General features: G+C 36.9%; 4 protein-coding genes across 4 annotated transcripts; all 4 read right to left on the bottom strand.

Moving 5' to 3' along the window:
* Positions 1 to 15,175: 15,175 nt before the first annotated feature.
* On the bottom strand, positions 15,176 to 24,865 carry calm1b (calmodulin 1b). Its single transcript, XM_084090298.1, has 6 exons — positions 24,602 to 24,865; positions 21,334 to 21,364; positions 21,104 to 21,247; positions 17,400 to 17,506; positions 17,126 to 17,261; positions 15,176 to 16,149 (listed from the first exon to the last, which is right to left on the bottom strand). Exons 1-6 carry the CDS (start codon positions 24,602 to 24,604, stop codon positions 16,121 to 16,123), a joined length of 450 nt encoding a protein of 149 aa, XP_083946424.1. The 5' UTR covers positions 24,605 to 24,865; the 3' UTR covers positions 15,176 to 16,120.
* A 5,454-nt stretch (positions 24,866 to 30,319) lies between these two features.
* Positions 30,320 to 39,706, bottom strand: psmc1b (proteasome 26S subunit, ATPase 1b). Its single transcript, XM_084090294.1, has 11 exons — positions 39,652 to 39,706; positions 38,276 to 38,329; positions 38,099 to 38,195; positions 37,891 to 38,015; positions 37,621 to 37,806; positions 37,228 to 37,356; positions 35,820 to 35,916; positions 35,518 to 35,707; positions 34,781 to 34,932; positions 30,740 to 30,894; positions 30,320 to 30,595 (listed from the first exon to the last, which is right to left on the bottom strand). Exons 1-11 carry the CDS (start codon positions 39,652 to 39,654, stop codon positions 30,461 to 30,463), a joined length of 1,323 nt encoding a protein of 440 aa, XP_083946420.1. The 5' UTR covers positions 39,655 to 39,706; the 3' UTR covers positions 30,320 to 30,460.
* A 3,458-nt stretch (positions 39,707 to 43,164) lies between these two features.
* kcnk13b (potassium channel, subfamily K, member 13b) lies at positions 43,165 to 48,435 on the bottom strand. The gene is made up of 2 exons (XM_084091991.1): positions 47,927 to 48,435; positions 43,165 to 45,459 (listed from the first exon to the last, which is right to left on the bottom strand). Exons 1-2 carry the CDS (start codon positions 48,264 to 48,266, stop codon positions 44,561 to 44,563), a joined length of 1,239 nt encoding a protein of 412 aa, XP_083948117.1. The 5' UTR covers positions 48,267 to 48,435; the 3' UTR covers positions 43,165 to 44,560.
* Positions 48,436 to 62,841: 14,406 nt separating this feature from the next.
* On the bottom strand, positions 62,842 to 70,583 carry tmem30ab (transmembrane protein 30Ab). The gene is made up of 7 exons (XM_084090172.1): positions 70,113 to 70,583; positions 69,864 to 69,983; positions 68,780 to 68,887; positions 67,738 to 67,822; positions 67,508 to 67,648; positions 67,210 to 67,416; positions 62,842 to 63,988 (listed from the first exon to the last, which is right to left on the bottom strand). Exons 1-7 carry the CDS (start codon positions 70,353 to 70,355, stop codon positions 63,795 to 63,797), a joined length of 1,098 nt encoding a protein of 365 aa, XP_083946298.1. The 5' UTR covers positions 70,356 to 70,583; the 3' UTR covers positions 62,842 to 63,794.
* Between the last annotated feature and the right edge of the window lie 1,506 nt (positions 70,584 to 72,089).

Genomic DNA, 72,089 nt, shown 5'->3' with positions numbered 1-72,089 from the left:
AGAAAAAGCACCCTCGCATGTATTCGAAGTGTAAGGAAAGTATGTAATTTTTTCTTGATGGTTACAGCACAAAACCATTTCTTGAAAATGCCATGCAAATTTTTCAAAACCCTCAGGTACACATCAAGAAATGTGTGTTGATATGAAATATGACTTGCATATATAGCATATTCTTTATTCAGTTTCTTGAGCACCAAATGCAGAGACTTTCTCACCTGCACTCACATTGAAAACACAAGCTCGACCACTGCTCTAAAATGACACATTGCTAGACGCAGTTGAACATATTAATTTTAGCCTCTCCATTTCCATACTAAACACGCAGCCTCCAGATCAAGTGAATGTTACACAGAGAGTCAAAGAGCAGCAGATGAGTCACTCATTTCCATCTCAGTGGTCTCAGGTGGGATACAGCGTACACTCACTGTAAATATAGCTCTTCAAATGTACACGTCTGTAGCTTAAAGGTCCGAATTCTGCATTATTGAGTAGATTGCATCAACCGGCAACCTATAAACTTATCTTTTGGGATCCAATGACTCATTAGTTGATGAGGCCATTCGGTTATTAGCCCCAATACCAGGCTAGCACAGAACAGTGTCACTTATCTATTTGTAGCTCGTAAACTTTGAAAGACGAATGGCTAAAGGAAATCTGACTAGCGCACTATAGCAGAAATATTAGACTGTGGTGTGCGTTACAGTCTGCTAGCTCGGGTTTTCCCTCGGTTGCTTGCCCCACCGCTACATCGGCTTCTTTTATTTATAAGCCGGAGAGCATGTTCAGGTGCTTTCAAGAACAGAGGGGTTTCAAAGCTACTGAAATGAGGAGCTGAGCACGAAAACAAAGGTCTAGAACAAAAAGGGTTGCTTTACATTTCCATTCCACTTTGTCTGAAAGTCAAATATCTTTGCTACTCCTTTGCAAGTTATCAGGATGCAGGAGAGATTTAGTTGCAACACTTCGGCTCTGAATCGCACTGTAGGCTATTTGTGATGTTAGAGAATATAAATGCTGTAGAATGTAGTAATGGAAAGTCAAATTCTCGGAAAGAGAAATGAAAGAGTTTGCTTATCGCAATGAAGGATTTTGTTCATCCAAGGCATGTTTGGTTAAAATTTTGGTCAACTTATAGTGAAAACTATCCATTTTAATATCAGTGTCAGGTAAGAGTAAGATGCTCGTCTAGATTTCGCTGCTCACTTATGTGGGTTTATTATAAACAGCCACTTGTGAAGTTTACTTAAACAGGGTTAATATATAAAAATGATATCAATAAATATAAACTTGAGACATATACGTCATACGTGATGCACATAAGCACAGCACATGACCTTCCGTAACGCCCACGTCTAGAAAACACACACTCGACCTCTGTAATAAACACAGAGATGTTAGTCCCATCCGAATCTGTCCATGAAATCACAGACGTCGAGTGATAAAAACTGTAACTCAAACATCGGTTAGAAAACTAGTCCCGTCCAAATAGGGCTTAAGTTGTCTAATAACTTGCCAGTTTCAGCACACTTAAGGTGAAGGTTTTCTGCAATATAATCCTCCATAGTTTTAGTTTCCACTTTTTCATTCCATTTGCCTTAGCCATGCAGAAGAATTTGCCTTTCAAAGTTTGTGTGTCCTTGTTGTTTCCAAAATGGAATATAATGTCAAAGGTATTTTCCATGAATAGGTCACAAAATAGGGCCTGAAACTCTGAAAATATTTAGAAAGTTAATACTTTTTGCTTTACAATTGGTCATGGAGCTGCTTAAACTTCAGAAAAAGAAAATTGTTAGCCTCAGGAGATCAAAATATGTGAGCTGTTGCATTTTCTAGTCTTTATTATTATTATTGAGCTTGCATTGCAACCCTGTTGCCAAAATTTGGGGCGAGGCTAAATAGCACATAGCTTAACACATAGACGATAAACAATGAAGGACAGGGAGCTAGCTGAGATAGAGTGCTTAAATACACAGAGCAAAAAAAGGGAGAAACTAACTAGACAAACCTGAACTAAGGACTCTAATTAATATATAACCATGGAGACAAACAGGCAGGGAAACTGAGAGAACAGAACCAATTAACAAACTAGGCAAAAGACAAAATAGAACAGACCAGGAAAACTAAACAAAACAGAACAAACTTGAGACATATGTGCATGTTATTTACAGGTGCAGTCAAAAATATTCAGCCCCCCTTGCAAATCAGATTTATTGGCAAAATTTACAGACTTTCAGTTGTTTGCAATGAACAAATCAAACAAAAGTAATTGGAATACCTCAACACAACAAATGTTTCAAGCGTTTTGTTGATGTACACTACAAGTGCACAGGGTTAATAATTAAAATGAGTTTACTACAGTTAATTCAATTCTACAATGAATTCAAAATGGTAAAAGTTACTTTTCATGCTAGGTTAACTCGGTAATAATTTATCCGACACATCCAATTATAGTTCCTACAACAAAATTGGGATTTAAACCTCAAATGCTTAAAAAGTCATGGGACACAACTGTAGGGTTATCGCTGAGCTTAAACAAGTAACTTAATCTCTCAACAGTAAACATTAGAACATTCAGCATTGTTTACTCATTGTCTAAATATCCCCTTTAGTCATTAAGACACAATAACTTCTCCTCCCTTTCGCACTGCAGAAAATGCGTCAGGTCGTCTCTCCATCAAAAGGCAGCGTCAGCTCCGTATGCCTCAGTGCTCCAGAGATCTGCAGACGCCATCAATACCAGAGGAACTGGCAGGAAAATGGGCCAATCTCTTGTGAAGCCTATAAAAGAGCTCTCGGAAAGACTCACACAATCCGCTCAGTTTAATTAGACTGCAGGACGTGAACATAAATTGATATACTTCATTCCCCTCGGGTTTGATTGCGTTACCGCAGGTTTATAACTATACATGTAGGAAATTGCATCTGGCCGTCTCCCCCATCATAAACAGCAATATCTTGCTGCTCCATTTCACTCACAATGTCACGTGAGCGCTGCTTAACATTAGCATTTTATCGCCACTGCAAAGCATTCACCGCTCTGGCCGTCACTCCCACTAATAGCCAAATGCTCATTCTGCAGTCAGTTATGCAGAACCGCGTTGTGTCCCAGCATTCCCCGGCTCAGGTGGCATAAATCCAAGATTACAGCGCGGGATGGGGGGGATGTACATCAGAGTGAGGAAATCCCTGGCAGGAGGATCCCAGCTCAGCACTTTTTCTCTTGAGCGTGCTGACGCTGCTGCAATCCCTCATTCTCACCTCCACAGTGGTCAATGCACCATGACTTGTGAGTTAAACCTAGAATGGTGTTCTCCGTCCACAGTGTCAGCAATATCTCTTTTCTGTCCAGTGTACTTTTTTTGCCTTCTCTCAGCAGTAGATGTAACTGTCATCTCCCTCAGACTTCCTCTTTGAGTTGTGACAGCCATGTTACATCCGCAACCCCACACTGCATAAACCACACGTATAACAGTGAAATAACAAGTTCTGTCATGAAATGGGGCAGGCTGGTCAATTACATCGTTAACTACATGTCACAAGCTGATTGGTCAGTGTTTGCTGTATCAGCTTGTAGCGAGCTTTCAAAGTTCCTCTGAAACCCTCCACCTTCCCCAGCTCCACCTGTATAGATTTGCTGTGAGTAATTTAATATATGCTATTACTATGTCTTACATGCTTACAGCAGTGTGCGTATAAATTAGCAGTAGCAAGTACTTGCTCTGCAGCAGCAGCAGTGTAGCAGATCTATTCTGCCAAAACTAAATACATTAACATTGTCATATCCATTACCATGCTAAACTCTCCCAGAGTTGTCATGATAGAACTACACTGTAAAACAATTTTTTTTCCAAGTTGTAAATAAAAGATTATTTTTAGTCTGTTTTACAGGAAAATAGTATTTCAGTCTTTCTACGTCCAAATGTAACGTTTAATTTAGTGTTACTTGCCATTTCTTTGTAATTATTTGTGAGATTCCCTAGCAATTTGAGTGAAAATTGTTTTAAAGTAGATCCTACACCATTTTTTTTTTTTTCAGTGTATTAAAGTTTAGCTTTTTATTTTTTAATTTCTTTCCCAGCTTTAAAGGGAAGGTTCAGCCATATGTGAAAATTCTGTCATCATTTACTCATTCTTTGGCCATACAAAACAACACCCACTGATATTAAAGGGATATTTCACTGCTGGAAAGATGAATGTGTATTTAAATTGGGTCATTAATGTAGTAGAAATGTGAAATTATTTTAGAAGTTTGTGCCTTCTAGACTGAGAAAAGCCAGAAAATTTATTTTTGGTTCATGCGGATGAAAGACAACAACTCCCAGAATGCACTTGCTTCGCTGCCCTACGAGGCCACTCCCAAACCACGCCTACCGGTTACAGAGGGCAGTATCGGAAGAAATGATACAACTAGGCTACTAGTTGACTCGAAACTGAAAAGACGCCGTTTTATCTTGAGAGCCCACTATGGGCGGGTTGAAAACATGCAGAACTAGCTCCTACTACTGGCTGTAGTTTCTAGCCTCTGGACAAAAAAGCCTCCGATGACACAAAATGACGATTTTTGCATCATCTGAGGTTTTTTTCCAGACACACAATACAGAAATCTCTCGTCTCAGGGGGGATATGAGGGAGGGAAGCACGTCATTCGAAAATACTTTCCAGGTTTCTACTGATACAAAGCTTAATGCTAATCGGTGAAGTATATCACTCTAATTAAATGAACAATAAACACTGCCATATACACTACCACTCAAAAGTTTTAGGTCAGTAAGATTTTTTAAAAGGAATTAATACTTATAAATACTGAAATTAATAATGAATAATCAGCAAGGATGCATTAAATTGACCAAACACAAGTGATTTAACTTAAAAAAAAGTGAGGAAACCCGTTGCTTTAAAATTATTAAGTAATAAACTTGATGTGTAATTGAAAAAAATTAAGTTATGTGAACTTGACAATTCCACATAACTTAATTTTTACAATTAGGCATGGGGTTTGTTTACTTAATTTTAAGGCAACGGGTTTCCTCACTTTTTTTAAGTCAAGTCAACCGATAACATTTTACAGTGATAGTGACAGTAAAGACATTTACATTGTATTACATTTCTACTTTAAATAAATAAATTCTGTTCACTTTCTGTCCATCAAAGAATCCTGAAAAATATATATCACTGTTTCCACAAAAATATTAGGCAGCACAACTGTTTTGAGCATTGATAATAATAATAAATGTTTATTGAGCATCAAATCATCATATGATTTCTGAAGGATATCTGTAATTTTTAATGAAGTAATGATGGAGTAATGATGCTGAAAATTCAGCTTTGACATCACAGGAATAAATTACATTTTAAAATATATTATAATCGAAAGCAAGTATTTTAAATTATAAAAATATTTCACAATTTTGCTGTTGTATTTTTGATTTTAAAAAATGCAGTCTTGATGAGCATAAAGGACTTCTTTCAAAAACAACCCCGTCTTCTTTCATTAATTCAGTTTTTTATACCTTTAATAGGTCTGAAATCTGTCAAAAATGATCTCTTTGAAGACGAGTTTGAGAATACTAGATTAGATTGCTCCGCAGTGTATATTTCTGTTTGAGAAAAAGGAAGAGAGACAGGGATACAGTAAAAGGAGGAAAGAATAAAAGATGAGCCTGAGGGTTTCCTCCTGATGTGGAAAAGCCCTGGGATCCCTCTGCAAACTGCTCACGTCTTTTATTTTCTTCCCTCTTTGTTAAGCTGATGACAGTCACCCTCCCCATCTGCAGTTTTCCCGGGGAAGCTTTCCTGAACTTAGGCTCTGTGTCATAAATGATAGGAAAGGATGTTTTTCTTCACTGAGCAGAGCTCCAGAGCGTCACACACACATTGAAACACTGCGGAGGATTTATGCAGCAAAACAAAATCTGGGATACCCCAGTTCCTTTTATGTTCTGCTGTCTTCAGCTTCTTCTTTTTTCACACACTGTGATGAATGAATTATTAATAGAATATCCGATCTAAAGCGCTTGAGGGATGTTTTAACGGCTTCTGTAATTTAAAGGTCTGTTTGTCGCACCAATGCTGTTTGAGAAATGTAGGTCAGAGAGCCGATGCTGCAGTCATCTTCACACAAACACAAACGCTCACAATTATCAGGCACATTCAGCGTTTCCTCAGACTTTTGAGTCAGGCAGATTTAGAAAAAATTAAATAAATAAATATGCTTATTGACGGTGAATACAAGTGTACTTGCTGTGTATGTAAATAGTTGTTGGGGGGGGGGGGGGGGGTAAAACATATTTATTAAAAAAATATAAACGTTTGTTGTCATGTTGGTATTTCACACAGTTCATTTTAAATGCAACGACTCAAATGTGAAGACATTATAGGTAAAGTGTGCTAACATTTTCCTAACACCTGTAAGGTTGTTACCAGATGAAGATAAAGGGATGAAGACAGGATCAAAATAGTTTAAAAAAAACAAAAGGGTATACAGGCGTAACAGTATGTAGCTACACACACGCTTACACAAACACAGACAGACAACAGAAGAAAGAAAACAGAGGAACTATACACAAAGAAAACGAACTAAATGATGAGCAGCTGTTGTGGAGGATTAGTGTCCATGGTGACTGATGAGTGGCGGGAAAATAGAACAAAAGAAACATGTGACTGAAGACAAACAAACTAAAAGTCCATGAAGGTTACACTGACTGAACATGAACGTGACAAAAAAGTTTTTTAAAAATATATTTTCATATATTAATACATTTAATATATTATGGGTTAAGTCACACCATGACTGATTTTAGGGATAAAAGTTTTTCAAATATTAATGAGCAATTTTGGTTTAAGAAGAAGATTTGTTAAATATGTCCTATACAAAATAATAAACATTGTATCAACATTATTATACACTCATAAAAAATAAAGGTTCCAAAAGTCAGGTTTTGTGGGTTCCTTAAAGAACTTTACAGTGAATAGTTCTTAAAAGAGCCATTTTTTTTTTCTTAGTGTGAAGAATATTTTAAAACATTTTAGATTATAAAGAACCTTTCATATAATGGAAAGATTCCATGGATGTTCTTCAGGGAACCATCAATGCCAATCAAGAACCTTTGTTTTTAAGAGTGTATAGCAACACTTTAGTTTAGGGTCTAATTCTCACTATTAACTAGTTGCTTATTAGCATGCCATTTACTAGGATAGTGGCTGTTTATTAGTACTTATAAAAGCACATACTAATGCCTTATTCTGCATCATCATATTCTACATCCCTTAATCCTCAATACCTATACTTAACAACTGCCTTAACTATTAATAAGCAGTAATTAGGAATTTATTGAGGCAAAAGTCATAGTTACCCATACAGAAAAAAAAAATATTGAAATATATTTTTAAGTGTCAAAAATATATGTGGCATATATTCCAAATACATTGAAATATATTTGCATTGTTGTTCACTTATATTTATCATTTTGAAATATATTCTGAGATATAACAAAAATATATGATGTTAAGTGTGAAATATATTTACATTTATAACATGTAATGTAAAATATATGACAAAATATATGGTCATAAAATGTTTAGCTTGCTAAAGAAGGGTCGAAAATGTATTTTGATCATAGTAATTCCTCTACCTTTTCCCCTATACACAACAGTAGGCTACCATATTTCACTACTGTATTATGACACACACACACAGCTATAATAAATACTGTACTTACATTTAAATGACTGCAATGTAAAATGACAGATAGTTGCTTTCCTAGGACTATTAGGCCATATTAGGTGGCACGTACCTAACACTAAGTGCAATTATTAGATTTATTGTTGTGTTTTATTGACATCTTTCCTGAAGTCACTTAAATATTGAAAATATGCACAATATTTATGATGCAAGTATAACAGTGACACTCCAACAGTGAAGTGCACTTAAACAATAGATAGAACTCAGTGTACACTGCATACACACACTATTAAATAACTGTATTCAATTATTTCCTACATAAAATTGTCATTTTAGGCCAAAAAAGTCAGTAAACAGGCAGCCGTGGCCTACTGGTTAGGGCTTTGGGCTTGTAACTGAAGGGTTGCTGGTTCAATCCCCGACCAGTAGGAAAAATGTGGGTGGGGGAAGTGGTAGAGCACTGCTCTCCCATGCCCACATCCACGGCTGAAGTGGTCTATCTAAAAAATAAATTGGAAATGTGTTGTTTGTTTGTGAAAATGTTAACTTTTTAAATTTCAAAATATATTTCAAATGAAACAATTTGCAACAGTTAAAACATATATGTAAACATATATGAAAATATATTTACATATATTTAACTAAAATATATTTATTGGGCCAATTTCAAATATTTGCATATATTCCAAAAATATATTTTGAAAATATATTTCAAATATATTTCTTGTTCCAAGAACATTTAAACTGGCAGTTATAAAACCTCTCATTAAGAAACCACAATTAGATCATAATAATCTTGCAAATTATAGACCCATTTCAAATCTTCCATTTATGTCTAAAATACTAGAAAAAGTTGTGTCCACTCAACTGGGCTCTTTCTTGCAAGAAAATGATATCTATGAAAAGTTTCAGTCAGGATTCAGGCCGCATCATAGCACTGAAACTGCGCTCGTTAAAATCACAAATGATTTACTCTTAGCTTCTGACCAAGGCTGTATCTCAATACTAGTTTTACTTGATCTAAGTGCTGCGTTCGATACTATAGATCAGTGGTTCCCAAACCTGTCCTGCCGGCACCCCAACACTGCACGTTTTCTTTGTCTCCCTAATCAAACACACCTGATTCAACTCATCAGCTCATTATCACATGGGTTAATGAGCTGATGAGTTGAATCAGGTGTGTTTGATTAGGGAGACAAAGAAAATGTGCAGTGTTGGGGTGCCGGCAGGACAGGTTTGGGAACCACTGCTATAGATCACACAATACTCTTAGATCGACTACAAAATTATACTGGTGTTCAAGGACAAGCATTAAGCATGAGATTTAGATCATACTTATCTGACCGCTACCATTTTGTCTATTTAAATGGAGAAAAATCGATCATAACTCCAGTAAACTATGGAGTGCCGCAGGGATCTGTGTTGGGCCCTCTGTTATTCTCAATATATATGATGCCACTTGGAAATATTATAAGGAAACATGGAGTTAGTTTCCATTGTTATGCTGATGACACTCAAATATATATTTCATCATGGCCGGATGAAAACGCTAAATTATCCAATTTGACAGAGTGTGTTAAAGATATAAAAGATTGGATGACGCGTAATTTTCTTTTATTAAATCCAGACAAGACAGAGGTAATACTTATCGGTTCAAAAAACCGCCCACAGAACCTCTCACAATACAACTTTGACATTGTAGGATGTCCTGTTACTTTATCCTCTACAGTAAAAGACCTGGGTGTTATACTCGATTGTAACCTGTCTTTTGAAAATCATATTTCATATGTTACAAAAACAGCCTTTTTCCACCTTAGAAACATTGCTAAGCTACGTAATATGCTATCAGTTTCTGATGCAGAAAAGTTAGTTCATGCATTCATGACCTCGAGACTAGATTACTGTAATGCTTTATTAGCTGGTTGTCCTGCATCCTCAATAAACAAGCTACAGTTAGTCCAAAATGCAGCCGCTAGAGTTCTTACTAGATCAAGAAAATATGATCATATAACACCGATTTTATCATCACTACATTGGCTATACCTATAAAGTTCCGTATTAATTACAAGGTATTGCTACTGACTTATAAAGCCCTAAACGGCTTAGCTCCAGTCTATTTAACGGATCTTCTATCGCCCTATAATCCATCGCGCTCTTTAAGATCAATAAATTCAAGGCTTTTGGTCATACCTAGGATATCCAGATCAACCAAAGGAGGGAGAGCATTTTCACATTTGGCTCCGAAACTCTGGAATAGTCTTCCTGATACTGTTCGTTGCTCGGACTCGCTCTTCCAGTTTAAAACTAGATTAAAGACGCATCTTTTCGGCCAGGCATTCATATAATATTGTTAATCTTACAGTTCAAACTACAATCCCGCCTCTAGTTCATAAATGCCAGAGGAGAACTGGCCCCGACTGAGCCTGGGTTCTCCCAAGGATTTTTTTCTTTTCTCCATTAGGTCACCTGATGGAGTTTTAGGACACCATTAGGTCACCTGATGGAGTTTTAGGACACCATTAGGTCACCTGATGGAGTTTTTTCGGTTCCTTGCCACTGTTGCCTTTGGCTTGCTCAGTTGAGGATATTTTGGGGATATTTAATTTTATTTTATCAATCAATAAATTCCACTAGAAACAAACCTTGTTGTATTATTTTATTTTAATTTAATACTGTGAAGCTGCTTTGATACAATCTGTATTGTGAAAAGCGCTATACAAATATACTTGATTTGATTTGATTTGATTTCTTTTGTGTATGGGTAATAGTGAGAATTGGACCCTAATCTATCTATATATATATATATATATATATATATATATATATATATATATATATATATAGAGAGAGAGAGAGAGAGAGAGAGAGAGAGAGAGAGAGAGAGAGAGAGAGAGAGAGAGAGAATCAATAATCACAGAACAGCATTTTCCAGCAGGGAAGTGGAGTGAGGCAGGGCTGCAGTCTGAGTCCGACTCAATTTAACATCTACATCAATGATCTGGCATCATCGCTGGAACACTCTACTGTCCCCGGCCTCAATCTACACAGAGGTCAGAGGTCAGATGTACGCGGATGATCTGGTCCTGCTGTCACGCACAGCTGAACCTGTCCCTGCTGGAACAGTACTGTCACGAGTGACATTCAATCTGGACAAAACCAAAGTCATGGTGTTGAAATTTGTATTCTTTGAGGATCAGTACTAAATTTAAAAAATTGAGATAAAACATCAGTTGAAAAACAATTTGAAATTGCCAAAAACATTTTAGGGGTCCACAGAAGCAGAGGGGTCCAATGACACCCGCAGGGCTGAATTAGGCTTGTACCCGCTGAACATTGAGGTCCAGAAGAGATATGTTCAGTTCTGGCATCACCTCCATCAGTCCGATCCTGACTCAGACCAATATAAAGCCCTCCTCGCCAATGAAACCTCAGCAGAATCTCATCCTCTAAACACACTCGCTCTTCAACATGATACTCAATTCCTGACTGACTCCAACTACAACTCCAAAACTATTATTGAAGAAATTGACACAAATCTAAAAGACACATGATGAATCACTAAAAACACATGTTGACCTCCAAAATAAACTCCAATGTTACTTGACCCACATAGAAGCACTAAATAAATTGTATTTATTTATTTATTTATTAACAATTCTACATATGACATAATCTACTCATATATGTTTTTATAAAGTCCCTCTGTGGTAAAAGTCAAGCTTTTAATGTTGATTATATGTCTACATGGTGTTATTAATATGCTTTAAGACAACCCATGTGCAAATTCATAAGTCAACACCACTGCTGAATGCTGAGTATCACAAACTACCTTGTAACCTCACTATTCGTAGTAGTAGTGTAGTGACTTCACTATTCCTTCTGTTATTGATATCATTGAGTTACTTTTTAAAATTCAGTTTTAATTCATTTGCTTAAATATTTTTGCTGAAATAAAATTATCTTTCTTGTTCATGACGTATGCGTAATGCTCTGAGATCTTTTGTATGGCATAGCATAGGGGCAAGGAAATATTCTAATTGGTCAGAATATAATAATATTCTAAATGTGTTTTTAAAAGAAAATGAAGGTAGATATAGGCTATGTTGTTGAATGCATTACTGTGTTAAACAATTGCAAAAAAAAAAAAAAAAAAAAACTGCAAGGCCTGGAAAAGAGTGAGCCTCAGCCAGGTGAGAAAAAGTAACGTAATAAAACACTACTTTTCATAAAAAAATACTTTTTTGTGAGTAACATAACACATAAAAGTAACTTTCTCCAACAGTGTTCAGCATGTGGTTGTGGGGAAACCCCTCCTCAGTGCACCCTTGCTGGGAAGACGCATGAAGAAACGTTTTTATGAAGCAATTTATTACAAAATCTGTCTGAAAGGGGTTTTATGCATTATGTGTTTCAGGGCTTTGTGCGTGATTTTTTATGGCGGGTTCACTGTGTTGCACTCAGCCATACTGTACTCCAATACACACAGAGACATGGTCACAACACACACACACACACACACCCACACAGAGAGAGAAAGAAACACAAACTGCTGTCAGCAGTGTTATGTAACAAACTGTCTTCAGGCATCGTAATCCTGTATGCTGATGTTAGTGTCTCAGTGTGTCTGTGCGGTTTCTCTCTTGCCTGACAGTTTCTACAGCTTCCTGCTCAGAGCCACAGATTCAATAATACATGAATAAAATATGAAGATACACTGTAAAAGATTATGTGACCAATAAGTTATGACAACATATGTTTTTACATTGCTTTGACTCATCAAAATAAGTTAAGCAATTTTCACCTTTTATACGTTATACAAGATTCAACTCGTGTTTTTAATTAATTTACTTAATAATTTAAGTTGAATTGACTTAAACATCCAAGCTGATTGTACTTAGTTTTACTCTTAGTTTGATGTCTGGATCTATTTGAATGCAATTCAAACATTTCTAATAGTGACAAAGTGCAAGTTTGTTGATTTTCAACCTGCTTTGTATTGTTACAATGTAAATGAACAAATGAACAGTCCAGGTCTGAGAAATTCCCATTTATTTGTCAGCAAATAATCCGGCGGACTTTTGACAGCTCTGGAGCTTTTGTGAAAACTACAGATTATAATTACGCATTTTTGTATCCCTGTCCACAGACACAGAACAAAACATGTATTGCACAATAGGTTTATCACTGGTAATGGTATCGTACTTCGTCTACTCTTTAAATAGCATCATGGTAAAAACAGCCTTCTTCACGGCTCACTCCCACTAAACATTTACTTTTGGAATTCTTGCACCCGCAAACAAAACAAGTCGATACCATTTAAAATAAAAGTTTGCTAAGAAGTATTTCCTTCTGACGCAAGGTGGTATTTGACTCTTGTTAATTCAATTCACCTTGTTCTCAACGTAAGTGCAGTGCAGCCATTGTGAATTGATTTTGTCGACTGTCTAGGCTTCCAGTCTCATCCTCTTCCTGTTATTTTATCTGCACAAAAACTGTCCGTTATGCTGCTTGATATTGCAAACTATTACTTGTTATCATATTATCCAGATATTTACCTATAGCGGCAAATGAACTGGAAGTCTCAGCACATTGACAGAAAATAGCTTACCTCCCTGTATATAGGGATAGGAAAAAGACTGGAAGTGGCCTTGGATGGCAACATGCCCAGTGCATTATGGGTGTTGAAGTTTTCCTATTTGGCAAAATGGAAGACAACAGCCCTTTTTCTCTGTTTTCTCAAATCAGGTATAGCATCGACTTACTCTCATTATATGTAGTATTAGTAGACTGTTAGGTTAGGGTTAGGGTTCGAATAAGTTGACATGTAGTTGCAAAGTTACTTATCGTCAGTAGAATGTCTATTGGGGAGAAATAAAATAAAGTGTTAGCATAAAAGCAGACAGTCTATTAATACTCTAATGACTATTAGTTGACATGTAGTTGCAAAGTTACTTATAGTTAGTAGAATGTCTAAGTGGACTTTTGAAATAAAGTGTTACCCCATGTTTTATTGAAAGCCCATTTTGCCATTGGTGAATTAGCCCTTTAAGTGTCCAAATACTCAAGCTGTAAACCCTGTAAACCCTAACACTCAAAATAATTATTTGGATTGAGACGAGCCAATTTAAATTAAACAAAATAGTTCAAGCAAATTAACTTTTTATGAGTATTTAGAACCTTTTGAGTTCACAAAACTGACACATTTTAAGTAATCTGAATTGTTTCATTGTTTTGAATTGTATTTACTTGATTCTTTTAATTTAGACTAACTTAATTTTAACTGAAACTGGGCTGGGATTTCTATTTCCCAGCATGCTTTGCCATGACACTCAAAGGGAGAGTAAATGCTAAAATCTAATTTTATATAATGTTCTTCTTACTTAAACTTTGAATTTCTTAACATAAACAATTTGATGTAATTGATCGCCTATTTTTTTTCTGAGTTTTGCCAACTTATTCAGGTTTACAGTTTTTATGAGAACTCCATGTCAAATTCAAAGGACTTGACTAATATACTTTTCCACATCCGGACTGGTGTCATAATACAGAAAAACGGGGCCGGTTTTGCAATAGAAACCTTCAGAAATACTGATCTGATATCAGACAGGAGGAAGTCTTTGCCACAAAAACAGCTGGTAAAGGTTACAGTGATATTTCATCAAGTGATGTTGCACATAAATTGCACAAACAAGTGTTGCTAAGTGTCGTCTGACGTGGACACACCGCTATCTTATGAATCAAAAAAGGACATTTATTTAAGTTTAATGGGAGCAGATAAAGCAGCGTGCTGTATTTTTTTCAGACTTTTTTGACCGAGCATTTGCTCAATTTAGAATGTGCGCACACTACTTCGAAATGAAAAATGTAGTTATGCAAATAAAATACAATTAATTTAAAATTTTTCTAATTATTTTTTTATTTGTAACATGCAGGAGAGTCTCTGCATTGTCTTGTGTAATATGATAGGGTTTTAGTCTGTGTTGTTGATGGTTGAGAGGAGGTGTGGAGGGGGAAGGGTTGTAAATCCTGCTCTCTTCTTACTGGTACGGCAACATCCTGCCTCATTTTCACGTAAAATATTGATACTCCTAATTTAACCACAGGGCAGCTCAGATGTCAAAATGTGTGGGTTTGGCGAGTGAGACTGTCTCCTGCTTCTTGGGTGGGCGGCGGTAAAGATTAGGAGCTTTGCATTATGCAGGTCAATTCTAAAGAGAATTGTGTCTATATATACATACATATGTGAAGTTGAGAAAACTGAGGTGTAAAATGACACTTGAGAAAAGGAGAAAACTGGAAGGGAAGCTAGATGATCGGGTTATTAAATGTTTGATGGCTTCGTCTCAACAGGAAGCTTTATCTGGAACACAGGTGGTCTAGTGCGGTCACTGATCTATTTGAGCTCAGACGGGATGGATGTCAGAAAACCCGGACCTTACTTCGCTCAACGGACACAGGATGGTTTCATAAGGAACAGCATAGAGCAGGGAGTCGTAAAGTACATGGTCACTTTATTCGAAGAAAATATTAAAACAGTAGCATGTACAACTTGGAATGAATGCAAACTGAAGAGTGGAGTGCAAACTCCCGCAGCAGAAGAGATGCAGGGGAGAATTCACCGTTCAGAAGTAAAGAAACAGAGGACAGAAAAGTGAAGGCTCAGACACAGTCCTCCAACCATCTCGATCATCCCTCCATCATCTCCATCATGGTGAGACACCACAGAGATGGCCGTCCAGTAAAAGAAAGTCATTGAAACGAAAATAAATGATTGACCAAAAAACTAAACAAAAATTAAATCATGCCAAAAAAAATTGAATTATTTTTTTTTTTTCCTTTTTCATTTTGGATTTTTGCTTGTTATCCCCCGCAATACCTTAAAGCCCCATTCCACTCAAAACTTGAATTTACAAGCTTTCTCTCTACTTGTGGTTCCTCTTAAATTACAAAAAAAAAACCACACAAAAAAAAAAACACAATACAACACTTCAGTGGACTCAGCACGCTCTGATTGGCTGGAGAATGAGCTCCGGGCTCAAGCTGCATGCATGAAGAACAGAAGAAGAAAAAAAAACAAGAGAACAAAAGGAGGATGGCCAGCCCAAACATTATCAAGAGCAGATGGAACTTAAGGAGTTCACCAAATGCTGTTTTTCTTTCAGTTTGAAGGTAGTTACAGGATATTTTTCTCTTGAATAACTGATGCTAGACTGATCTTTGGGGACATGATCACTAACCATTTCATGCAGATATTTGACCTTTTTTTTTTTTCATTATTTTCTGTGTGGACAGAAGGATACTTTATTTTAACATTCAATTATTATTATTTTTAAACAGAAATATTGTGAATAAATAAACATTTTTTTCCCAAGAGGTAAGTAAAACATTTGACTGATTTTTTTTTTCTCTTCTAAGAGGGCACGGCAGAAGGAGGCGGCTTCACTTTGCGGTCATCATCTGTACAAATTCTGAGAGGAGAGATGGAGAGAAAATGAGATTAGGCAGTTGCTTTTGGCCGAACGCCACGCTGCGCACCCAGCTGCTAAATTGCTCAATGGCTTATTAATTTTTTAATCAAGAGGTGAAGGTAGAATTCACACGGTAATTAGCGTCCCATTTCCGAATAGCTTTCATATGAGTCTAATCAAGAGGCTCCGCTTTCAGCAAGACAAAAAGAGGCCCTTTCACATGTGCTCTGTACGATTATGGTGCACTCTGGGAAACATGAGCCATTTTCGATGCAGATAACTTAGAAGTAAAATATACTGTGGTGATTCCAACATGGAGATGAATAAAGTAAACACCACAGATGAGATTTTAAAGCAGGGTTCACCAATCTCGGTCCTGGAGGGCCGCTGTCCTGCAGAGTTTAGCTCCAACCAGCTCCAACACACCTGTTTGAAAGTTTCTAGTATGCCTAGTGAGACCTAGATTAGCTGGTTCAGGTGTGTTTAATTGGGGTTGGAGCTAAACTCTGCAGGACAGCAGCCCTCCAGGACCGAGATTGGTGAACCCTGTTTTAAAGGAATTTTAGTTCTCTGAACGAATCATTAAGAAATCATGAGGTAATGAGATCACAGTTGAATGTAGAGCAGGGTTCACCAATCTCGGTCCTGGAGGGCCGCTGTCCTGCAGAGTTTAGCTCCAACCCCAATTAAACACACCTGAACCAGCTAATCAAGGTCTCACTAGGCATACTAGAAACTTTCAAACAGGTGTGTTGGAGCTGGTTGGAGCTAAACTCTGCAGGGACAGCGGCCCTCCAGGACCGAGATTGGTGAACCCTGATGTAGAGTAATTTACAACGGTTTTGAACGTGGCTCAACCAATTGGAATCAAGGACCGGGACTATCCGTTTTACAAAATAGCCTTTTATAATAGCATATGACTAAAAAAAGGAATGTTGTAGGAAATACAGTGAGCGTTGAGAGGTAAGCAACATACCTTCATAGTTCACCTGACCATCACCATCTATGTCGGCTTCTCTGATCATCTCATCCACCTCTTCATCTGTCAGCTTCTCGCCGAGGTTTGTCATGACATGACGCAACTCTGCAGCACTGATGTAGCCATTACCGTCCTGGAAGGAATAAGACAATATAAGTCACAGAAAGGGCAGGAAAACTTTGGCCTCACTGCCGTGACTCTGAAATTCGAGTCGATTTTGGCTGTGATAAACAAACTAAAGCCAAGTAAAGTAGTTACAGCTCAAACATACCTTGTCAAATACCCGAAACGCCTCGCGAATCTCTTCCTCGCTGTCTGTGTCCTTCATTTTCCTGGCCATCATCGTCAAGAACTCTGGGAAATCTATGGTTCCATTTCCTAAGAAAAAGGGAAGTGAAATTTTATTGAAAACCGAAGTATTGACAGGAATGTCAATACAAAATAGCCTGATGGAGTTTTTTCGGCTCCTTGCCACTGTTGCCTTTGGCTTGCTCAGTTGGGGATATTTTGGGGATATTTAATTTTATTCTATCAATCAATAAATTCCACTAGAAACAAACTTTGTTGTATTATTTTATTTTAATACTGTGAAGCTGCTTTGATACAATCTGTATTGTGAAAAGCGCTATACAAATATACTTGATTTGATTTGATTTGAATGTTCACCTCAAATACTCTGAGAGGTATAATAAACCATTTCCGCCTCAGAGTAAAGGCCCGTTCACACCAAGAACAATAAATATAAAGATAACGATAACTGTTAGGCGTCCACGACAGTGGACGTTATCGTTCTGTTTATTCCAAGCGTGTGCTGCAGTTTTGTCATCTGCCTTTTTAAATGCTCAAGCTCATTAAAGTCTGGTTGATTCTGATTGGCTCTCAATGTTTTAATTGTTCATCAGCTGGAATAATCATTCTGAAAGTGATTCCAACAATATGGTTCCTCTGTGTCATTATTTTTAGAAAGGTTTTTAGAACTATATCTTAATCGTTATCATCCTTGGTGTGAACGGGCCTTAAAGGGTTAGTTCACCCAAAAATGAAAATTCTGTCAGTAATTACTGGGTTGTACGTCACACGGTGCCCAGCGTCGGCCAATAGTGAGCCTACGTGTGACGTACAACACAGACGCGCTGCGCTAAAACACTACGTGAAAAAACTCGAGGCCCAGAGAGAAGGAAATGAAAAGTGGAATAAAGTAGTTATTTTTGGGGGGGTTTTGCGCACAAAAAGTATTCTCGTCGCTTTATAAACTTAAGACTGAGCCACTGTAGTCACTTGGACTATATTAATGATGTCTTTAATACATTTTCTTGGCCAGCAAGTTATAATGTCTTAGAAGCCTATGGAGAAGTGATCCAGCTCTCAGATTTAATCAAAAATATCTTCATTTGTGTTGCGAAGATGAACGAAGGTCTTACGGGGTTGGAACAACATGAGGGTGAGTAATTACTGACAGAATTTTCATTTTTGGGTGAACTAACCCTTTAACAAAATAAGGTAATTGTGACTTTAAATCTTAAAATTGCAAGAAATAAACAACTTTGAATGAACTTGTTTCTCATAAACGTGACCATTTCTCATGACTGCGACTTCATGCAATGTGGCCTTTTCTTATAATTACAACTCTTATTGTATTTCTTATTTTAAAATTCATCTCACAATCACCTCTTCTGTTTTTGTCTCTCAGGCAAAGAAAAGGCTTCCATATTGAAGTGTCAAAGTTAAAGATTTGGGTGATGACTGGGTGATCTCCACCCCATCTTAGGGTCATTTACTTGGAAAGCTCTCAGAACGCAAACCGCAGCCGTGGTCACTCACAGTTTACAAGCAAGCCATCAAAGAGATGAGAGTACTGGGAGGTGGGGATTCGCTAAGAGAGATCAAAAACCATGTGACTCACTCTGGATTAGCAGGAGATGATAGTCCTCAAGGGGCTGCGGTGAATAATAAAAGCTGAGAGGGTTACTGTGATATAAGAGACGTGGCTAGATCCCTAAAGCTGGCACGGACTAGCCTTAGCTTGACCATAAAAGAGTTAAACCATGTCTAACGTTCATCGAGGTCTGAAATAGGTCAAGTGTGCGGTAATAAAGACCAGGCTGGATTACTGACTGGATGTGTGAAACCACTGGTCTAGGATTAGCCATCCTAAAAGAGACACTGAACTTTGACTCTGGTTTAAAACCTATGCAGCAGATGGCGATTTAATGGTCTGTGGCGTAATGTAGCACGAGTGAAACTCGTCTTCAATGAAAACGTGTGCAACAAGCCACATTCTTAGCGTGGCAGATTAAAATGTAAGACCTTCGATTGCCACAGGATGTTGAGTCATATTAGCACAGTCTTTCAAAGGTGCCGGAGGGGGATGCAATTCATTACTAGAAGAACCACTCAGCAACACACGATTGTGCTGAAATCAGCCATTTCCAGGTCACTTCCAGTGTCGGTTCTCAAAATAAGTTCTTCCACGGTTTCCCGGCAACTGAGTTGGATGAGTGTGTGGGAACGAGATGACAAACGCAAAGAGTGGATTATGCAATTACTTTTATTTTCCACTACTCGCATTATTGCCGTCTGACCTAGATCATGTCACGGCAGGAGAGAGGCAGGCTGCATCCCACAGGCCCATCGATTCGCTGATCGAAGAAGACTCGCAAATCTGACCGGCTTTAGAAGTCTTGCAGCCTCCTGATCATCCCAGACCATCTCGTCTGTCTGAGAGGTCTGTGACAGGAGGCTGATGGAAGAGTTTTCTGGTGTCACTCCTTGCTGAGTGAGTCACAACGATGAGTGGATGAGATTAAATAGCTGTACTTACTCCAATGTTTAAAAAAAAAAAAAAATAGTCCTAGGGTTGGAGTTCGTTTACGATGGATGGATGCACATTTTTAGAGCTTCAATCTGCTGGTTGCAATCCACTGCCATTATAAAACTTGGAAGAGCCAGGATGTTTATTAATATAACTCCGATTGTATTCGTCTGAAAGAAGTCATATACACCTAGGATGGCTTGAGGGTGAGTAAATCATGGGCTAATTTTTATTTGAAAGTGAACTACTCCTTTAACACATAAATAGGTTTTTGTAGAGCTTTTGTGACATTTCAATGGGTCTGCAGAGATCTTCTTTATGATTTCCTCACTATGCTTTTTTCCCCCTGCATGCTTCTGCAGGTCGGTAAAAACCAAATGACTGATTTGGCAGACTCAAGTTTTTTTATATATATTTATATATATATATATAAGCTGTTTTATTGATATATTTCCTTTCTAAGAAATAATAATAAAATATCTTGCCTAACTATTTAATAAGGTTAAACTTTTACACTTTTTCTTTCATTATGATATTAGGACAGTTGCATTACCCTGACATTTTTTTACTTGATGCCACTTTATAAATTGTATTTATAATGTAATCTTTATAATGTAATCTCTTTAAATAAATACAAATTTAAAAAAAGAGTGTTGAGTCACTGACCCAATTATAAGTAAGCCATTTGAAGGCTGATTTCCTGAACAAACATGCTCTGCTTGTCTGAGCAGCCAGACACAACAACATTATGAGTTTGTGGGGAGTGTCCTTTAAAGGGTTTGTTCACCCAAAAATAAAAATACTGTCATCATTTACTCACCCTCAAGATGTTCCAAACCTGTATGATGTTCTTTCTTCAGATGAACACAGAAGATGATATTTTGAAGAATGTGGGTAACTAAACTTTTGACGATAGCCATTGTATTTTATCCATAATATGGAAGTCAATGAGTGTCGTCAACTGTTTGGTTACCCACGCTTTTCAAAATATCTTCTGTGTTCATCAGAAGAAAGAATGCATACAGGTTTGGAACATCTTGAGGGTGAGTAAATGACAGAATTTTTATTTTTGGGCGAACTAACCCTTTAATTTTGAGATATTTAGAAACAGGTGATAAACTGCATTTAACGTTGATTCATAGTTTACTTTCAAATCCACTCACCGTCAGCGTCCACCTCATTGATCATGTCCTGCAGCTCTGCCTCCGTGGGGTTCTGGCCCAGCGACCGCATGACTGTGCCCAGCTCTTTGGTCGTGATGGTGCCGTCACCATCCTTGTCGAATAAGGAGAAAGCCTCCTTGAACTCTGAGATAAGACAACAGCGGTCATATTTAGTGTATGCTTCGAAACACACATATCAAAGTGATCTGATTATGTGCATGAACTCTCACCTGCGATCTGCTCCTCTGTTAACTGGTCAGCCTACAAATCAAAGAGAAAAGAGATGCTGGTTACTAAGTAGACAGAAAAAAAGCATTTCGGGTTTTAATGCATCTCTATACACCAAGAAGAGTCCTATCGTTTTGCCATTATACAAAAACTGAACTGGTAATGTGACACTTGTAGCATGAAAAGGTTGCAAATGCATTTTTAGATTTTCGATGTGACATCCAAACAAAAACACTTTATACAGTAGCATCAGATTACAGGACATTGACCAACAATCCAGGCCTTTGGTTAACGGTGAAGAGGGAAAAGCTTGCTGTATGAGTCTCAAGAGCTTGCTAAAGTGGATGAGAGCTGCTAGGAAAACAAATAACCCACATTATGAAGGGGTGGAGTGGAGCTAATGGACCAAAGAAAGAGGAACACGCAGCCGTCCCTTCAATCACACTAATTATTCCACTTCCTTGATGCATTAAGCAGCCATACTCTCACATGATATGACATATAACATGCACTGGCTAAAGAGCCACACATGAGTCACTGGCAGATACATTGAGACAGAGTGCTGGTTTGCTGGATATCTGGGTCTTTCTGCTGCCATCTGTATGGCTCATTTCATTCCTCATGCCCATGTGCCCAGTAAACCTCCATCAGCCTCCTCCTGGGGGACGGGGACCGTAGAGGAAGAGACGCAGCTGCTCTGGGACTCTCTGAAGACTGTCTGTCCTGCTGTCTGAAACGTTTCTCTTTTATAATGGGCAATAAATGGAAAGTAGTGGTTGTAGGTCGATAAAAACATCGCAAACATGCATATTTAAGCAGGTGCTCTAGGACCCGACAATTTCCAAAACGTCCAACAACATGGTAATCGTGTATCAGTCACAGCTAATAGACAGTCAAGAGTTGAATTGATAGTACTTTTCTAATAGTTGCCATGATGATCTTTGGCTGAAACTACTGAAGTGTTTGTCATAGTCAATATTCAACCAATGTTTGGCCATTTTAGTCACCAATAGTTCCCTTTTCAACACTTATCGGCAGACCTATCAGAAAGATAGGTATTTATTTATATTTAGGCTATATATTTAATTCAGTGGCTATATATATATAAATAGTGACAATTTAATCATTTTTTACTTATTTGGTATGTCATAATTTGTGTCATATTTTCAAGTTTATGTCAAAATTGTTGTCTGTAATTTTAGTAAAAGAATGAGGTCAAGTTGGCTTTTTGAAAATCCATTTTTGCAATAGGATCAGTATCAAAATATCACTTCTTCACTTCAGTCTCAAATTGCCAAATCATTGCACCTAATAGCGATGCATTTACAGAAAATGTGACCACATAAAACCAAGATGCAAATCAAAGCCTGTGAAATTGGACCTGTTTCTCCTCTATTTTCAATCACACACCTGAAGGCTCTCTACAACTACATCTCTAGAACTCCACAGGGCAGAGGAACTGCACGAATGAATCCGGTCGGCTGTACTTACTGTGCTTGACACTACTGTCACCCATCTGCGATGAGATGTGTTTGTCTAAAACGCTGCTCTAGGCTATCGCTTATTAAAAATGTTCAGGCAAATGAATGTAGGTCAGTATACACAGCATAATCCTCAAGAGTCCCAACACATAGGCCAAAGCACGAGTTTCAGGGACCATTACATCATATCTTCACCCAGGACAGCTGTCTCCTACCAGATGCTGTTCCTCTTTATTAGAACACACACAAAACCAATACAGAGATCAAACCACCTACAATAAACCAAACCAGTCCAGAAACACTTGAAGGGATAGCCTAGTTCACCCAAAAAGGAAAATTGTGTCATAATTTACTCAACCTCAAGTTGTTCCAACCCTGTATGAAATTCTTTCTTCTGCCGAACAAAAGATATTTTGAAGAATGTTGGTAATCAAACAGTTGAAGGCACCCATCAACTGTCTGGTTACTAACATTCTTACAATATCTTGTATCTTGTTTTTATTGCTCAAGAGTTTGATCTTTCTCAGCTTACTAAAGACTTAAAGAAATAAGCTCTCAGGAAAGGTTCTGCTAAAAAAGAAATAAAAATGGACAAAACTTACACAACTGTTGACAGACAGTACGAGTATAACGAGTATAAAATAAATGCAGATAGCATAGTTTAGATTTTTGTTATTAGGTTCAATTTGGCTAACATTAGTTAACAATGAAAATACTTTTAAAGCATTTATTAGGCTAATCTTAATGTTAATGTAAACATTTACTAATACATTACTAAGTTGTACCAGTATTTTTAATGGACCTGAGCTAACATGAACTAACAATTTATGATCATTTTTTAATTCTGATTTCTGCAGGGTAGCAAATTTAAAATAAAAAAAAGAAAGAAAGAAAGAAAGAAAGAAAGAAAGAAATACAGGTTCTGTTCACTAGGATGAACCACAATTACATCACATGTGAAATATCAAACAATACCTCTCAGATTCAACAAACAAACAAAAAAGCTACAAGACAGACATTCTACAACGACACACCTTTTATTTGCATAAGCTACAGTGACTACAGAGAAAATATAGGAAATGACCATGACCAAAAGCCTACACCCTTTTAGTCCACGCAACACTGAGGTTTGGTTACAATACAACTGCCTGTCATTAGTGAGGCCTTTAAATGTCAGTAAAGTGGTTTTAGATGGGAAATACTGACCAAGCTGTTGTAATTCAGTCTTTAGAGGGAGTATACAGGGAGATAGATGATGCAACATCCTACACATCCTCATCTGAGACAGATCTACCATCATCTTCATCATGTCCCATCCATCATATTTCACATAAACATAAGCATATCAGCATAAACATCCTTATCAACCCAACCTACTGACCCTCGACCCCTAAAACACTGCCCAGTCTGTCTAAACTAAATATCACAACTAAGTTACAGGTTTCCAATGTGCTGTCATGTTGATCTAAATCATCTCATTTTAGGATATAATACAACAATTATAATACATGGCATGTATTCCGCATCATTTGATGTGTATAACCCGTATGTAAGATAAAGGATGTAAGAATTGCGCAGTTTTAGATTCAGGCTTCACTGACCGATCCACCACTAAACTGATAAAATAACGCGCAATGTTTAAAATTAGCTCGCCGTTATAGTAAATTATCACGGAAAGTTACATCTACAAACTAAAGCTTTAATTAAAAGCCTGTTTTGAGGTTCATTTGGTGCGGGCAGAAAGTTAGAGTTACTGCATTAAATAGTATAGCATTAAAATATCACGTACCATGTTTGTAGGGAATAGAGGGTGATGATGATAATCTCCAGACTAAACTAAACGCAGCAGGTCTCTCCCTCTCTTTCTTTCTCTCTCTGTCTCTCTCTCTCTCTCGATCTCTATCTCTCTCTGTCTCTCTCTGTCTCTATCTCTCTCTTGCTCTCCGGGATGCGCGTGCACTGCTGCGGCTCCGGCTTCTGTGCTGTGTGGACTCACTCACTCACTCACTCGGTGAGAAGAAGCGCACATGTATTAATCCGCCACTCACTTCCTGACTCAGTGCGCGCGGAGCGGCCCTGCCTTTCCCTCTCAGCCAATGACACGCGCCGTTACAGCGCAGGCAGACCGACCGAAGCACGCATGATGCAGTGAACAATGTTTTCTTTCTGTCCTGCTGAAATATTTCAGCATTAGGGTGATGGATTCATATAAGTCTGTGCTAAATAATACATCTTTGCCTACTATTAACAAGTACTGCTCCCTGTTTTAAAGAATGTGAGGATATGAATAACTTGAAGAATTCCCACTCAATCATACTGATTGACAAGAACTTGCTCATTTTGTGATTTACTAGATGAATGAATTGTCCATTGTCCAGTTTGAGGCACTAATAATTAATGTAGGTCTCCTGATACATTATACTTTTGTCAGTGTCACCTAAAAGAGATGTGTGCAGTTATTTCCCTAATGAAATAAAGGGGTTTGGGGTATTTCAGCTTGCTCGACTGGAATACCAGCTTAAATCAGTTAAGACTAACATCATAGGCTGGTTTAAGATGGGGTTTTTTACCCTCCAGGACTCAGGACTCATATATGGACTATAAATGAGTGAATTATTATGATAAATAAAAAGTATTTTAGCAAAAGAATGCTGCATACTTAGTATTACATAAATCAATACTGCTCCTTGTTTAAAGATGTTTAAGGATGGTTCATAACTGTTGAAACATTTTCTACTGACTAAAATTGCTTATTTTGTTCCGATCATTGTAAGGGATGAATTAATTATCCAGAAAAGTCTGCAGAACTAATTATGTATTAGGTTAAGAACAAGAACCGTAGCATCAAAGTTAATTCATGCTATGTGTATGTAATAGAATAGAAAATTATGTTGTTTGGAGAATCTTATTAAACTGAATGCCATTATTAGATAATTATTAAATAAACGCTAATTTCCTGCTTTTATGAAGGACAGGCTCAAGTGATGTGTGGCACTAGTTTCTCCAGGTGGAAGGACAGCGTGGATTTCCCTCCGCTCGGGTATTTACGGTGTCGGTTTGTTACGGAGCACCTGATTGGTTGACGCGGACCTGCAATATTATACACAATGTTAAGGGGGGCATTATTGGCCGCCCTGGACCTGCAATGCACCAGGCAACGGTGTATAATAGAAGACCCATCCAAAACTTCTTAGCATTTTTTTAATTACTATTATTGAAGGAGATTATATTAGTATTTGGCTACGTTTACTTTTATTGCACCACATTTCAGTACATTCTCTTTAAAAAGAGGAAGAAAAAGAGGAAGTGCATCAGGTTTTACTCACATTGAATGTTAAACACTTTCTATTGGCTAATGTACAACCCACGAGCGAATCACATGTAGAACCAGGTTTTTAAAATTAAAAACGTAAATTATAATGCAGTGCATAAACCTGTGCACTGTATTTAACCATAATATTTAAATTTTAAATTTAAAGTATTTTCTACCTCACTAGAACTGAAAATCAGGCCTACATTTATTACTTAATCTTGTAGGCCTACTTCTTGGTCATATATCATAGATTAGTAAAATAAAATGTTTTTATTCAGCAAGGACGCAATACATTTATCAAAAGGGACAGTTTAATTTATAATGTTAGAAAATTTCAATAAATGCTGTTCTTTTAAACTTTCAGTTTATCAAAGAATCCTGAAGAAAATGTGTCACGGTTTTCACTAAATATTTAGCAGCAAAAAGCACACACACTGTTTTATAGGTAGTTATGTTCTCTAGTTATATACCACACATTAACCACATCCTAATACATGGGTCATTCCTGTCCTGGGAATCGGTAATATTTCAACTTGGATTTTTTCTTTTTTTTTTTAACTACATATGATTCATTTTCTAAATACCCCACATCATTAGGTAAATATCAAACCTCCACAAAATCATATTTTCCACCCCAGGCACTAAAGATCTTTTTATTATTTTCATATTTAAACAACTTTTATTCTCAACCCTATAATGGACAAAATGGAATTGGTTTAAAAGGGATTTTACTCAAAACCTGTTATAAAACAAACATCTACCTACTGCTCATGCGTCCCTTATAACAATTTAACAACTACAAATGTGACATTTGCACATTTTCATGGTTATTGTGTATTATTTGTGAGCTATTGTGTAGCTGGTCTCTTCATATATATATATATATATATATATATATATAAATATATACATACATATACATACATATATATATATATATATATATATATATATATATATATATATATATATATATATATATATATATATATATATATATAACGTTTTCAATTTAGATGTTTAGGGCCTAACTAAAACCACAGTTTTATTGTGTTAGTCCTTAACATGTCAGCTGGTAATCAGCAAGAAATGCCTTTATTTTTAATTGTCTTCCCTATTATAGTATTAATGTGACAAGGTTGAGAATAGTGTGAAGACTGAAGACTGTAACAGGTTTAAAGGGAGATATTGCCTTCAGTTTTTCATTTCTCATATCTCTCTCATATATTGTGCCCTGTCTGGGTCAACATATCTGCATGCACAACACAGTCTTTCTGCTACTGATGTGGCTGCCATGGGATGCTTGTGGACACATTACATCAAATAATCTAAATATAAAAATTATGAGTTGTCATGATTTTGGTAAGTATATAAATATAAAGTATATACATGTGGCCTTGTGTTACCTCTTGCCAAGAAGAGTATGTTCTATTAAAACGGGCAAACACGACACCTAGTGTCCTTAGTGTGGAGGATCACATCTGAACCGGGTTCCTGAACTGTACACCGAGTTGTAGAAGCTTTGCCTCCGTGACACACACATCCAAGGGCTCTGCATCCAGCTTTCGGTTCACGCGAGCCAGTCTCTGACTGCTGAATGTGCATTGATGTGCAGACAGCGAATGATTTAAGGAGAATGCAGCACTGATCCCGTGAAGGCCCGCAGACTGACTGCGAACTGCTGACTGGACACTTTCATTAGTCGCTCCTTTACATCAAGGGAAGCATTTTCATCACACTCTTCATCCTGCTTTGCAGAGGTCAGTACGAATGACGTCTTCAAGATAGGACCGAAAACAGGAAAACTTTCCCTCTAGTGGATTTAAAACATTTTATATACAGTAGCACTCCTAATAAGGTGAACGTCTGCCATAATATTTAATAATAATGTATTTAGAGATAGCGTACACAAATAAGGGCTGCAGCACACCCAGTAAGTGATGAGGTTGTTTTAAATAATTACGGGGAACGGAGAACTGAGATTGAGACGAGAACAATCTAAAAACACTGCATTAATTATGGCAGTCTCTGCAGAGTCAAGCAGGAGAAAAGACCTTTCGTCTAATAATTAGCAGAACCTCTGCGGAAGGGAAATTAATCGTTCCTCTCTCTGAGGATATGCTTTCTCTGCAGGCGCTGCCTCGTACTATGACTTTCTGATTAAGATAATGAAGTTCAGGAGAACAGATTTTCAGTAAAATTCCTTGAAATTGATATCTAAGAACATTCAAATGAACAGAAAACTAGATTGACAGTTTCTTTTCTGGAAAGGAAAAGATCTGAAATTCATACAGAAATGTACACACACACACACACAGGTTTTCATGTTTTATGGGGATTTTCCCCTTAAATATCCCCTTACACTAAACCTACCCATCACAGAAAACGTTCTGCATCACTCAGTGTGATTTATAAGCCGTTTCCCTAATGACTTCAGATATTGCCATCTTTGTGCCCATGCCATAGGGTTTACCTGATACTTAAAAAACAGCAATATTGTGATACATTATTGCAATTTATAATAACGGTTTTAATTTATTGTAAAATGTAACTTATTCCTGTGATCAATGCTGAATTTTCAGCGTCATTATTAGTCTTCAGTGTCACATGATCCCCCAGAAATAATTTTAATATGTTTGTTTTGATGCTCAAGAAACATTTATTATTATGATCAATGTTGAAAACAGTTGTGCTGCTTAATTCTTTTTTTTCTTTTTTTTTGGAAACCAGGGCCCGTATCCCTAAAGATTTTGAGAATCCTCTCAGAGAGCTCCTAACTTAACCTAAAAATTCCTTGCCAGGAGTTTTAGCTTAGAAGTGATTCCAGAACATTTTCAGTGAACTCTGAGCAAGGAATGGATGGAAAATCCTATCTTAGTGAGGAGGTGTGGTTGACCCCGTTGCTAGGTATGAGTCATCATTTCAAAAGCCGTGATTGGTTGATCCTACAAGTTTGATGAAAATGAACTTTTGGTGATAATGAGCAAAGGATGTACCCTCAAATCAATAAACATAATTATACACTCTAATCTTATGCAGACTGTAATTGTAAATAATATTTCACATTCAAGAAAATATCTGGAAAATGAATAGTAAGCTGTAGGGGTTATAGCCTAACATTAGAATCTAAAATATGTGAAAACTTAAGCTCATTACACCCTGTTCAAATAATGATTCGTGTCTTATTTGCTCATATTAATATCCTAGCTGGCATATTTTGTACTTTCACTCCCATATGGACCCCATTGAAAACAAGATGGCCTATCTCAAGGGGCTGTCCTTAATGAAGTAGAAATTGCAACGTTACAACTCAGTGTGGTCTTAACGAGGGTAACACGGCTCAGCTTTTATCAATGTCTGTGATTGCTGGCTGGTCTATTTATGAAGGCTTGTTAACAAATATCCTACAAACACATTTTGTGCAGCTGCTTAGGGGAACTCCTAAGCCACTAAAAGTCCTCTTCCCTGCTCTTAGCAGATCTCGCCTTAGGAGCCCTTTTAAGCGCTAGGAATCTTGAGGAATAGCTTTTATATTAACTGGGATTTTCGTGTCACTTTTAGGGGAAATTCTAAGAAAACGTCATGACTCTGAGAATTTTCTTAGAATTTGGCCGCTAGGAGCCACTTTTTGCACAAAAATTCTTTAGGGATACGGGCCCTGATACACTATCATTTAAAAGTTTAGGGTACATAAAAAAGTACATAAAAAATGTACTAAATGTGTTATTCAAAAAGGATGCAATAAATTGATCTGGTAAAGTTTAATTTCTAATGTTAGAGAAGATTTCTATTTCAAATGAATGCTGTTCTTTTGAATTTTCAAAGAATCCTGAAGAAATGTAAACATTTAAGCAAAAGTATAAAAATATTAAGCAAAAATGGCTTTCAACATTATTAAAAATAATACTAGCCATTATTAATAATTGAGAACCAATAATAATTCATAATATCTGAGCATCAAATTATCATATTAGATTGATTTCTGAAGGATCATGTGACACTGAAGACTGAAAATTCAGCTTTGACATCACAGAAATAATTACATTTTACAATATATTCACATAGAAAACAGGTTTTTTTTTGCAATATTAATGTTTTTACAGTATTTTAGATTAAAAAAAATGCAGCCTTGGTGAGCAGGAGCACATATCCCATAATCACCTTATGTGGGCTAAGGAAAAATAAACAAACCAATCAAAGCTCTAGCATTTATTTTCTGATCACATGAACAAAAAACAAACCGTCAGACAAAAACGTGCGTATATTATAGCCAAATGTGTGCGAGATGGAGTGTCACACTCACATATTCACATAGAAATGAAAACTGGAGGAAGATTAGAGATAGAGGCCTTCAGGGGTGCCCTCCTGCTTCTTATACAAAACATTTTCTTTAGACTTCTTGAAGTCCTCGTTGGTGACCTTCATCCTGCGTTCTCTGAGGGCCATGAGCCCTGCTTCTGTACAGATGGCCTGATGAGACAGGGAATCAAGAGATGAGATATAATGAACAAGTCATCTGCTTCCTGAAAATATGAAAAAACAACACAAGAGGGCAGCAGAGCTTTCTGCAACACTTTAAAATGAACCAAACCCCTGACAAGCACATCAACATACCTTAATATCGGCTCCTGAAAGGTCGTCTTTAGCCAGGATGAGGTCGTCCAGGTTCACATCATTGGCCACAGTCATTCTGCTGGTGTGAATCTGGAAGATCCTTCTTTTGGTTTTCTCATCTGGTAACGGGAACTCAATCTTACGGTCGATACGACCTGGAGAGGAAGACAGACAAGAGGGTTTTTTTTGCCCAAATACAACTACTTGAGTAGCGCATTTAAAAGTACAGTAACAGTTTAGTTTAGGGTCCAATTCTCACTATTAACTAGTTGCTTATTAGCATGCATATTACGAGGATATTAGCAGTTTATTAGAACTTATAAAGCATTGCCTTATTCTGCATGACCATATTCTACATCCCTTAATCCTCAATATCTAAACTTAACTATCTTACTAACTATTAACAAACAGTAATTAGGAGTTTATTGAGGCAAAAGTACTCACGAGTAGTGATTCTACCCCTAATAAACACTGTACACTGCGATTTAAAAATGTAGAAAACAGTGTACATACTGTAATTCATCATCCCTACCTTTTACACAGGTACATTTACTCAAATAGTTATGCAGATAATAAATATAATTTGAAAAAACACACAAACGCACGTCTCCTTGCGGGGCCACGGCGAATAAGCTGCTCTATCGCAGCGTCCACAACTGACTGGAAAAAACTGTTTAACTTTAAAACTGTTTTTGCGCAAGTGCACAAGCTACATGAAGGGGGATTGTTTGAAACAGATCAAACAAATGTTTGTTTATTAACGATCTGTCGTTTTATCACATCACGCGCTGACAGAGATGCAATATAACACCATGGATCATCAATTTCAGTACATCAAGCCATGGTAAGCTGGTTTTCCACATTAAGCGCTTTAGAATGTCCCTGTTGCAAGCATTGCGGGGCTGAGAGCCGTGGGAACGCAGCGAGTGTGCCACACCGGCCTTTTTCCGTAAAAGCGTGCCCCAAAAGCGTGCATTGCGCTTATACTACACCCATAAAGAGTGAACGAGCTGCCGACTGCTGCAGGACGCGTGCGAGGGAGAGACTCTCTATATGCACATAAATAAATGGGAGTGAGGATTCCCAGCCTTATGAACGTGCCACTTGCTGGAGTTATTCACATTGAAACATTGTATTAAAATTGATACCCACAACCTCGCACCAAATTTCAGGCCCTGTACATTTAGTAAGCCAAAATCCGAAATTTACCTTAAAGGGTTAGTTCACCCAAAAATGAAAATTCTGTCAGTAATTACTCACCCTCATGTTGTTCCAACCCCGTAAGACCTTCGTTCATCTTCGGAACACAAATTAAGATATTTTTGATTAAATCTGAGAGCTGGATCACTCCTCCATAGGCTTCTAAAGACATTATAACTTGCTGGCCCAGAAAATGCATTAAAGACATCGTTAATATAGTCCAAGTGACTACAGTGGCTCAATCTTAAGTTTATAAAGCGACGAGAATACTTTTTGTGCACAAAAATTCATTTCCTTCTCTCTGGGCCTCGAGTTTTTTCACGTAGTGTTTTAGCGCAGCGCTTCTGTGTTGTACGTCACGCATCACACACATGACCAGCGTCGGCCAATAGTGAGTAGAGCCCGAACGATATATCGGCGGGCCGATATTATCGGCCGATATAAGGCATTTTCCTAACTATCGGTATCGGCATTTATAATGGCCGATAAATTAATATTTAAAAAAATGCAGCGATGCAGTGATTTATGTAAGGATGGCGCTGGCGCTGCTAATAAAGCACCTAAAAGCTGTCACAAAGAACTGGCAAAAGTGGCATTAAGAGTAGCCAGATGGACACGCGAGACACAAGAGCGACACGTTCAGAATTAATACACTTTTAGTAAACTACAGAACAGCTAGAGCGGGAAGTGGCGCACCTCATGCGGGCAGAGAACGCGTCCGAGAACGGACACTGCATTAGTGATATAAAATGCACACACACAGGTCTGTTAAATTAAGCAATACTTTTAAGGTAGTCTAATATTTTTCTGACTAACAAAATTACTGACACAGTAAAGGGTAGATTTAAATAAAGAAAAACGAAATTTAAATAAAGAAATTAAACTAAATTTAAATAAAGAAATTAAACGAAATTTAAATAAAGAAATTAAACGAAATTTAAATAAAGAAAAACGAAATTTAAATAAAGAAAAAACGAAATTTAAATAAAGAAAAAACGAAATTTAAATAAAGAAATTAAACGAAATTTAAATAAAGAAAAACGAAATTTAAATAAAGAAAAACGAAATTTAAATAAAGAAAAACGAAATTAAGTTAAATTAAAAACGAGATTAATTTAGATTGATAATAACGGGTAAAAAGGCTAATACATTTTGTTTCTATTATTCTATTTTCCACAATGTCAAAGCAACACAGCTTAATCCAAAACACAAGCTCAGACATGCACTTCGTCCATACAAACTCCGCTGTTCTGCGCTCTAGCCAGAGAACACTCCCGTTGCTGGAACACTTGCGCGTCGGTTCTATTTCTAGCTTGCATCCGTTTTCCGCGTGGCTCGAGCCGCGCCTGAGAGACGCGTGTCTCACGCAGGCAGTGTGCAAACTCCAACCTGTTAACATGGGAGCCGAAATAAAAATGGCCATGCCACGCAGTCAGTGTGTCGCCGGCCTTATTCAAGCGCGAATGAGAACCGTTTCGCGGGGGATCCCAGATGTAAAAAAAAAAAAAAACCACGAATATTCGAATGTCAAATTTTCAAATGGAATATCAACCCACCGAACTAATATTCAAATATTCGGGTCCAGCCCTATAGCCTAGTTTCACGTTTAGTACATTTTGCTTACTACTTATTTAAAATAGTATAAAACTACTGTACATATGTAATTATAAACGTTTTCATTATGATATTATTCATTTTACTTTACTAAAAAGATCTGAGTTCTTCCTCCACTGGTAGATATTAGAGAAATTAAGATTAAAACTAGAAGATAAGGTTTTGTCAGTGACACTTTTGATATATTTATTGATACAAGTTATGTTTTAAATAACGTGACTAAATTAAAAGACAAAGTCGTTAGTGAAGATTATGCAACAGTATTTAGAATATAATATAATATAAAATGCAATGCAAACTAGTTTGGTTACAGCTCAAATTCTCATTCTATCATTCACCCTGCCTCCATTACATATCTTTGTCACACAAGTGTTTGATCACCACATTTGAGTGATCATGGCAAACCGTTTATATATTTATTCTGTTTATACTGTGTATTCTATATACAGTACCCATCAAAAGTTTGTACACACCAATTGGAAAGTGTGTCCAAACTTACTGTACTATAATACACATAAATAATATTGCTACTGTATTATAATATACACATAAATAATATCGGCCGATATATCGGTATCTGGCTTTTTTTTATCGGTATCGGCATCGGCGCCCAAAAATCCATATCGGTCGGGCTCTAATAGTGAGCCTACGTGGTGACGTGCAACACAGACGCGCTGCGCTAAAACACTACGTGAAATAACTCGAGGCCCAGAGAGAAGGAAATGAATAGTGGAATAAAGTCGTTATTTTTTTAAAAAAAATTGCGCACAAAAAGTATTCTCGTCGCTTTATAAACTTGAGATTGAGCCACTGTAGTCACTTGGACTATATTAACGATGTCTTTAATGCATTTTCTGGGCCAGCAAGTTATAATGTCTTAGAAGCCTATGGAGGAGTGATCCAGCTCTCAGATTTAATCAAAAATATCTTAATTTGTGTTCTGAAGATGAACGAAGGGCTTACGGGGTTGGAACAACATGAGGGTGAGTAATTACTGACAGAATTTTCATTTTTGGGTGAACTAACCCTTTAACATGTTTCTTCAAAATAGAGGAAGATGCTGATATCTCGATTGAATTGGTGCTTGAAGGATGTGCTTCCACAGCAGCCATGATTAACAGTAACGTAAGTATTTGTAATTCGTTACTTCACGCCCCTGCTTGAAGGTGCATCTAAAGTTCACATAGACTTAGAATATCATAGTATCAGTTTGCAGAAGCATCTTACCTGGTCTAATAAGAGCAGGGTCAAGGGTTTCTATTCTGTTGGTAGCCATAATGACCTTCACATCTCCACGTGAATCAAAGCCATCCAGCTGGTTGAGCAGTTCCAACATGGTTCTCTGAATTTCACGTTCACCTCCTGAGTTTGAGTCGTATCTGCAAAGAGGTATTCAGGGTACACCATGACACAGTATCTTTTAAAATACCCATATTATGCTTTTCCAGAGATTAAATTTCATGTAGTGTGTAATATAGCTGTATGTATGCTGTATGTAATTGTATGTGTAAAAGGTCTGCAAAGTTTAAAAGATTAAAGCGCATGATAAATGGACTTATTGTCTCCAGCCTGAAACGCTTTGTCAGGGATTCCAGTCTTACACCAATCACAACAGGCCAATCAGCCGTCTGACCAATCAGAGCAGAGTAGACCAATCACAACAGACTGGGCCATCTGACCAATCAGAGCAGAGTGGGCTCTCAGAAAGGAGGGGTTTAGAGAGACTGAATCCTTTATTGAACCATTTCAGACACAGTGAGAAAAGATTTGATGTTGCAAATATATTTAAAAAAATTAAAGTGTTTTTTGTCCTTGGATGCATATAAACCTTTTGTAAGAGACCTCCAAAACAACATTAGGAACCTTTAAAATAGCATTATAGGGGCACTTTAATAAATAACAAAAATGTGTATGCATTGCAATGGATATGAGCATGTTTGGATTTTTTCATAATATTGGTCTACCTCTTAGTTCCAATGGCGTCAATCTCATCGATGAAGACGATGGAAGGTGCGTGTTCCTCGGCCACCCTGAAGAGCTCGCGCACTAATTTAGGGCCGTCGCCGAGATACTTCTGAATCAGCTCTGAACCAACAACGCGCAAAAACGTTGCAGACGTCTGATTGGCCACCGCTTTGGCAAGGAGGGTTTTACCTGACATCCAGAGGAATTATATGACAGATCAAGATTTGTGGCGTCACCACATGCCCATGATAACGAATTTCTTTCTGTGAATTCTGTAAACAAACAGTGGTGTTGGACTCACCTGTTCCAGGGGCGCCGTAGAGAATGACCCCTTTGGGAGGCTTTATCCCCATTTCCTCATAATACTCTGGATGGGTCAGCGGCAGCTCCACGGACTCCTGCAGGCCAAAACATGCGTTAAGCAGCATAGAATCATTTTTTATCTGATTAAACATCACCAAGCACCTGCAGTTTCTTTTTGAACTATTATAATGTAAAATGTTTTAATATGTAAAATTCCACCTATATACAGAGATCTCTTAGAACAGTTTTTTTTTTTTTTTATGCCAAGGACCAGCAGATGATGCCTTTTTGATGGAAAACCTTCCTAAAATATAAAGGCAGCTATATATTTCCATGTATAAAGACACTCAAAAATACTAAGCACTAGATTTAAAAAACACGTTTTCAAAGTTACAAAATCGCATAATCAGCTTCTATATTATCATTGTACTAAAACCAAAAGAAATGAAAAAATGATGAATTATTTGGCCTTAAGCAATATTTACTTGTTTTTGCATGAAGAAAAATGTCACATACTATTGTTCAAAAGTTTGGGGTCAGTAAGATTTTGTTTTTGTTTTTGAAAGAGGAAAAGAAAGAGGATTTGATAATAAAAAAAACCCAGTAAATTAATATTGGGAAATATTGTAAAAATTTAAAACCGTTTTCCTTTTGAACAATTTAAGTAGTAATTTATTACTTTGATGCAAAACTGAATATTTAGCATCATTACTCCAGTCTTCAGTGTCACACGATCCTTCAGTAATCATTCTAATATGATGATGTGATGCTCAAGAAACATTTATTATTATTATTATTAATGTTGTATCATCAAATTCTTCAATGATTCATCAGATTCATTTCTTTTCATGACTTTTGATCAATTTAATGTGCTCTTGCTAAATAAAAGTAGTAATTTCTTACTTTCTAAAAAAACTTTTCAACACAATTCAAATGTATTTTAGCAGTTTTCACACTAGATATTATTTCTTTTGTTTTAAGATTTTTTTGTTTTTCCTTGCCACTGTCACCTATCTATGATAAAAGCTTCAGCAATTATTGCAACATGAAAATTCTATGCCTAGCGAGAGCTGAGGGATTTGAAATGTTGTAAAACCGATGCAAAAATTGCGTTTTTATTACTCAACAGGTGAGAAAGGTATTTTATTGAACAGATAAATTGCCATATGTAGCTCTAACAGAATTCATTGTAAAGCATTATTTATTGTGAAGGGTCATATTCATCTGCAGACACGCAGAACCGACGCACAACCAAATCAATGTTCTTCTGCAAATGCATGCGATTTTGTTTTTTAACCACTAGAGGGCCAAAAGTTACATAGTGTCCCTTTAATACAATTTTGTATGGTGATTTCAGACTAGTAAACATCTGGTCTTTCAATCCAATAAAGATGTCTTTATCTTGCCTTAATTTCTTGTATCTGGGCGTCCAGTCCACCGATGTCCGCGTATGTCTCTTGCGGAGCCTTCTCCACCTTCATGACTGTAACAAGAGGGTCTGTGTCGTCCATCAGCACCCCGATGACAGCATGGACCTATAAACGACATCACATTTATTAGGTCAATCTACCAATGTTCAGCATCCAGAATTAGATACAGGAAAGCATACAAACAGTTGCAACTACAAAAAAAATATTTGATTTTTATTTGTTTTCCAAAAATCCATAAAACAAAATACATTTACATGAAGCCACATAAATGTTTTCATAGATTGTAGGTTGAATATAAATATATTCTGTCTTACTGCACTGGAAGATGTTTTCATGTTTTTAAACTGATTGTTCTGGTGGATATTTTACCTTGTGATTGAGTAAGACGGAACAGCCGGGCTCCAGCAGATCTTTGTCAACAAACGAGAGAATGCTGACATAATGCTCCGAGCCCACAGACGTGGAGACAATGGCATGATTGTCATCGATGATCTCCTCCAGGGTCCCCACAGACATAGGGGTCCCCCTGAGGTCATCGACCTTTGACCTCTCCTCCTAAGAAGAGAGAAAACGGAAACATCAGTACAGACCAACGAAAGAGAGAGAGCGAGAGAGTGAAAGAGGAGAAGGATGGTGCACCTCCTGTTTCTCCTCTAGAGGTTTCATCTGCTCCTGGTTTCTGATGAACTCCTCTTCCATCAGCAGGTAATCTTTAATTCTCTCCTGCTTCAGGAGCTTCAGTCTGCACTGTGTGTGTGGGGTGACTACACGGAGAGACAACCGGACATTAGCCGAAAATCAACCACAAGATACGCCTGAGGTCAACAGCAAAGGTCACATCCTGTACCTAAAGGCAGTTTGCTGGCAGCATCAGGACCCTTGGACTTCCTCTTCCTCTTGCCCACTCTAGATGGAATGGGCGGCTCATATTTCTTCTTCTTGTCCTGTTATGATGATAAAGTCATTTAATAAGGATAAACACTTGGATGATGCCGTTTTAAAATATTCATGTTATTTTTGTCACCTTATCATCTTTCTTTCCACCTCCTGGTCCATGTCCTCCGCTCTGACTCTGGCCCTGTGTTGAGAAAGATTCATGTCTAATGTTCATATAGTACACTACCGCTCAGGAACATTTATTCATGTTTTTGAAAGAAGACTGAATGTATGTGATCAAAAATACAGTAACATCAGTAATATTGTGAAATATTATTACAATTTAAAAGAACTGCTTTTTATTTGAATATATTATAAAGTGTAATTTATTCCTGTGATCAAAGCTGAATTTTCAGCATCATTACTCCAGTCTTCAGTGTCACATGATCCTTGCTTTAGAAATCAAATGAATGCAGCCTGTGGTGTGCATAAGAGACAGCTTTTCAAAAACATATTTAAAAATCGTAATCATCGTATAAAAATGCTTGGCTATACACTTACAAATAAATATATTATAAATACATTAAAACTGGGAGTGTCGCTGTCGATATAAGTAACGTTAAACTATTAAACTTAGATTAGAGAAATGTCAAGAACCGTATGTTTTTTATATAATGAAATATAATATGAATTCAGTTACATTTTGATTGTATGTATTTTTTTGAGCATTTTGCTTAAGTTAGATTAATTTAATGTATTAATAATAATAATAATAATAATAACAAATATTAATAATAATAATGTGTAAACTTGAGAGGATCTGACTTTATGTCCAATAAAATTGATTTGATTCGATAACTTAATTCTAGCATTAATTCTAGAATCATCCGTTTGATATTTTGTATTTAATGCAGTGATATTCATATGTTTAAGTGTGACTTATGGCTACTGTACTGTACCTATATTTTAAAAGGAATAGGACTCACATATGCAAAACACTTTAAATATCATTCTATGTAGATTAGATGCCCTATATTATGAAAAACAAATAATGTACAAAATGACTCTTCCACTAAGCACTTTATGTAATGGAAGAATAAAAATATTGGTTGAATACCCTACTCTGATTTTAATGCGTGTGTTTAATACATATGTAATGGTGAACTGATTGTTTTCGACCAGATTGCAGGAATGAACACGCAAAAATACACAATAAATATTTGAAATATCGAGAAACTTTAAATTGCATTAACGTTTTGACAGGTTTTAGGTTGTATGCGGGTGAGCAGAGTGACTGTAACGCTTTTAATAGCAATTCATGTTTCTTCAGAGGATGATTGTTGTGTTGTTAATCCATCGATGTATAAAGAGGTATTTAGCAGAGAGTTACGACGAGATAACGTTACCGTTCACGCGCCCGTATACACAGCTTTCACACACTGTATTTGAAAATAACAGAATTATTGAGGGGAGAAGGAAACGATTTAAACAATGAATCGCTAAATAAACTGCTGGCTCACTCACCATTTTCACCACCGCTTGACGCTCACAATAAACGTCACTACGGAAAGACTGATAGGACAAAGGATGTGTAAGACCGAAACGCGTTTGTTCATTCACGACTGGAGTCTGGCCTTTAGGAAGAGAGCTCTAATTTATCATTGCCAAACCGTTTAATAAACACCATTACCCCTAATATATGGGGCTCATATTAGCTGTAGCGTCCGACCTCGACCTCAACTGCTTTTGTCATAATGTTGTGCAGCATGAGGAGAGTCAAGCATGCAGGTAGGCTACACTAGCCCTACCGGTCAAACGTTTGGAATAATCAAAGATTTTTTTGTTTGTTTGTTTGAAAGAAGTCTCTTATGTTCACCAAGGATGTATTTATTAGATCAAAAAATATTAAAACAGTAATATTGTGAAATATTATAATTTAACATAAAAACTGAATGATCCTTATGCATGATTAGCCTATTATCAGTGTTGAAAAGCGTTTTTGCGTTCCTATTATTATTATTTTTTTATTTTTTGTGAAAAACTGTCACCTTTGATCAATATAATGCACCCTTGCTGATTAAAAAATATAATAATAATCGCTTTCTTTCTTTTTCAAGTCCCCATGAAATCAAAATAGAAGTTTTTTTGGCTTTTAGTATGAATATGTTAGCCTTACTGTTATCTAAAAGCTAATGTGCTCCAAAACTTTGACAAAATTCCCATTTAGAAGATATAAGCCACAAAGCGTTCAAAACTTACAGTCTGTCACTTCAACCACCTCTAGAATCTGAAGCGTCCCGCCCCCTTCATTATAAACAGACACTGAAGCTGCGGCTGAAATCGAATCACTTGTTCACACATTTACTATTTTCAACATGGTGTCACATATTGCACTATATAGGGGATAGGGAACGATTCAGACAGTGTACATATGCTTTGCTTTCCAGTGTGGTGAATGAAGTCTGGTACATTAGTGTCATGCCATGCAAACCGGTTAGAGATTGTAAACTGCGGCTTTACCGAGCTCAGCAGCTCTGGGGCCTGTACCATGATGGTAGTTGAACAAACTCAGGGTTACAGTATTAGTTTTGAGTTGACAAAACCAAACCAATCCAACCAGGCTTTGTTGGTACCATGATGCTGATCATCAACTTTCTCTGTCAACTCAGGCTTTGATCCTGAGTTTAGGAGTTTAGGTGTGACATCAGTAGCGAACAGCCAATCACATGCTGAGAAAAAGTGAAACTGCAATTCATTTCTCAAGAGAGCAGCAGCGCGATTCACTTCTCTCTTCTGCACAATATTACGAGATTGAAAAATATTAAGAATTTAAACAAACTTACACAGCAAGAAGAAAATAGCTGTCTATGAAAGAGGACAACAAAAAAAAGTCTTGCTATATCAGTGCAAGTTAAAGTTGTGAAGTTAGTTTATACAGTTGATAAAGGTATAAAGAGAATTGAACATTTAAACTTACATGTAGGCTTGTCATTTTATAGCTTTATCTATTGATTCTAAAGCGTATTTATATTACCTTTATATATTTATTCATTTAAACTGTGCGTAATAATAATTGATAAACTAAAATTGTACATGTGTGTCCAATTAAGGGTGTAATAATAACATAAATAATATCTATATCATACAAAATTATTATTCTAAATAAGCATTACTAAAAGCCAGATGATTTTGTCTTTAAAAATCATTTGCTATATATATGTAGTGACCTTTAATTTGGAGATGAAACAGGTGGAGTGACTTTATCGCATCAGACATATGTCACTTTGCTCACAGCTGATTGGTCCAAGTTCGGTTTGCAACCTCTTACCTGGAACATAACCTGCCCCGGACCAGGTTAGCCGTGGAGCGGAGTTACTATGGCGATGAACACTGCTAAAAGCCAAACCACTTTCATGGTGCCTAAAACCCAGGGTTGGTGCAAGCTAAACTAAAACATACCTGGCTAGCAACCTAAACCGGCTTCATGATATAGGCCCCTGGTTGAGCTGTGGTATAAACTAAACACTATTGGCTATTTTAAAAAAGGGGATGAGCTGTACTTTATGTCCCACCCTGTCTTCCTGTTTCACATTGAATAACCCTGTGCGTTTCAAGGCACTTCAGTAGGACTTTAAGCAGCACAACTGATTTTAACATTGATAATAATAAGTTTTTTTTTCTCTTGAGCATCAAATCAGCATATATGTATATATATATATATATATTTATTATCTGTCTGCTTTCATAGGTTTGTGAACTTCAGTGTCTTTGATGTCACATGTATCTCTGATTGTAGGTCATCTTATTTACTAAATGTAGGTCATGGGCTATTTTCACCACCATAATTTTTCGATTCCACACTGTTTCCTGATTTCCTGAAGAAACTGATTGCTTCTCTGTCATGTTTTGGCAGGTTTGCAGGGGGTCCTCTCAGATCCAGCGCCGGAGAGCCAGAAACAAAGGCAGTCGTGACTACTTACAGCCTCCACACAGAGCTACTGTAAAGCTCCTCTGTTCAGAACAACACTGGCCAAAACATCTCACCCAATGGAACAACAGGACTCCTGCTATGTTTATCATCTAAGTCTGGTGGATTTGAGCTATCCTTCTTGCACATAAAGAGTTATAGTTTCCATAGCAACCTCCTAACATCATCGCTTCGGCAATGTGATCTAAACACATTTCGTTCCATCTTTATGTCTGAGTTCTGCTACTCTAAATGATAAAAACCATGAGCTATATGAGTATTTCAGCCACATACACACTCACAAACAATAACAAAGGCATCACTGAGGACAATATTTATTTATTTATTTGGTTAACGTGACACAAACCGTTTTTGATTGGAGTTGATTATGTCCTTTCGCGTCAATCTGTGAAGCAAATAGAATATGACAGCAAGTATGATATGACTTTGCTTCTACTTCTACGATTGTGTGATGGGGAAGACAGAAAGTTCAAGATGTCTTTGCCTTAATGAATTAAGACATTATTCATGCAGATTTCATAGACTGTCTATTCTATTCGTAGAAAAGTTCCCATAGAAACAGATTCTAAGTACAATTGATGCAATGAGAGCAAATGATTCATTTCCCACATACTCCATCGATCTACCAATGCATAAATGTCACACTTCTCCTTTAAAGTTAGACATAATGAATATATTAGCATACTGTGACTGCTGAAATATGCAGGAAAACTATTGTACACCGGTTTGTTTTCAAATGCACTCTACAAGTTTACAATTAGTGAAGTTTGTGTGAAAGATGATGAACAGCACAGCGACTCAAATTTCTTCAAGTCCAAAATCAGCAGCAATACATTATTTTGTTCACAAAGGGTCTCATTCACTAACTGTACAATCATATTCACTCAAAAATCATGATTGATCAAAAAGTTTGCTCTTTCGGATTTAAGCACACGTATGCAAAAACCACAGATGGTGGTTTTCCTCCTGGTGGCCTCAGCTCAGAAACATGAATATGTGTGTGTATATATATATATATATATATATATATATATACAGTACCTTCCTAAACAACCGATGAATAGACTACCATTCAAAAAGTTTTTATACACCAAGGCTGCATTGATTTGATCAGAAATACCCTAAAAACAGTAATATTGTGAAACATATTACAATTTAATTTTCAGCATCATTACTCCAGTCTTCAGAGTCACATGATCTTAAAATACTTGTACAATGATATGATAGTGAATGTAAACAAAATTGCATTTTTAAAATAGTGCAGTGTAAAAATATGATTGTTTCTCAAACTGTGAAAGGTTCTGCATAAAGATACAGCCAATAATGTGCTGTCTAAAGACCTAAGGTTTTTATTGTTTTCAACTGGTTTTGAGATTCTTTAATCTTTGCTTTACTCAAACAAACATTATTTAGGGCATTTGCAGGGCGTGACGAATTGCTGTACAGATGAAGTCATCAACATAAAAGAGGACCTATTATCCTTTTTTCATTTTCAACTTTCTTTATTGTGTAATGTTGCTGTTTGAGCATGATAAAGGTCTGCAAAGTTACAAAGTAGTGTGTTGAAACTCGTTTCTGAAACACTCAAAGAGGGTGACCAATCGCAACATACTTTTCCAGCCGACCAATCAAAACACATTGCACTTTTTGTGAGGAGGGGCTTCATAGAGACCATAACTAAACAGGGCTGTGTTTCTCAAAAGCACTGTGAAATAAGATGGTGGCAATGGCAATGATTCCACAATCTACTTAGGTTTTTTCAGTGTTACTGACAGACTGGGAAGAGAGGTGCTAAAATAATGTTTAAACCTTTTTTAGTAGACCCCAAAAACAAAATCAGGACTTTGTAAAAGGGCATAATATGGCCTTTGTAAGACCCATTTAATCTGCATACACACATTTTGTGAATCCACCATAAATTTAGCATGAGAACCTTGTACCAAAGAACATTTGTACGCAATTATTAGTGAATGAGACCCAAAGGATAAGAGTTAAGTTGTGGTCACATTTACTGTTGTTCTGCAAATTTTCAGAGGCTAAATCTACTCATTTTAACAGGAATCCACACAAAAAAGTTTTTCGCATTGCATTCAGTTGAATTCACCATGTTGACCAACAGAGAACTGCATGGTTTGAAAAGTGTCTTCTGTGTAAGCTGTGCTTCATACATCTCTATGCTATTTCCAAGAGGGGGTTTCTGCAGCAATGCCAGAACAGTTTATAAAAGAACCATTTTTCTTTGTGTGAAGAACATTTTAATAATCGAAAGAACCTTGTGTGGAATGGAAAGATTCCATGGAGTTCTTTATGGAACCATCAATGCCAGTAAAGAACCTTTATTTTTAAGTGTAGACAACTGAGCCTTTTTTGCCCACAACATTTGGGGAGAGTGATCACAATTTGCTGTGGGGTCCTCTGGTTACTTCACATTTCTAAATGGTTGATTTATCTATCTACACTTGTCTCTGCCAACCGGTTATTCATGATTCCCAGCGCTCCGACCCCTCCGGAGAACTCATTGTGACGCGAGCTGCTCCCTAACTGGCGAGGATGTCCATTAGCCATCTCTGACAGCTGCTTCTGCATAATGGCCAGATTAACTTTATTAGCGGCCAGAAAGTCTTTCATGGAGATCATCTCTCCAGACATCCGCCGTCCATCCGCCTCGCTGTCATTGACCGCGTCAGTCTCGATGGAGGTTTCCCGCCGGGTTCTCATGTGGCCCGGGACGACCGCGTTCCTCCGGGTGTGGCGGTTCCCTCGGCCTGGGCAGCGGCAGGGAGTCTCCAGCCTCCGCAAAAGCCAGTTGAGAACTTGCTTGATCACGATGGAAATGACGTTGAACAGCGAGTAGATGCAACACACTCCTGTTAGAATGAAAAGGAAGTTGCCCACCCTGTAGGCCGCCTGAGCCATGTACATCTCACGCTGGTTGCTCACCATATCCCCAAAACCAATGGTGCTGAATGCCACGAAACAGAAATAGAGGGCGTCCAGGTAGTCCCAACCCTCGGCCGCAGAATACATGGCGGACGCGCAGCAGGAGACCAAGATGGCGGCGACTCCTAAGATGAGCATCACGCAGTACACCGAGGGTTTCCAGCCGGCCAAGCTGTCCGTGCGCCGCTCTCTGTTGCCGGCGGAGGGACGGTGGCAGTTTTGGGCCGGACCGGCTTTGCGGCGTTCTCTGCACTCGTGGCAGAACTTCAGAACAAATGCGATCACGGTGATGACACGTTCCAGGAAGAGGTTAAAGAACAAAATGGTGGCAGCGCAACCAATAAGCCCATAAAAGATCAGGAAGATCTTTCCGGCAATAGTGACGGGTGTCGTCATCCCAAAACCTGCGCCACACACACACAAAATGAGGATGTTAGATTTATAGCCATTATAATGCAATCACAGCAAGCACAATGTATAATACAGACTGCAAGAAAATGTTCTTTATAGTGCCACTCAATATCTGTTTTAATAATATAATCACATTTAATATAATTTTTAAATGTATTTTATAATTTTATATATATATATAATGTGCTTGTTACATTTGGTTCTGGTTCCTCAACCTACCTTCATTTTGTTTAGTATAGTTTCTTTTTAAGTCTGAACAGTAAAAAAAACACACAAAAAAAAACACTTGAAATCCACCTATTTAATAAAAAAATGTTTTTTGGGATTGTGTGACAAGTTGGTTCTTTTTTATGACTGAAATACTTCATTTTTAGTGTTAGATTTGAATTTTGTTGTGTGTTTTTATTAGTTTTATTCATTTTTATTTCAGTTTTAGTTATTTTAGTACATCAGGTTAAGCTATGGAAATACCAGCGGAAATAAAAAACTAGTTTAAGTTTAATATATATATATATATATATATATATATATATATATATATATATATATATATATATACATATATATATATATATATATTTAATTTAATGTTTATTTTATTTAAAGTAAATATAATAATGCCTACTCTTAATCAACATACACAGTTTTTTTATATATTTTGATGACAACTTAATAATTGCTTATCATGGTTTCTATCTAAAATTATACATGTTAGCTAACTGTATGATTTGTATTTTCTTGAACAGTCACCTCTGATAATGTCAATTGTAATGTATAGAAACATGAATTTAAAGCTGCTTTGAAACGATGTATTGTGGAAAGCGCTATACAAATAAATGTGAATTGAATTGAATAACCCTGTATCAGGCGTTGCAACATTAAAAGATTTTATATTCCATCCGTTGTTGTTTTTATGCTTTTGTCTGTGTCAAATGTGATTTAGACACATGATCAAGGGAGGCTAAAGATCCATTGTTAAATTCTCCCGCATGTTGAACCTACAGTTTGCGTTGTTATCATCACAACCAATGTGGACAAAGCTAGAAAGTTTGAACAGAAACGATCAGATCTGGCCGCATGTAACTTGCAGTTGGTCTCAAAAATCAGATTTGAGAGGGGAAAAAACAGATTCCCCATTCAGTGTGAACAAGTACATTGTGTTTTGCCAAAGTAATTCCATACAAGTCACCTGATATAATCTAAAGACATCAAATCATAGAGAAGCTGTACTCATAAAAACCCTCTAGCCACTGCAGAACTACAATGGATTAGCACATGCAACTGCTGTGGGCTAATTAGAAACTGAGCTGTAATTGTCCTTTAATGAGCCGCATGTGCTCCAAATCCCATGTGAACCCCGGGCTCCAATCACCTCCAGCATCCAGACAACCCCACTTTCCCTTCTTCTCAAAACACTAGAAATAGGTTGCTATTGGTGACGGCAGCCTTACCTCTAGTTTTTTTTTCTTTTCTTTTTTCTTGTATTGGTCATCTTACCGATTTCATTGCAATTAAATCCTGAGATGTATCACCCACTGGCACATTTACAAAGACCTTTTCGTACTGTGTGTCTATTGATAACCTGAAGTTAGGTGCATGAATTAAACTAGTACTAATGAATAATAATAATAATTCTGGCAATGACAGAAATAGTATAGCTGCGTGTGAACTTAACAACAAGCCAGGTTGTTTTACATAATGCAATAATGTCATATATATATAAATGAAAATCACCTATTAATTGTCATTTAAGTGAAATTACTGAACTTAAATATACAAGCTTGATAAAAATGATCATTCTATAAGAAAATTTCAGATGGCACTTAGAGGCTTTTGCATCTGAACTCTTCATATATATATATATATATATATATATATATATATATATATATATATATATAAAGAAAATATGAAATAGATTGGTTTGCACAGTGACCTGCAGCTCAGATTCTAATTCCAATGTGCAAATAGCTTTTGTAAAAACAAATGGCAATTATTGTTGGTTTAACTTAAAAAAGTAAGTAAACTGGTTGCCTTAGAATTTTAAGCCCATTGAAATTACTACCATGAAGGAGATTGGTTTCATCAACAGAAACTCAAAATATTATGTTATCTGAAGAACCACATAAATTATCTAAGTTGATTTGACAAAATAAAAAAGGTTGTGATAACAAATTATGAATTGTTTTTTTCATTTTTTACAGTGCATATCTCAAGAATTAGATGTTTTAAAAACCATTCAATCTGATTAAAATAGTTAAATAAACCACTGCGTGAGAAAATCCATCTAGTCGCTGTCTGTATGCGAACCAATTGGTAAAAGGACCTGTTGCACATGTTACTTTAATGTACTTGTGCTGGCTAAAATCACAAAAATAGATTAAAACGGACTTTGAAATCTTATAGTGTGACATTTCTGTCTAACTATCATGCAAGTTTAAGGTTGTCTTGGCAGCTCACCGATAGTTGAAACCACAGTTCCGACGAAATAAAAAGCTCCCGCAAAATCCCATCGCGGTCTGGTCGCGTCCACACGGATTCCCGCCACATTGGCCTCCTCATAGTTCCTCAGGAAGTTATTCAGGTCGTCTTGACTCAGGTTGTACTTGTGCGTGAACTGCTCGATCCTCTGAGCCCATCTCTCCTTGGCGAGCTTCTCCTTCGGATGCTCCAGAGCTGAAAACACCGCTGCCCCACATAACAGGTAGATGATGATTAACAAAGCCAGCATTAGAAATCTCGCATTGTCTTCATTTAGGGTACCGATGCTGTTGCAGCAGCATCCAGCCCGGCAAGCCATTATTTTATAGCAATATTATTGGAACAGATGAACCACTACATCCCAGTTCATCATGGATCATGCATTTTTTTCTGTTCAGAGGTCTGTGTCCAAATGTTTCTGGGTTCTTCGAGCGTTATTCTGCTCGAAATGTCCAGTTTCTGCCGGAACCGATCTGCCAGCATGATGCGCTTTGTCTCCAGCGCAGTGATAGACTGTGTGACCCCAACCTCTCCAAGAGCGCGCGTGGATCCGCTCAGTGGCGTCAGAGGAGGTCACACACACACACACACACACACACACACACACACACACACACACACACACACACACACACACACACAATAATGTGTTCAATAATAACGGGTTTATGACTATTACTAAGGGTGCCCGATATGACAAAAAGGAGAAATCTTTTTAAACATATAATTTAAAACACAAGTAGTTGCCAAGTTGTTGAAAATATCATTCATGTTTGGTTTCATTTTAAAAAAAAAATTCTATGCAAATAGCCTGTTTATTTAATCACTGTGAAAATATGGTGGAACCATTTTTTTTTTTTTTTACTTTCATTAATCACTTATTTTTAAAGTATTTTCAGGCATACTTTTCAAGGTAGACTTTTTAGGGTTATTAATATCACATTTTTAGGGCTGCTCCATTTGATTCAAATGTGCATTTTCATAAAAAGGTATCATAAATGTCTGATATTTGTTTTTGTTTTTTAACTCAATGACATTGAAACACAATCATGAGGTCTATTTCTGATTTGGTCACATAATAATAAAATTGCTTTCTGCTTGTTAGCCAAACCACATGATATGGATTTGGCTGACAAAAGATTTTCAGATAATTAATAGTTTACATAATACATTTTGAAAGAAGTCTCATATGCTCACCAAAGCATTTATTTGATCAAAAATACAGTAAAATCTGTAATATTATGAAATATTACAATGTAAAATATTCTGTTTGAATATTTTAAAATGTAATTTATGTGATTTAAAGCTGTATTTTCAGCACCATTACTCCTATCTTCAGTGTCACATGATCATTATAATGGTGGCTGTTTCAGAGGAACAAAAGTAGGATCCAGATGCAGCAAACATTTATTCAAACAAACATAATAAAAGTAAATCCAGGCAAAACTGATGAATCCAGACGGAAGGCAAAGGCAAACAAAACTGACAACAAGTATACACACATAACATCCATAGAAGGACAACACCAGACAAAGAACATGAGAAACAAATAAAACACACCTGGGAACAATCAAGAACTAATCAACAAGAAAAACTACAAAGGACTACAAAACAAACAACTAACGGCAACATGTTATATCATACAAGAAGACGTGTAGTGTATTCAAGTAATATTGAAATGTGTTTTTGAATAATTTAATACAGATAAAAGAATGAACATAACATCATTGACATGCACAAAAGTCTTGTCACGACTATCTGTGTAACATTATGCACGTTATTAGATTAGACTGTGCGGTGGGAATACTTCATTGTGATCAATAGTGTATGACCTTTTGAATCTGGTTGGGAAATTTTCAGCATTTACTCTGGGACGTCCAGAGGCAACTTCTGTAAATGTCACTGTTCGAACAGGGAAACGAAAATCCATTATGCATTTAAGACAGACAGACACAATGTATTTATAGATTCAGTCCTAAACTGTCCGATCGATTAGTTTAGACATTGCACAGAGCTTTGAAGTCTGATGCATTGCGTTATTTTTAGAGCTCAAAAATGTGCTTGTCCTTAGAAAGTTTTCAGGACCTTGGTGATTAGGATTACGTTCAAATCTGGCCCGGCTCCACAGGGGCGGCAGAGGGGGAACTGGTTCACCCAATAATGAGTTCAGCCTGACAACCACCCCTTTATTGTTACCGTTATTTGTATCAAATAATAGGATTTTAATGTCAAACTGCCAAAGTCATGTGAACACACATAAGTGTGAATTGGCCTATAGAGAGAGGATAGAAGAAAAATATAATCCTGCTTTACATGATTTACATTTAGTCATTTAGCAGATGCCTTTATCCAAAGCGACTTGCAAATGAGGAATACAGCAAGCGAGTCATCATGAAAAGGCAAACAATGCAAGAGGTGCTCAAAATACAAAGTTTCAGACCTTGCTTAGAGTAGCACAAGCCAGACAAGGGAAGGATTCAAGGAAATTTACTTTTTTTCTTTTTTTACGAGTGCTAACTGAAGATATGATTTTTCAGCCGTCTTTTGAATGTTGACAGGGATTCTGCATTCCGGATGAGGGTGGGGAGATCATTCCACCAGCAAGGAACCGTGAATGAGAATGTTCTGGAGAGTGATGTTGTGATGCTGTGATGGTACTACGAGCCGTCACTCATTGACCGATCGTAGGCTTCTGGTAGGGATGTAGACTCGTAGGAGCGAGTGAAAATAGGAGGGAGCTGAGCCTGTGGTAGATCTGTAAGCAAGCATCAATGCCTTGAACTTGATGCGAGCAGCGAGTGGTAGCCAGTGCAGAGAGATGAAGAGAGGTGTGACGTGGGCCCTTTTGGGCTTGTTGAAGCCAAGACGAGCTACAGCATTCTGAATCATTTGTAGAGGTTTATTTGCACATGATGGAAGTCCAGCCAGAAGAGCATTGCAGTAATCCAGCCTAGAAATGACCAGGGCCTGGACGAGAAGTTGTGTTGCATGCTCAGTTAGGAAAGGCCTGATCTTCCCGATGTTGTGCAGTGCAAACCTGCATGATCGAGCTGTCTTTGCGATGTGGTCTTTGAAGGTCAGCTGGTCATCAAATATTACTCCAAGATTTCTGACCGACCTTGATGGGGTGATTGAAGATGAACCTATAGTTGGATGGTGAAATCGTGCTGTAGAGTCGGATTGGCAGGGAAGGTGAGAAGCTCAGTCTTTGCCAGGTTGAGCTGCAGGTGATGTTGTTTCATCCATGTCGAGATGTCCACCAGACAGCTTGAGATGCATGTGCAGCAACTGTGGGATCATATATTGAAATGAGAGGTAGAGCTGTGTGTCATCAGCATAGTAATGGTGAGAGAAACCATGTGCCTATATGGGTCCCAGTGATGTAGTGTAAATGGAGAAGAGGAGGGGTCCAAGCACTGAACCCTGGGGAATGCCTGTGATCATTTGATGTGCTTTGGATGCCTCTCCAGGCAACCCTGAAAGACCTACCTGTGAGAAAGGATTCAAACCAGTGGAGTGGAGTTCCTGTGATGCCCAGTGATGAGACTGAGAGGGTGGACAGAAGGATCTGATGTCGAAGGCAGCAGACAGATCCAGGAGAATGAGAACTGAAGATTTGGAAGCAGCTTTCGCAATCCGCAGGGCTTCTGTGACCGACAATAATGCAGTCTCGGTTGGAGGGATGAGTTGATGATGTGTTTGAATGCTGGTAGAAGTGGTGAGGGGATGGGATCTAGAGGGCAGGTGGTAGGATGACTGGAGAGGAGGAGTTTAGATATTTCTGCCTCCGTTAGTGGAGAGAAGATTTCTGGCTGAGGGTGTGGTTGGTCTGGGTTTGTGTGTGTGTGTGGAGCTGAGAACTGACTGCTGATGGTTGTTGTTTTGTCGGTCAAGAAATGAGCAAAATCATCAGCAGTTAAAGAGGAGGTGGGTGGTGGTGAAGGGGGACAGAGGAGAGAGTTGAATGTTTTGAAAAGTGTTTGTGTGTTCGTGTATTAGAAGCGCTGTTGATCTTATTGTGTAAATATGAAGATTTCGCAGCATGACCTTCAACAGAAAAGGATGAGAGCAAAGGCTGATACATGCTAAGGTCAGATGAGTCTTTTGATTTGCGGCATTTCCTCTCTGCTGCCCTGAGTTTGGTCCGGTGTTCACGAAGAACATCAGATAACCAGGGATTAGAGGGAGTAGCACGTGCTGGCCTGGAGAAGAGAGGGCAGATAATGTCTAGAGTAGAAGTTAAAGTGGAACATAAAGTATCCGTTGCGGTATTCACATCCAGAGAGGAGAATTGTGAGGGTGAGGGAAGAGAAGATGACACAGCAGATGAAAGATGGGAGGGAGAAAGTGAGCACAGGTTTCGTCTGAAAGTAACTGGTAGAGGGGTTAGAGGTGCACAAGTAGTAAAAGTAATGAAGAAATTATCGGAAATGTGCAGAGGTATCACCAAAATGTTGTCTGTGATGCAGTTGCGTGTGTAAATAAGGTCAAGTTGGTTGCCTGATTTGTGAATACATGTGGTGAGCCATTTGAGATCGAATGAGGCTAGGAGAGAGATGAAGTCTGTTGCATAAGGCTTTTCTAGATGATTGTTGAAATCGCCAAATACTACATGTAGGGTGCCATCCTCAGGGAATGAGGACAGCAGCACATCCAGTTCCTAAACAAAGGATCCCAGTTGACCTGGGGGGCAATAAATAACTACAATATGGATCTTAATGGGAGTTGTAAGTGTAATAGCATGGTATTCAAAGGAATTGTTATTGCATAGAGAAGAGTGAGTTGAGTATTTCCATTTGTTAGAAATGTGAAGACTTGTACCCCCACCCCTCCCCTTTCATGCCATGTCGTGATTACTGTAATTTCTAAATGAAAACATATTACTTATGAGTTTCATTGGCAACACTGTCAACGCCTAAATGAATCTGCAGTGGTCAGGTGGTACAACTAGGAGCTCTCAGAAAATTCCTAGTTTACAAGTTTTAATTACGAGCTCTATGAGGATGTGAAGTTGAAATCTCGTAATTACAACATGGTGTAAATGCACCTTAAGTCTCTTCTGGGCTCACGTAGATGAGGGAGACACATTCACGTTTACACCTGATGTTTTAATCCGTCTCTTTTGTCCACTTTCAACCACTTCTGTCCTGATTTCTTCAAGGCGAGGGTCTACGGCTGGATAAATGTATGAACCTTGTATGAATGTATGAATCAGCCAACAAAGTTTAAATCCCATCTTACTAGTGCTTCCCGTAATGTTTATGCATTAGGTCAGCAGGCGGAGAGGAGGCGGTCTCTTGTGGCTATTCGACCACATAAGAGTTTACACTATGAAAGCAATCCGGTCAAATGCGTTTCCTCTAGAAGTGTTCGAAAGTGGACAAGCTCAAAACGTTTTAGACCCTGTTTACACCTGTATTTAGCGTCGTCCACTTGTGATCCGATCTTAACGCATCTTAATACCAGGTGTAAACAGGGCCTTAGACAGCAATGCTCCACATATAATCTCAAAATATAATCTTTACTTTTGTTAGTGTACCTGCTTATGGCCCAAAAGGAAAAATAAATGTTATTTTGGCTTCAGTAGAGATGCAGAGCACTTTAGAAAAATGTCAGGAAAGGTTTTTTGGCTTGACTGCTGTAATACTATCACTGCGTCCGGAATCGCGTACTGTCTGAGAATGGGCACTACATTTGAATTTGATTTTACTTCTCGGCTGTTATAAAAGTCCCCTGTATAAACTATGAATATGGGTGGTGTTCCCATATCCAGACGTACTACATCCGCCACATCATGTGACCTACTGGCGTCTGTTGCGTCGCTTTACTTCCATTCATAAATCTCCTCCTGTGGCCTCATGTGAAAGTAAAGTGTCCATCAACTGCACACTTCATAATTCTGCCTGGAAGTAGTAGGTCATCCGGGGACTTTCTATCTACTGTTTTTCGAATACTACATTCGGACATACTACTCTTTTGGCGGACTGTTTTTGCATAGTATATAGTAGGGAAGTATTTGATTTTGGACGCAAAAGTCTATGCAACACATCACATTCTTACTCAATTCCAAGTTCAGTTGACTCTTTTTGTTTGTAAGTACTGCTCTGTCCTCTGGGTGTCAGCAGAGATACTCGAGATCCAAGTGCAAGTGAATAAGAGTTTATTAATAGTGATAATGAATAGAAGCAAGGCAAATAGTCAAATGTAGCAAGGCAATAGATCAGGGTTCACCAATCTCGGTCCTGGAGGGCCGCTGTCCTGCAGAGTTTAGCTCCAACCCCAATTAAACACACCTGAACCAGCTAATCAAGGTCTCACTAGGCATACTAGAAACTTTCAAACAGGTGTGTTGGAGCTGGTTGGAGCTAAACTCTGCAGGGACAGCGGCCCTCCAGGACCGAGATTGGTGAACCCTGCAATAGATGCAAATCCTTGAAGCAAGATGATCACCGCAGACTTGCAGTAATCCACAACGGATAGAAGAATCCTCACAAGAACAGAATCCAAACTCACGACTGGAACAGTAACAGGAACTGAGGGCTAGAGAGACACTGGTGAGGCTCACGACAGGACAGGTACAAAACAACAAACACAGCAAACGCTAGGCAGATATAGGAGTGGTAATATTCTGCAGGTGCAGACAACCTGATTAACTAATCATCATCAAGGTTGCTAGGAAACCCAAACAAGCAATCAGACAGTTGACAACACAGACACACAGAGAAGAAAACACAGACCCATGAACCGTGACACTAGGCAGCGGCACTGTAGAATTCCATCTGATGTCAGGGGGACCTCAAAACTCCCTGGAGGGCGATGGGTGCTATTGGTGGGACAGACAACAAAACAACTGCATGGAGGAAGAGGAGAGGCGCAAAAACACCAAAACTGAGGGCGCTGGAGTTAAAACCGTTAGAATTGCAACCACTGATAATGATGTTGTAAATGAGGTCACTTCTCTTTTGCTGTAATGTGACTTCCTCAAATGTTCACACCTGCTTCCTAATCATTAGTCCCACACCAGGAAACTGTTAATGACAAGTGTCTCTTGAATGAAGGTGAAAATAATGATTAAATAGTTCCATATGCACACAGTTGAAACTCTGTAGCCAATGTCACTCTGCAGAACAAACCGAAGCACCTTTTATCCACAGAGAGAGGAACATCAGTCCGTTCCCTTCAAAGCTTTGAAGTTTAGCCACTCCACTGGAACAGAGAGGGAGTGAATAGATTTTTGAAATATGCAGCCCACAGAGGAAACTACCTCACTGGAATGATGAACTGACTTTTGCTATTGTTTTAATAGCTACTTAACATCATGACTTTACTTTACATCAGTTACTTTACACTAATGGTTGTCACCTAGCTAGCAGTGAACGTTCTCAGATTTTTGGCTAATGTTCTGTCAAGGTTCTCTCAATGTTATGAACAGTGACATTATTAGAATGTCCTTTTTAAAATTCTCTGGTCTTTAAAAATGTAGCACAAAAACATTATTTATACATCGTTTATGGGACTTTTTTTCTGAAACATTTTAGTTGGATGCTTCGTCTAATGTTTGTTAAATGTTGCTACTTGTTTTAGAACATTCACATTCAAAGTAACAATTCTCTAATGTTTGAAATATGTCCTTAATGTTCGCATAGCCACAAAAAAAAAAGTTAAAACTGGACATTTTGAACTTAATGGGAACATTAGCAAAACATTCTTAGAATATTTTTGTATGCAATATAACTTGATTCACAAATGCATAAAAAATGCAATTTATACAAACAATGACTTGAATACACATCTTCAACATGTTTGTAATTTATGAATTAAAATATATTTTGATATTTTTTGAGTGCATGAAGTAAAAAATGTCATGGCGGTGCAACTGTCCTGATATCACTATGAAGATAAAAGCTTTATTAAATGACAAAATTCAGGTTTGATCTTTTTATGATGAGGCAAGCAATTTTTTTTTTTTTTTAATAATAATGTTCACATTGGAAAATATGTTTAAAAACGTATTTAAAATGTTTTGAAATTTTGAAAATAATGATTATGATTAAGTTCAATCACATGTATTCAAGGTGTATGGAAAATATGATATTAGTTTTTACTTGATGGTTCACGTGTTATTAAATTAAACCTTTTTTTAAAATGGTATAAATGTTTTTCAAAGCCATATGAAACCAACCTGCACGAAGAGTACATTTCTGCTTGTTACATGTATTTTTACACTACTGTAGATATGCTTAAGATAGCATGCTTAGATATGATAGACAGGCTTAATTTCGGACATTCAGAATTAATTGACATGCATGTGGGTCGAGGCTGAAGTGGACGACCATGTTGCCTGATTAGTCTTTCCAAAAAGTTTGATGCCTTATTTAGCTTGTAACCCAGAGAAACAGATTTTGATTTTTAGGTCACTTATTTTGAAATAAATATCACGGTTTCTCAAACAACCAAAAGCTGTGGTTTTGGTAAACAGTTCAATAAAAACATGAATAATGGATGGGTGAATGAAGTGAAACAGCACGAGGCTAAACAAGCTTAAAATGTATTAATTTCTTCAGAAATCATTCTATGATGTTTTGCTGCCCAAGAAACATTTCTTATTATTATCAATGCTGAAAACAGTTCTGGTGCTTAATATTTTTGTGGAAAACATGATACAGTTTTTTTTTCTTTGATGAATAGAAATGCAAAAATAAACAGCATTTATTTCATATAGCATTTTTTTTATATATATAATATCATTACTTTTTTTTATTATATCATTATTTTTTATAATATCATTACATATCATTATCATTACTGTCACTTTTGATCAATTTAATGTATCCTTGCTGAATAAAAGTAAGTTTCTTTGGAAAAAATTTTTTTACTGACCCCCAAACTTTTAAATAATTGATATATATGTGTGTGTGTGTGTGTGTGTGTGTGTGTGTGTGTGTGTGTGTGTGTGTGTGTGTGTGTGTGTTGAATAGACATTATATAAATGACTCATAAACACAGAATATATGAAGTTTTTAATGCCATGGTTGTTTACTGACCATCAGCAGTGCATAGCAAAGCTTCTAAGAAACGGTCCGACAGGCAAGAGAAATCTTTTTCCCATAACAGTGAAAGGCTGACCTTCCTTCTTCTGTCTGAAGAAAGATCAAATTGGTGCTGTGATTACAGGCCTGGACAGGACCGAACAGGGCCATTAGTCCCTGTTCTTCTTCTCTTGTTGTGGTCTGTTTTTCAGCGGGACACTCTGTCATTAAGCCTCCAAGGTCAAGACACAAACAGCACTGCACACATCACAATCTCAAAGGTCAACATGAAATCAAATGGACAATTTTTTCCTCATCGAAAACTGCAGTATTTATTTTAAATGATTTATCCGTGCACATCATTTATTTATTTTTTTAAATTCATGTTCGCGTGTAATCTTTAATCAAAACAACTTCCCCTCTCTCCTGCAGCTCATCTCTTCTCTGATGATGTGTTTACTGGCATGAGGGCGGGGCAACCTGTCACTCACATGACATCACAGCAATAGCAAACCATAACCATCTAATTAATTGCTGATGGACAAAATCAAGTCCAACACAATATTTTTTCTTGTTCAAGAAGCTGTTTCACTTAGATATGGAAGCTTGTTTCCACCACAGAATAAAACATTGTAAAAGATAATTGCGACTTTTTATCTCGCAATTGTGAGATAAAAAGTCGCAATTTTCTTTTCTTTTTTTTCTTCGCAATTGCGACTTTATATCACGCAATTCTGACTTTATATCTCACAATTCTGACTTTATAACACGCAATTGCGACTTTATATCATGAAATTCTGACTTTATATCTCCCAATTGCTGTTATACAGTCAGAATTACGATATAAACGTAATTCGGAGAAAAAAAGTCTGAAATGAATTTCTCACAATATCTCACAATTCTGACTTTATAACACACAATTGAGACTTTATATCACACAATTCTTACTTTTTAACACACAATTGAGACTTTATATCACACAATTCTTACTTTTTAACACAATTGCGACTTTATATCACGCAATTCTGACTTTTTAACACACAATTGCGACTTTATATCACACAATTCTGCACTTTATAACACACAATTGTGACTTTATATCACGCAATTCTGTAAGATGTAAAATCGCAATTGTGAGATAAAAAGTCAGAATTGTGAGATAAAAAGTCGCTATTACCTTTTTTATTTTTCATTCTGTGGCGGAAACAAGCATTTACGTCACAATAGATTAGAGCAGTATTACAGTAACTGAACAGCTTGTTTACCCACAGCTACTCATATCTGTTGGAGCAGAAAATAGGACAGACAATAGAGGCACTGCTTGCCGATATTGTAGCCTACTGAGACTCAATGTGAGAAAGCCTGTAGCAGTAAATCCAAATGAAAGGAGGATGTGTTCACAAGAGAGATAGCAGCGGACATGAGGCTGTATCAGATGGTTTGTATGCAAAAATCAGGCCCCGCTGGAGCTGAATTCTGATGCCTCTCTCATTAAGAAAGCAGGCAATTCGCACAAGTCACAATCTGTTTCCTCTTCATTAAAACACAGACACGAGGACCAGGAGCATTTGGGGGAACATTTGATTGGATTGATAGAAAAACATGGATCTTTGTAAGGGAGTTGTTGTCAGGATAAAAGATAAAAGGACTGACGCTGTTTCTTTTATATTACCATAATGAAATGAGTTGAATTATGATAATATTATGTAATCCCACAACTGATTCCTCTGGGGTGTTGTGGGTGGTTGCTAGGGCTAACTTATGAAATAATAGTCAGAAAAAGCCTTTTTTTTTTCTTCTTTTTTTTTATGGAACAGCCATAAGACAAAATATTTAAAAAAAAGTTTGCAGATGTGTTTTCCCCGTTGACACATCAGGTTTTTATTACTCGTATGGTGAACATATACTCGAGGAGGGAAAAAAACACCTCAATTTTATTAAGAGGCCCAACATATGTAATTTTGTGCAGATGCTGATATTTATATGGAAAAAAAGTCTAATTAAATTCTGAAAATCAATTAAATCGTATAACAGTGTAGCAGATATAAATAATGTCTTAGTAAGATAATATTTATATTCTTGGGTTTTTGATCAAAGCTCTGTAATTTTATTGTGGGGGTAAAACATATATTGCAATGCAATACAATGATGATTGAGAGATGTACAAATAAATGTTCCTCAAACGCCTATGTATCATATTTGATACTCACATTTTAACATGATTTTTCTAAAAAAATATGTATGGATAATCAAGTAAACCTAGTTGCTTCCGTCCAGTAAGTGTTCATTTTAAAATATCACTAACAATATAAAAGTTATTATGTTTAATTAAAAAAATTGTTTTACTATCAGACGAAGAAGGCATATAAGTAGATTTTGTACAACAGGATTTTCAGCAAAGTGTTGATTATGTTAATAACTTAGAGGCCTTAAATTTGCATATCAAATATGATACAGCAGGCTTTATAGGGTTAAAAATCAGTAATTATAAGAAAATAATTTAAAAGTCAGTTGGGTCCAGACAACATTGGACCCCATTGACTATAGCATTATATAAACAAAAAAAAACAAACAAAAAAAAAACATTGGGACATTTCTCAAAATAACTTCTTGCAAAAAAACAAAAAAAAACCATTGAGACATTTCTCAAAATATCTAGCAAAAAAACAAAACAAAAACATTGGGACAATTCTCAAAATATCTAGCAAAAAAAAAAAAAAAACATTGAGACAATTCTCAAAATAACTTCTTGCAAAAAAACAACAACATTGAGACATTTCCCAAAATATCTTGCTACAAAAAAAAAAAAACATTGAGACTTTTCTCAAAATATCTAGCAAAAAAACAAAACAAAAACATTGAGACAATTCTCAAAATAACTTCTTGCAAAAAAAAAAACAACTGACATTTCTCAAAATATCTTCTTGCAAAAAATAAAACAAAAAAAAAATAACAAAAAAAAAATAAAGCAAAAAAAAAAAAAAAAAAAAACAACAAACGTTTTTCAATATATCTTCTTTTGTATTCCACGGAAGAAAGAAAATCATACAGCTTTGGAATGACAGAATAAATTCGATTTTGCATCCCAGATGTTCAGTGCTGTCTTTGAACATCACTGTATATTTAGACACAAACATGTACTCGAACACATGTCCTTCAATGTAACAGGGGAATACCCCGTGAGGGGGCGAGCCCTCTGGCAAGCGTTGCTCTGGGCAACATTGATTACACATTCACATGGATGGGTTTGGAGAAACAGCTAACAAAGCCCTTCTGCAATTAATTCTCATTGCGTGACAGGTCTAAAGGCAGCAAGGCGTCCCAGACAGGTGAGCAGTGTTTTCCTACTGCGAGTTAACCTTATCTGTCAGGAATCATTTAGACAGGGCCGTCCCATATGTCACTCTAGCAACACACACTCTAGCTCATGATGTCAATACACTTAGCATGAATTACACAATAAACATCCTTAAAGGAAGGGTAGGCAATTTTCAGAGCGGTGTAGGTAACATCAGCAGATGAAAGATCTGACAGACAAAGGGCCCTATTTTAATGATTTAAGCACATGGTCTAAAGCGCACGGCGCAGGTGCACTTAGGTCGTGTCCGAATCCACTTTTGCTAGTTTAACGACGGGGAAACTGGTCGGCATGCCCGGCACATGGTCTAAAAGAGTTGTCTCTATTCTCATAATGAGTAGGCCTAATGGGTGTGTTTTGGGCTTTACGTGCAATAAACCAATCAGAGTCTCATCTCCCAGTCCCTTTAAATGCCAGTTCACTCGCACCGTGGCGGATTCGCTATTTACATAGCGGAAATTGCAAGCGGTAAAACTGAACACTTCTCTAGCGAGGAAACGGATCTGCTCGTGTGAGAGGTTAAAGCGCACAAGCAGACAATCTACGGGACTAGCCAGATTCAACCATATATTTATGTACACAATATCAATCTTTTACATTGTAATCCTTTTATTTTTAATATTTGGCTAGTTTGTGTGCTGCTGTCCTGTGTGTAATAAGCAGAGTTTACGCGCGTTGTGGACCCGTCTATAGGCTCACATTAATAATGCGCTCTTTAAATAACAAAAATATTGGACCATTGACTTTAGACCAGGTTTCAGTTGTTCAATGGCGCAGTCTATTTCAGTTGCCTCAAAATAGCAACACGCAAACAACGTGCCAGAACACCTCGTTTTCAGACCAGCACGCCCATGGACATGGGCGCACAAATGGGGCAAATGCATTTGCTATTTTTACAACATGGCGCAGGACGTGAAAATGATAACTGCGTCGGGCTGAAAAAAACAAAAGTGTTGCACCTGTATAATAGGGCCCATAGAGACACAGCACGGACTTACTGTATGTACACATGCAAATTTTTTAAACAGACTACTTTTAAATCTTCTGGGAAGTCTCACTCTCTCTGACACCCAAGATCATTAACTGAACTTTCTAAAAAAAAGTCTGTCACTAATTGACAGGAGAACAGAGAAACAGGAACACAGCGTTCAAGTCATGATGGTGCTCATCATTATCTCACAGCAGAACATCTCAATCGGTCCTGATGTTGTGTGTGAGGACAGCCGTGGTCTGATGGTGTGAGAGGGAGTGAAAGAGCGCTCTGGGGTTGGGAAGCAGGTTGTTACTCCAGCACTTTTCCTCTGGGCCTATTCGAGCAGCCGGTCTTTCAGTCCAACATACCAACAGCAGGAGAGAACAGATGTTGCTTCTGGTGTAATGAAGAAGCCAGAGGCTATCAGATTATGCACAGCTTTAGATGGTCCTTTTTACTGATCCAGTTTGGGTTTCATCTTTTGGTTTGAAGACTAATAAAGGAAACGAATGAATGAAAAATCGCTCTTTCAGTGCTGCTTAAGTTGTATATCTTTAATGTTATACATGCATTCACCTTCTTCAGAGTCTCATTTATCACAAAAGAAAAGGAAATATTTCTCCTTTTTGATAGAAAGACGTCAAAGCAGTGCTATTTTAATTTATTCATCACATGCTTTCTTAACAATTGTGACTTTTTAACAATTAACTAGCCAAAAAACAAACAAAAAACATTATATTATCATGTACTGGGGAAGAACAATGAAGCATCTTTTAAAATAATGCACTCAAGATAACTTGTTTCTACTGTATGTACAAGTTGCAAACTATTTTCATCATTTGCAAAGGACAAATTGATCTCCATATATGGACTGAATGCAAAACAAAAAGTAATTGTCATTTAATTAGTCAGATTTTGCTCTTCATAGCTCTTAATTTCTAATTTTTTTAGAAAATATGATTTACTCACCATCATGTCATTCCAAACCTGTATGCTTTTTTTTTATTTGATGGAAATATTTAATAATTTGTAAAAAAAAATAATATATATATATATATATTCTAGGTTTAACTAAACTTTCTAAATTGTTTATTGTAGCGTTGCACTGTAAAAATGTATCAGTTGACTTAACTTAAAAAAGTGATGTAACCGTCGCTTTAAAATGAAATAAACTTAATGTGTACTTAAAAAAATTAAGCTATGTGAACTTGACAACACCACATAACTTATAGATTTTTTCCAATTATGCATGAAGTTTATTTACTTAATTTTAAGGTAATGGATTTACTCACTTTTTTAGGTTGTCAACAGATCACTTTTTACAGTGTGGGTTGAGACTGTCAATTGCTTATAAATCAAATAAATTTTATTAAACTTCATGTTACAAGAGGATTAAAAAGTGATTTTGTCCTGTATTGATTTAACATGTTAACTTTTTAATTCAGTCTTCAACTTGCCTTCATTTGGCAATGCCTCCAGCAGATAAAGAATGCAATGTTTACTTCACACATAATAATGAGAAATTCTCAGGAAGTTCAGTAATTAGACATTTTATTCGCCCAACAACGCAGCACACACTCCTAAAAACTGACCAAAAATGTATGGCTTGTCACATTCTAAAGTGCGTATTTGTTAGAGGCAGACATGCTTAAAACATAACAACACTTAAAAAAGACACGACAGCCAAAATGAGATGACAGTTTCAATTAAATAGACACAGAATTAAACATTTGGTCCTTGTTGCAAGCATTAAAGTACACACAGCAAAGAGCATAAACATCTCCAGAAAACAATAAGCATGTAACAGTCCTCAAAAATTAGATGTAGTTGTCAATGATCCCTACCATAATCTGGCACTATATAGAAGTTCAGAAATAAACACAGATTCAGTATTTGACTTTATGAACCTCAGAGGAAAAGTGAAACTATTCTTTTTATATTAAACTTAAAACATAAAGTAGTCATATTACATTGCCCTGTTTAAACATCACTTTTGGCTAAAAGTAAAAACCATTTCTATGAAATACAAATATACATTCATTTAATTTATACAAATTTGACTTTGCATTGGATCTATCTTGGAATATGTATGGAAGCTTGTTGTAACCGTCGCTAAAATAGGTAATTGCGACATTTTTTTGAGTTTATATCTCTAATTCGCAGTAAAAAAAAGTCTGAATTAAGAGATAAAAATGGCAATAACCCGTTTTTATTACGTGGTGGAAACAAGCTTCCATAAATATCACGCTAACCTCAGGCTTAAACAGACATGTGCAAATAAACGGTCAAATCATGCTTGAAATGAACCATCATCAGAAAGAATAAAAATTAAAAAATAAAACTTTGAAGTGGACACAACATCTTTATCTTGAGAAATAAATAAGCTGAACATCAAGTGGTCAAATGCTGTCTTGCACCATTAAAATGATAAACTGGAATCGAAGCATGCCATTCAAATGCCTGACAGAACGCATGCACTCCACAAGCCTAATTGGAAATATCAGAGCTGTTGTTGCGGTTTCCGTATTTGTGATGAATGAAGAGGAGCACCACGCCGAGGAAGAAGCAGATGGAGCCCACCGTTATGTAGGCGATGCCCAAGAAGGGGTTTTTCCCTCCCATCCAGGAGATGGTGCTGAGGATCATACGCTTGCGGCCCTCAAAGCTGCGGACGGGGTAGTCTGAGGGGCAAGTGGTTGAGGAAACAATGTCAATTTAGAAGTTATTAAAGACCCCCTGTGGTGAAAATCAAGTTTTTAATGTTGTTTACATGTCAAGTGGATCAGGTATCTATTCTGAGCTGGTGTGAGTGAGTGGAGGCGGGGCTAATTTGCATATTCATGAGTCCACGCATACTAAATTAAGCAAGGGTGAGGGCATGAAGAAAATATTTTCACAGGAAAAAAAACATTTAAATATGTAATTTTGATTATCAAAGATGAGTTTTAGGGATGCACCGATCCGATACTCAGTATCGGTATCGGCTCCGATACTGCCATTTTTGCCGGATCGGGTAGGCTATCGATCAGACGAGGCCGATCCAAATCCGATATTGTGCGTATACTATTCAGTGTTATTGTTAAGCCCCACAAAAGGCACACAAACATTATAAAGCACCATACGTTTTCGTGCACAACATTATAAGTGTTCTGAAGCCATTATATAGTATATTGTGAGATAGAAATTAATATTTAAGTCGTTAAATTCAAGCTCACGTAAACATTTCCCTCAGCTGCGGCTAATCATTCTTCATTCAAACAGCGCGTCGCGTTTGGTTACCACAGTTAACACGATGAAACTCTCTCCAAGGTGATTCAATGTTACTATTATTATACTTGATCTGTAGATAAAGGTCTATGGTTTCGCATCAAACAACTTTATCTTGCTGGACTTTATTGCTGTACCTTAATCATGTTACTTTCTACCGGGTGTCTGTTAGATCACAACACTGGAGTAAAGTCATGGCATGTTCTTCATGCGCACAGTAACTAAAATAAAAAACTGTTAAAAGAAAATGCTGAATAGACTATTGCATAGATAGATACTGTATAATACACTACACCAATATGTATTTTCTTTGTGCTTTAAACTTTAATGCGGACTCGACGCGCTGCGCGCTGTGACTCATGTTGCTTCAAGCGCATCATTCTGCGTGTGATGCGCATAAGCGCTTTGTGAACCTTTCATATCATAATACAGTGACGCAGTGAAAGATTATTAAAAGCCGTTTTTGTTCTGTCCTATCTATCATATGTTGCTACCTCACTAAACAGCTGTGCTATACATTTAAAAAATGTCTCAACTTTATAGTAGGCTATATATAAAATAATTGATATTTTTGATTTGTTATCTTATTTTTCATGAATGTATTTTACAACAATACAAAGAGCAATGTGTAAAGTTTTACCAGATTTAGTGTTACACTTATTGTCTCTAATTTGTTCCCCACTAAACGTTTTTTTTTCACAAAACGTTCAGATTTTATACAATTATTGTGCACTCATGATTTTTCTAGACTAAAATTTACTGCTGAATTATCCACTAATCTAGTTTATAATAGCATTTATGTCAGATTCTGATCATATATTTTTTGTTGTTGTTGTTTTTCTTTATAATGAAGTTGTCTGTATAATTTAGATTGTGTTTAACACACAAAATAGTGATAATCAGTTCAACACAGAGTTATAGAAATTCTACTTGATAAAAAAAATAAAAAATTGTGCCGGTATCAGATCGGTATCGTCGATATTCAGAATTTTTGGTATCGGATCGGATCGATTCTGAAAAAATGGTATCGTTGCATCCCTAATGAGTTTTAAGGGATAAAATTACTGACTCATAAAATAAATATATAATACTTGACACTGTAGGCCAGATGAACTAACAGCTTGTGCCAGTGCAAACCCTCTTTTGGCATTAAAACACTACCTTCAGGATTTACTAAAGACACAGTGAAAAATTTGCGCTGAAAAGGCGTGAACAGGGTTATTTTTGTGGCTGACCTTATTATGCATTTGTAGGAGTTTTCCTTTCAGATGGAAAATTTATCAGAGGAAAGTATTTAATTGACTCATACAAGGTGATTTACTAAGGTTTGCGCTCGGCAATTTACTGGTATTTGCGCCATTATTTACCACCCAAAAAAACATTATGGAAATAATCCGGCTGTGTTCTTTAATTTGCGTGTCGTCAGTAGATCACACGCTGAACTTTACACTCCCATCTGCGCCTTTGTGGAATTGCGCTCTCAAGCTAATTTGCCCTGTTTAGTAAATCTGGCCCTGTGTGTGTTGTTAATATTTGGAGGTGAAATACTGGGTGTCACAATACAATCATCCTGTGTGTGCATTTTCTGTATATGCGATGTATGGTTTGTACTTTGTAACTAATTTGTTTAAGAACTAATACAGTTATTGTGGCATAAAATTAATCCCTCCCTCATTTAAAACACTTGAAGTTATTAATTTATTTCATTAATCAGTTTTCTTTCTTTTTTTATACCTTTTTAATAAATAAGTTCAAACACATAAAACAGTTTGTGTTATCACTCTCTATTGTTCATGGAATTCCTATGCCATTTTTAAATGGTTCTTGCATTAAATATTTTAATTACTAGTCAACAATAGCGGTTATGATTCCACGGATGGCAAAAAATAGATATTTTTTTTCTATTTCAGAGCAAATATACATTATTATTTAAAAGTTTGGGGTCAGGAAGATGTTTTTGGAAGAAGTCTCTTATACTCACCAAGGCTGCATTTATTTGATCAAAAACACAGTAAAACAATAATATTGTGAAATATTACAATTTACAGTAACTGTTTTCTATTTGAATAAATTTTAAAATATAATTTATTCCCGTGATGGTAAAGCTGAATTTTCAGCATCATTACTCCAGTCTTCAGTGTCACATGATCCTTCAGAAATCATTCTAATATGATGATTTGATGCTCAAGAAACATTTATTATTATCAATGTTGAAAACAAGCGTGCTGCTTAATATAGAACATTATTTAAAATAAAAATCTTCTGTAAGATTATAAATATCTTTTCTGTCATTTTTGATCAATTTAATGCATCCTTGCTGAATAAATGTATTAATTTAATTCAAAAGAAAAATCTTTCTAACCCCAAACTTTTGAATGGTAGTGTATACTACTTACCAAAGTCAAAGACCGATAGTGAATATGCTTAATTTTAATTGAAAATAATAATTTGAATTACAAATAATATGATTAGCCTAGCAATTTGAATGAAAAGCTATCGGAGTATGATTTGATATTGTTGATCTCGTGCAGAATCGGAAATATTTCTTGTTCATTTACATACTCCTTACACACACACTGTTAGCTATCTCTGTCTGCAGAGCTTCACGTTGTAAAGGTAAGCAATGCAAGGATACTGTAGGTGACTTCCAGGGTGTAGTTTCCTCTGGGCAGTGTGGGTGTCATGTTGTTCTTCTTCTGAATGATGCGGTAGAGCTTTCTGAAGGTGGGGAGGGCAGCCGTACGCATCCATACAATGAAATCCTCATTTATGAAGCCGTTGTTTTCTGAGTCAGTGTCTAGCTCATAAACAGGCTTGAGCCAGTTGACCGGCTTCGCGGTGTCTGGAAGATGAGGAGAGTTTTAGTTCGAGATATGGGAAAACATATGCCAATTCATCACAGTAAACATGCAAGTCTATATATAGAATTATACCTCTAAAAACAGCAGTAAGATTACTGCCAGCAGGATTTCTGAACTTCACGTGTTTGTCCGTCCACCATGCAATCCCTTTTTTGATCAGTGGAATTGTTTTTTTTGTTCCATTGGGATCAATGTAAAACAAGTCCAATGTGTCTGAAGCAAAGAGTGAAAGAGACAATCGATATTAGAACTCTTGAGGAAACGGTCTCGCACGATGGCAAGTATTCAGACCCAGGTCTTACCATTAAACATGCTGTTAGCAATGGCTCCACACGGGGCTATTGGCTTTTCATTAACGCGGTACGGCTCACATTCTTTGCTTGGATCCTGAAATATATAAGATACGCTTTGAGCTTCACATATAACATACAATCAAGTACGTCTTTTATTCAGGAAGCAGTAGACTTCTTGTAACCGGTGACAGCTGTTTAAAGTTCATTAAAAGCGACAAGGTCTCTCGGTGATTGACAGGGCTATAATAGGTGTGGAGATGTTTTAAACCCATGATGCCAAACCCTGCTCTCATGCAGCGCTTGTTGACATAGCGTTGACATCTGTCAGCGCTGGCGAAGCATACTATGCTGTCAAACATGTCAGACAGCTGAGCTCAAAACTAGGAGAACCATTTAGTTTCTATTTGCTTCGTCATTAAAACTAGGGCTGTCTATATATCATTAAACTGAAAGACAGAGTGTCAATAGACAGATAGACAGATAGATAGATAGATAGATAGATAGATAGATAGATAGATAGATAGATAGATAGATGTTGAAAAATGCTGCCTCCACAGGAAGCATTCGGAAGTAGGAAGGCAACAGGGCACGTCCCAATCCAATGATCACGTCACATCCTTTCTACCGAGATCCCTTCATCTGAGTGATTTTTGTAAGCAGCGGCATAGATGTGCCCTTCGCTGCCTATTAGGCTATATCCCACAATCCTGTGCGTTCAGTTCCATAACAGTTAAACTAAAAAAAATACAGATGTCATCTGAAAGTTGTTTAGTGGTCAGTTTGAGTGTAAAATTTACATTTTTGGCTAACTTTTGATATCATTTCTAGTGAGAACTTAGTATCGCAGTAATTCAATATTTGCTTAGTTATCACCAAAGCTCTATGCTGCCTCAGAAGTCTGTCCGAAATCAGTTTCGTAAGATACCTTCATGCGCAAACACAGCCTGCAAAGTCATTGCCTGAATGGGAAGTGAGGCAACAAGAGTATAGATCTGTATCTGTGTAGATATATAGTGTTACAGAAAGATAGATAGATTCAAACATGCAATACCTTAAGTGAGTTAAGGTCTCCATTGAGTTGGCTGTCATCTCTGGACTTCACATACCGTCGATGGTTTTGGTAGAAATTTGAGAGGCCATAGTACATGAAGACATTACTCTGAGGACAGAAAGTTAGAGTCGTGAACTGGCATTGTTGTGAAAGCTCATCAATTAACCCACTAGTAAAATATCTTCTATAAATAACTAAACCGGGAACCTTTGGATTTAAAATGCGTGTCAGATGTTATCAGATAGGAAAAACAAGGACTTTCTTTTCCTCAAAGTACAACTAAAAGTGATTGATGAAACTACTAACAAAAGTACTATGGTACTACGTTTCTACATAATGACCAAAACCATGTAGCAATGAATATGATGATAATTTAATACCCATCAAAGTGTGAGAGACCTCCAATTTATTAGCCGCAATGAGTAAATAACTAAAAGAATAACAGTGTAGTAAACAGTTTAACTATTTGTGCTACAAACCAGTGTTTTTATGAGTACTTTAATATAATAAATAACAGTTTGCGATATCAAGTAGCATATAACAGACTGTTTTTGTGCAGCTAAAAAACACTGGAAGCAGCTGACACCAGAAACCTTGTACACAAGTTAAAAATAGCCTAATTTTAATATGCAAAAGCTTGAATGATTTGAGACATGAGAGGTAAAAGATGGTAGAAGGCTTCAGAACACATGGAATATATAATATAGAACACAAGTCATCACAAGTATGTTAAAGACACTTTTGTGCAGTAGTTGTTGTTGTGTTTTTGTCCTTTTAACACTTCGACATTCAATGGCCACTAAAAGGTTTCATTGTATGGGGGAAAAAAACTGAGCATGGGTCCTTCTTCAACTTTAATGCACGTTTATGTTCCAGCCACTTGATGGTTTTTGGGTTATTTTCAGTTTTCAGGTACTATTTACACTTCTGACTGTTGCTTCATATGTAAGGCTTTAATAAAGGGTTAAGTCACATGGAGTTGGAACAACATTGAGAGTGAGTTAAAGACAAAACGTTTATTTTGGCTACACCATCCCTTGAAAAGGAATGCCGCACAATGGGCAGGTCACAAACACTCACTCACCTCGAAAGGCTGGTCGAGAAAGAAGGACAGGACACATTTGCATGGAGTCGTGCTGTTCCAGCTGAAGTTTTGAGAGCAGTTAAAACACGGGCTGGACATGTCAGTCCCGGTATATTCAATCTGTAAACCAGAGAAACATGCTTAACACGCGGTTACATAGACCTCACGACGTCCGAGTGAACAGTAGACGTCTATTAGCTGTGTGTTTGTTAGTAAAATGACACTACACACACTGCAACAGACTCAAACCTCGATCTCTTTGATGTTGTTGGACGTCACGAAGAGGCCGATTCCTATGGGAATGAAGATGAGGCCGATGACGAAGAACGCGGGCAACACGGTCCCCGCAGTCAAGATGGGCTGCCAGGCCGGCAAGCGCTGCTGTTTGAAGGCGGTGTTGTCGGGCTTTCTGGTCCGGATGGCGGTTCCGCCGAGCCCCGCGGATCCGGAGAGATGACCGTCTTCCTCTTTCGCGTTGTAGCTGGCCGCCATAATCGCCGTAATTACCAGCTCACAGCTCCAGTATTTGTGTTAAAACACACGATTCCTCTATTATAGACACGTAATTATTATAAAAGTGTTTTATATGTCCGCTGCAGTGGATTATCTTCACTGCGGCCTTCTCTCCAGGTTGTATGGGAAACTAAGTTGCTTGTTTTGTTTGAGGCGGTGCAGTGCTACAGGAAGTGTCAGCTTGTGTGATTCGCGAATCATGTATATGATCCGGTTCATTTGATTCAGTTGAACTGATTTGCGAAATAGCTTTTGAATCACTGAGCTGAAATTAGTGTCAGAGTTTTGTTTGTTGGAATTGTACTTAAGGTTGATTGTACTTAATTTAAGGCAGCAACTTTTTTTTTTTTTTTTACCATGAGTTGGGAAAAATACTATTGCGGTGAATGAGAGACTACATTAAATATATTTTTGTGTTCCAATGTGTTCAAATAGCAAAAGAAAAACTTTCAATTATTTTATTTTTTTGTAATTTGATGCAATATACTAAGTATAGTATAGTATAGTATATACAATATACTAAGTATAGTGTTATAAATATACATACAACTTTGCAGGATTTACGATGCTGATGAGCGTTAAAACATTAAAACATTGGTTCCATTGAGTGAAAAAAATATTTTACTAAATAAATAAATAAATATACACAGTTAACATGTTAACTTAAGATATTAATTAAACTCAAAAATTACATGTAGCCTATGTGAACTCGATCATTTTTAAAACATTTACAACATAATATTACTTTTTTAATTCTGTTTAGACTGTCAAGTCAGACATCATAAAATCAATTGGATTTATGTTTAATAATGTTTAATAACAACAGGTGAAGAACAAATGAATGAACAACAAAAATGTCAAAACACAAAGTAGATTTTTGTTCATATTTAATTATACATTTTCAGATCATATTCAACTCAATAAATGTCTCTGGCTAGAAATCATTATTAGACAGCGTTTACAAGAAATCAAATCAAACCTCGAAGATTTCACGTAGGCTATAGGCTACGTACATATTTTCCAAATTTCTACGTAATTGAAAAAAATAAGTTACGTGGAATTGTCAAGTTCACAAAACCTTTTTTTTTTTTTTATTAGTAGGCCTATGCATGAAGTTTATTAATTAATAATTTTAAGGCAACAGGTTTCCTCACTTGTTTAAGTTAAGTCAACTAAACACTTTTTACAGTGAGCCTGTTACTGAATTGTTATAGGAATTGGTGAATCAGTTTTTTCAAATGGTTTACTGAACCGAACCGATTCGTTCAAATGAATCAGACATCTGTCAGGCGTCATACCACATGACACCACCACACAGAAACGTTAGCAGCGAATTAAAAAGAAATAGTAGTATAATTTTATATACTTTTATAACAAACCAATTGTTACATATCTACCTTTTTTATTGTTGTTTTATTTTAAAAAAGCTGGTCAAAACACATATATTTCAAACTAATTAAAGAAATGCAGCATGTAAAGGACTTTTTTTTTTAATTGTTTACTAATGGCCGTTATGGCATTATTCTGTGGTGTAATAAATCTTCTTTTTTTTACCTTCATGCAATATTCACAACCACCTGTGTTTATCTCTTTTTTAAATACAGAATTTATTAAATGTATAATATGTTTTATAATTTTATATCAGAAATTCTGCACATCATTTTCACACTATATGCGACATTTAGATACTCCTCTCTAAATGCCTCTACTGTG

This window comes from Abramis brama, assembly GCF_963993115.1.
Source record: "Abramis brama genome assembly, chromosome: 18".
Taxonomy (NCBI): domain Eukaryota; kingdom Metazoa; phylum Chordata; class Actinopteri; order Cypriniformes; family Leuciscidae; genus Abramis; species Abramis brama.
The sequence above is the reverse complement of the archived record's forward strand: the minus strand, read 5'-3'. Positions and strand labels throughout refer to the sequence as shown.

Excerpts from the sequence above, each read along its gene's own strand:
- calm1b (XM_084090298.1), bottom strand. Across the intron at positions 21,248-21,333 it reads AACAGAGGAGCAGATCGCAG|AGTTCAAGGAGGCTTTCTCC; the intron begins GTGAGAGTTCAT and ends GTCTTATCTCAG. Across the intron at positions 17,507-21,103 it reads CAATGAGGTGGACGCTGACG|GAAATGGAACCATAGATTTC; the intron begins GTGAGTGGATTT and ends CCTTTTTCTTAG.
- psmc1b (XM_084090294.1), bottom strand. Across the intron at positions 38,016-38,098 it reads TGCCAGCAAACTGCCTTTAG|TCACCCCACACACACAGTGC; the intron begins GTACAGGATGTG and ends CTCTCCGTGTAG. Across the intron at positions 37,357-37,620 it reads CCGTCTTACTCAATCACAAG|GTCCATGCTGTCATCGGGGT; the intron begins GTAAAATATCCA and ends TGTCGTTTATAG.
- kcnk13b (XM_084091991.1), bottom strand. The coding sequence starts at position 48,266 with ATGGCTTGCCGGGCTGGATGCTGCTGCAACAGCATCGGTACCCTAAAT. Across the intron at positions 45,460-47,926 it reads AACTGTGGTTTCAACTATCG|GTTTTGGGATGACGACACCC; the intron begins GTGAGCTGCCAA and ends TGTGTGGCGCAG.
- tmem30ab (XM_084090172.1), bottom strand. The coding sequence starts at position 70,355 with ATGGCGGCCAGCTACAACGCGAAAGAGGAAGACGGTCATCTCTCCGGA. Across the intron at positions 68,888-69,863 it reads TTCTCGACCAGCCTTTCGAG|AGTAATGTCTTCATGTACTA; the intron begins GTGAGTGAGTGT and ends TTCTGTCCTCAG. Across the intron at positions 67,823-68,779 it reads GAGACCTTAACTCACTTAAG|GATCCAAGCAAAGAATGTGA; the intron begins GTATTGCATGTT and ends TATATATTTCAG.